This window comes from Cyrtonyx montezumae, unplaced genomic scaffold, assembly GCF_038088225.1.
Source record: "Cyrtonyx montezumae isolate F1298 unplaced genomic scaffold, pur_monq_1.0 scaffold_44, whole genome shotgun sequence".
NCBI lineage: Eukaryota > Metazoa > Chordata > Aves > Galliformes > Odontophoridae > Cyrtonyx > Cyrtonyx montezumae.
The window spans coordinates 93312-158544 of NW_027072050.1; the positions used below are offsets into that span (position 1 = coordinate 93312).

A 65233-nucleotide genomic window follows, 5' to 3' on the forward strand; every position below is an offset into this window, starting at 1 on the left:
CTTCTCCCACCGCTGTGGGACGTGGCGGTTTCTCCCGGACTGCGGCATGGACACGTGGAAAACAAACCCGATGTTCCTCCGTGGTGTGCAACAGAAGTGTTTGTGGTGGGGAGCAGAGGGCTCCGCGCTCCACAGTGCTCCTTTCAGCCGCCAGCAGAGCTCGTGCTCGTAAGGTCAGCGGGTGGAAATCGGCGAGAAGGCCGAGCCCGGAGCGTGGGGAAAGCACAGCGCACAGAGAGCTCAGCCCCAAAGGGGCAGCGTGAGCCCCGCACAGCCCTGCGGGTGCTCAGCTTTGGGCCGCAAGCAAACGTCGGCTCTGGGAGGCAGAGGACAGAGCTGGTGGGGATGAAGGTCGGCGTGGGGGGACGCGCCCCACCAACACTCCTCAAATAGCAGACGGCGTCCGAGCAGCGGTGGGAGGAGACACCTGGTGGGAACGAGCTCTGCCCTTGCAGCCCAACGGCACCGTGGACACTCGGGTCACCCCAATGAGTCCCCACTGCTCAGCTGTAACCCAGCCCGTCTGGCTGTCCCCAGCTTGGGGGGATGGCACCCAGCCCCCCTCCTCCAGGCCGAGTTCCTGTTCTCTGCACCATCTCCCCATCGCTATCTGTGCAGACACCAGCTTTATCTTGATGCCGCTCTCTGCTGGTTTAGTTCAGATATTCTTCTTTGAAAGCCGGAGGGGAGGAGAGGGACGCTGTGTCATGCAGCATCTCTCATCTCTTTCCTGCAGACGAAGACCACGGTTTGCTCAGAGCTGCCCCATAACTGCCCCGCTCTGTCACCCAGACCCTGGGCACAAACCCCAGCCCCCCGCTCACTGCTGCCCACTCCCCATGCAGCCCCCACCCCTGGTTGTGCCCCACAAATCAATCTGTGGGTGAAGCCGTGCAGGGTGGGCCGACGGCCCCCACCGCTGTGCCTCCTCCACCCATCCGTCCCCGCAGGTGTTTTGCTGCTCCAGGAAGGGTGGAGCAGTGCTGCTTTAGAGATGACTTGATTGCTGCTGCGCTGCCCTCCTGCAGCAGGAGGGGTCCTCCCGGTGGAGCATGGCAGCAGAAAGGCAGAAAAGATCCTCTCCAGGCACTGAGCACTGGGACCCACACATCTGCGGTGCCCAGAGGGTCCTCTCGGAGGCAGTTGGGTCCCTGCAGAAAAAAAACCTCTTCACTGAACCTCTGTGGGAAAAACAAGAACATGAAAGAGAAAGTGTCACCGTTGTCTCCTCCTGACCACATTAATGACTTTAAAAAGCAAAGAGGGAAGGGAAAAGAAAAGATCGACCCAACTTGACGTGTGTTTTTTTTCCTTTAGAAGGTTGAATTTTGCCATTGGAAATAAACCATGAAATGGAAAGCAAGCAGTGGTGTGCAGCACCTCTCGTCCCAGAAGTCCTCAGGGTCGGGTTTGGGCCACATCCACACTCTGGTTTTCCTTCCAGGAAGAGTTTCACGCTCACAGAGCTCAGGAGCAGAGGTGGTGCTGCACGAGGGGCACTCGTGGGACTGAAAGCAGCCTGGGAACGGGCACAGGGGGTCTGTAGGAAAATATCATAGTAGGATGGGGACTGCAACATCCCATAGCAGGACGGGACTGTACATCCCATAGCAGGACGGGTCTGTACATCCCATAGCAGGACAGGACTGTACCTCCCATAGCAGGACAGGACTGTACCTCCCATAGCAGGACAGGACTGTACATCCCATAGCAGGATGGGTCTGTACATCCCATAGCAGGACAGGACTGTACCTCCCATAGCAGGACAGGACTGTACCTCCCATAGCAGGACAGGACTGTACATCCCATAGGAGGACGGGTCTGTACCTCCCATAGCAGGACGGGACTGTACATCCCATAGCAGGATGGGTCTGTACATCCCATAGCAGGACGGGTCTGTACATCCCATAGCAGGACGGGACCGTACATCCCATAGCAGGACGGGTCTGTACATCCCATAGCAGGACGGGTCTGTACATCCCATAGCAGGACGGGACCGTACATCCCATAGCAGGACGGGGCGTGATGTCTCCACGGCATGGAGGGGCCGTGAAGCTGCACGCTGCTGACTGCTCCATGCTCACTGCCTGTTGGGTTTTTCCTCTCCTACCAGCTTCAGTTACAAACCCAAACGAGCTCAGCGGACTGCCCTGAGCTCAGCCACTGCTGCCGGGGGGGGGGGGGGGGGGGGGGGGGCTGTGCCAAAGCACCCAAGGGTGGGAAGGAGCAAAAGGCTCTTGAAGCCTGTGAGTTGTGGGCAGGATGTCCCCAGTGCCTGCGGCCCGCTCCTTATCTCTGTGCTGGCAGAGATCTCACCCAGCAGCTGCCCCCTCCCTCCCCCCGTGCCCCCTCCAGCACAGGGCCCTGCAATGGTTTCGGTGGTGTGCATCGTGCAATCTCTGTGCAGCACTTCGCAGAATCACAGAATCAGTACAGAATCCATCACAGAATGGAGGGGACCCCTGGAGCTCCCCCACCCACCTCCTCAGAGCAGTTCCCTATGGCAGCTGCGTGGAGTGCAGCTCCACGACGGAGCCCCGGGGAGCAAGCAGCAGTGCAGCGAAATGGGACAGCCCGGCAGGAGGGGAAAATGAAGGGCTGGGAAGAGCAGCCAGGAAGGAGAGCTTCGAACAGCTCAGGGCTGGGTGGCACTGCAGCTCCCCGTGCGATCAGGAGAGGCACCCAGGGCTGGCAGATCCCAGGTGTGCTGCACGGCGGGTCCGTGCCCTTTGCACCACGATTTGCTGACCCTGCGTGGTGCTGCGCCGCTGCCCCACTGATGGCAGACCCCAACATGTGAGTGGCAGAGATGCAGATAGCCCGGCGGGATGCTGAGCTGCTCTGATTAACGCAATCAGCCCATCGCACACGTTTCCTGGCTGCGGGGTGCAGCTGCTCCAAGCTATAAAAGCACTCCCTGGGCAGCGGGAGGGAGGCTCAGAGCGCCGAGCATCCATCGGGGGGAGGAGATGTGCCGTCCCCATTGCCCGCTGCTGCTGGCCCTGCTGCTGCTATCCCCGTGGGCCGATGGCAGTAAGGCGGGAGCAGCGTGGGGCACTGCGCTGTGCTCCCACGGGCTCACCCCCCCCCCGTGTCTTGCAGGTGCTCTGCGGGGTCAGATCATTGGGGGCCATGAGGCCAAGCCCCACTCCCACCCCTACATGGCATACCTGAAGATCGGGCTGGTCAACTGCGGGGGGTTCCTGGTGGCCCCCGACTGGGTGATGACGGCCGCACACTGCTTGCTGGGGTGAGTACCGAGCACGGGAGCTCCATCCTCCTCTTCCTCCCCATCTCTGGGGTCGTTTGGGAGCAGCTCTCCCCCCTTTCTGCAAAAGGGGTGGGGAGAGGGGTGAGGCCCAACCGGTTCTCCTCTCCCCTGAACGCCGCGGTCAGGAACATCACCGTCGTCCTGGGGGCTCACAACATCTACGAACCAGAGCACAGCCAGCAGTTCCGAGGGGTCCTCAAATACCACCCGCACCCCGCGTACAACCCCGACACCGTGGCCAACGACATCATGCTGCTCAAGGCAAGGCGGCCCCGTGGGGCACAGAGGGACTGGGGGCAGCGGGGCCACACAGAGCGCATCACAGAGCTCCTTCTGCCAACCATCCCCGCTGTGGGGTGGGACGCCCGGGTGGGGCTGGGGTCTCACGCTGCATCTGCAGCGCTGTACGTCCCACCGACCTTCCCCTCTATCCTCCACCCGCTCTGCTCACAGCCCTCCTCTCCCCCAGCTGACGGCGAAGGCCACGCTCAACAAATACGTCCGCACCATCGCGCTGCCCAAAACCAGCAGCGACCTCCCCACGGGCACCTCGTGCACCATAGCGGGGTGGGGCCTGATTGACGACGAGCACAGCACCAGCAAACTCTTCGAGACCCAAGTGTCCATCTACAGCCGCAGGAAATGCATTCTGTTCTACCCACACCTCGACAACGGCATGGTGTGCGCCGGCAGCTTCCACCAGCTGAAGGACTCCAGCCAGGTACGGCTCAAAGGGGACACCCTTAGGGGGCTCCCAGGAGAGGTGGTGGTCCGTGGGACACAGCCACCAGGAGCAGGTCCGGCCCCGGGGAAAAGGATGGAGACAGGGCTGTTCCCGTTGGGAAGAGGAGATCCCGTTGGGTAGAGACAAAACCATTCCCATTGGGAACAGTTGAGGTCGATCCCCCTGAGAAGAGGCAAGGCCGTTCCCACTGGGAAGAGGTGAGGCCGTTTCTGTTGGGAAGAGGCTCCCACCCGTCCCATCTGTCCGCAGGGCGATTCTGGAGGGCCGCTGGTGTGCAATAAGGTGGCACAGGGCGTTGTGTCCTTCGGGTACGACAGCCCGCCTGGTGTCTATGCTCGCATCGCCAACTACCTGCCCTGGATCAAGAAAATCATGAAGAAGTAACGGTGCAGCGTGGCCCCGGAGACCTGCTGGGCTCCTTCCTGCCCCCAGTGATGGCCCCATTTCCCCTCTGTGTCCCTGGGAACCCAAGTGTCCCAACGGATGCCCGGAGGGTCCCCCCCTTTGCCCCAAGGCTCATGGCTGTGCCACTGCCGGCCCAACTCAAGGGGCCATTTCGTGCCATGCTGTCACCCAGCAGAATTCCCCTACGACTCCAGAATGCAGTGGCACCACTGGAGAGCCCGTTTCCCCTGGACACCCCCGCCCTGCTGCACCTGAAACACCCCCAGTAAATTCTGAGCTGCACTCCCAAGCATTTCTGCCTTCTTCTTTCTTATCCCTCGTCCCGGGAAGAAGGGAGGGCTGGGTCAGCTGCGGGCTGAGCTTCTCCTGTCCGTGGTGGGATGGCAATGGCAAAGACATTCAGGTTCTGGAGGGTGTCCACAGAAGGACCCACCTCTTCTCCCAGGTAACAGCGATGGGATGAGGGGCGATGGCTGCGCACTGTTCCAGGGGAGGTGCAGGCTCACGGGCTGCCAGGGAGGTGGGGGGGTCACCGTCCCCAGAGGTGTCTGAGAACTATGGGGATGCGGCACTTGGGGACGTGGTCAGTGGGCACGGGGGGGGGGGGGTGGGCTGGGGACGGTCTGTGGATCTGAGAGGTGTTTTCCACCCTTAAGGACTCTACGATTCTAGCAGTGCGTGGGGAGGGGCTGATGGATGGACTTCTGTGGTCTCGGACATCTTTTCCAAGCTCAGTGATTCTGTGAGCTGGGCACACCCATCCATCACCTCCAGGACACCAGCAGCCCCCGCGCGTCCATCCCTCCGCGGTCCCTGAGTCGCGGACACGGGCTCTGAAAGCGTTGCACCGAAAGGACACAGAGCCGGGGACTGAGGGCAGGAGCGGCCACAGCGCGGAGCAGCGCTCCCTGCGGCGGATGCCAAAGCTGACGCAAGCTCCAGGGGAGAACGTGGGGGTTTGCGGAGGGGAAACCCAGCGGGAAATTTTGAACACGCAGAAACTGTGAACAGTTCGGGGGGACAGGATGCCTGCCCTGCTCTCAGCTCGTCCTCGGCTTCCACTCAGCCTCAGCTGCCGAAGGGAGGAGGATGCCCCTGCCTGGGGGAGATGGTGTCACCACGGCACCGTGGGGAACCCGAGAGGGATCCAAGCTCCGGGCTTCTGCTAACAGCTACTATCAGCCAGTAAATCTGCAAGTAAAAAGGCTGCAACTGCTGCAACTGCTTATCTGTGGGGTATGAAACAAATCTCTGTCGCTTTGTCACGTCAGGGTTTTCCTTGGTGCTCTTTGCACGAGAATGACAGCTTTTCTGTCAAGAAGGGCTCCGGGGGCAGGATGGAAGGCACATTTCCCAGCAGTCAGCATCAGACCCATTTTGTCATCGCCGAAGGAAGGAACTGCCAATTTGGGGCACAACCCCTCCCATGGGGCCAGCGGATGGGCAGTGTCCCAAACCCACGTCCCTCCTCCCCACAGTCAGCCCCGGCTCCGGGCAGCATCCTCCCACGGCATCGCACTGCGGCTGGGGGAGGGGCAGCGAGCCCATGTGTGATGGGGAACAATCACATCTGGGGTCAGGAAGGGTCCTGTTGAGTGGAGTCCAGTAGTGCCAAGCTCAGTGGGGTCGCGCGTGGTAGAGCAGAATGGAGTGGAGTGGAGTCCAGCAGAGCCCGGTAGAGCAGAGCGGGGTCATTCAGCTGGGGGGGTCACCAAGCCCAACCTCCTGACCACGTCAGTGCCAAGCAAAACTCAAAGCGTTTTATTATGGGCATTATCCAAAAGCCTCCGGAGCACCCAACAGCCATGAGGGGCCGGGACCTCGTGCTGCCAGCAGTGGTGTTGCTGAGCAGCTCCTGGCCCTCAGGCGGCCATAACCAACGTGATGCTCTGGGGATGCTCCTGCTCAGCATCTGCCGAGAAGCGGTAGGAGGGTCCTCGTGGCCTTCTTGGAGCTCGTACATCACGTAAAAGAGCGTTTGGTTTTGCAAGGCTCGTGATAACATCAAGAGATGCAAAGGGTTGCAAAAACAACAACACAAGCTGCAGAGGAGGGCAGGGAGGTGGGGTGGGCACCGCTCCCTACAGCCTGCAGCTCGGAGGTGATGGGATAACGCTGCCTTTGGGTCCAGGAGGGCTCCAGGAACCCCAAATCCGCCCCAAATGGAGGTGGGCCATTGCCCAGAGCTGCCTGAATTCCCCTCTCGGATTGCTGAGGTACGCACTTTGCAGTGAGATTAATCAGATGAAGTGCGACCTCTGTGGTTTCCTGGAGTCTCGTCTCGGGGTATAAATCCTTCCTGAGAGCAGGAAGAGACCCCACTCGCAGCCTCACCCCTGGGGCGTCCTCGAGGCCATGCAGCACCCACAGAGGCTCCTGCTTGCTGTCCTGCTGCTGGCGTGGCCTCTGGGCACGGCTGGTGGGTGGAGCGGCTGTGGGGTGGGCTGAGGGCTGGGGGGGGGTCTGTGTTCCACATCCCCATCCCCACGTCCCCATCCACCCCTCCATCCTTACAGGTCACTCCTGGAGCCGGCTGGAGCAAGGGGGCCGGGGGGTGGCTCAATCCAGGCCCTACATGGCCTATCTGCGGGGCAAGGATGGTGGATTCTGTGGGGGCTTCCTGGTGGCCCCCGGGTGGGTGATGACGGCTGCACAGTGCTACAGGTGAGTTCTGGGACACCCAACCCAGGTGATGTCCCCCGGATGGGGGGGGGGGAGGGCTATGCATGGCCAAGCAGGCAGAGAGCGGAGCTGTGGGGTGGCTGTGAGGCCGTGGGGTCTGCGTATGGGGCGGGCTGCAGGAGAAAGTGGCAGAGCCCAAGTGTCCACATGCCGATGGAAAGGGGCTGCCCCAACCCCACAGCGTCCCCCTCTCCCCCAGGGTTGCAGGGGGACCCCATGAGCTCATCTGGAGCTCCAGAGGCAGATAACCCACACCAAGCCCAGCAATCCGCTGTGGGTCAGCTCAGCGTAGGGCTCCACGCTCCCATCAGCTTCCACCAAACCCAATCCGCGTCCCCAGGCCATCCCCGTGCTAATTGCTCAGCTAATGACAGCCTCTGTGCTCACAGCCACAGCCCTCTGACCGTCATCCTCGGAGCCCGAGACATCCAGAGGGAAGAGGAGAGCTGGCAGCAGCTCCAGGTGCAGAAGTACCACTGCCACCCGCAGTACCGGAGGCGCGAGGGGGGGCACGACATCCTCCTGCTGGAGGTACCGTGGGCTGCGGAGGTGGAAGGGGGGAGGACAGCCTCGGCAGCACCGCACCTAAAGGCAAAACACCTCTCTGTGTTTTCTGCCACACAGCTGAAGGGCAACGCCACCACCAACGACCACGTGAGGACCATCTCGTTCCCAAAAATGAGGGTTCAAGGAGGGGCCGTGTGCAGCATCGCCGGGTGGGGGCACGGAGCCCACAGTGCCCCCTTCCACGAGGCCAAAGTCACGGTCAGCAAACAGCGGGACTGCCTCGCCATCTACCCCGGCCTCGCCGACAACGTCATCTGTGCCACCAGCGGCAGCGATGGGGTTCCTGATGAGGTCGGTGCGGTGGGATCCGGGCTGGGACCCGCTGGGGGGGGCGGACCCCAATGTCACAGCCGGGCTGGGTGCGTTCTGTGTCACTGAAGGGTCGGAGCGATGCCCTGAGCTGCAGCGCTGCTCCCAGAGGGGGTTCTGCCCCCACAAAGCTCCGTTCCCCCGACCCGCAGCCATTCCACACTCCCCCCCCCCCCCCTTTTATTTCAGGGCTACACCGGGAGTCCCCTCGTGTGCAACAACAGAGCCTTCGGGATCTACTCGTACCCCTACCGGCAGCGCATCGCCTTCTACACGCACATCACCCCCTACATCCCCTGGATCAACCACGTCATGAGGTCCTGAAGCCGCGCTGAGCGCCCTCACCCCGGGCCCGGAGCTCCGCTGCCCCCCCGGGGAAGTCCTCCTCCTCCCGGCCCCCGGAACCCCCCGCCCTGGGGGGGGGGTCGGTGCAGGGCTCCGTTTGCAGGGTGGGCTGCGCGCCCATAGGAGATGGGCGCAGCTCCGGGGACGCAGCGATAAACCCCATCCCCCCCCCCCCCCCCAACATCCCGGTGTGTGACACCCGGCCGTCTCCGTTCACCGCCCGTCTGTGACATCCATTCCCCCCCTCCGTGACCTCTCTGCCTCGTGTCCCCCCCCCCCCCCCCCTCCCGCTGTTGTAGTAAAGCTCCACGGCACCAATAAACCACGCGCGCTCCCGAGCTCCTTCTCACCGCGCTCCGTCCGCTCTCGGTCGCGGCAGCGGCGCGCGTGGAAAACTGCAAAGCGCTCACGGGGAGGGGACGGGCTCCGGGCTCCGGGCTCCGGGCTCCGGGCTCCGGGCTCCCGCTGGGGATCGGACGGCCCCGGGGGGGTCCGCTGAGCTCTGCGGGAAGAACCGTCGGACCCCGCACCCCTCCCCACCCCCGCGGCGCTGCACCGCGGGATCCCCGCGCGCACAGTGCCCTCTTGGGGCGTTCGCGGCTCTCCCGAATCGCTCCGAGCACCGCGGGGACGGGAACGGGGACCGAAGGAAAACGAGAGCGAGCAGCACGGCTTTTAGGAACAAAATTTATTCCAATTTCAAACAGAGAATTTATTTCAGGAGAAAGATATGAAAATCCATTTCCATCCGCTATTTCCGTAGTAAGGGTTGGTGCCCAGCGGGCAGAGTGGGATCGCTGCGAGGAACAATCGCACTCCCGGACCGGAATGAGACCGCTCGGAGCCCGAACGGGACCCGGCACCGCGCGACGCGGCCCGGGACTCCTCGACCCGCCCCTCCTCCCTCCCCCCACCCCAACACGCACAACACCACATGCATTGCAAAGGACAAAGGTTTAAAAACAGCGGTCGAGAGAGGGTTGGTTTTTTTTTTTTAGTGTTTTTTGTTTTTTCTATTTTTTTCCTATTTTTTTCTTTTTTTTTTTTCTTTTTGTTAAATAGGACAACGTTTAAACCGTCTCAGATCGAGGATCCCATCGCATACACGAGTAGAACCGAATGACTTCCACCACATTGGCACTTTTTTCTTTTTTTAAGAGTCTCTGGCACTGCTGAAGGAGGGGGCGACGGCACAATCCGTGCTGGGGGGGCGGGGGGGGCACAGCGCGACGCGGTGCGCGGCACTGCCGGCGCGGGATCGGCACGATGCGATGCTCCGCACGGCACAGTGCTCAGCTCCGCTGTTTTCATCGGCGCTGCTGTTGTCGGGATATTTTAATTCTTTCTTTTATATATATATATTTATATATATTTATTATTATTATTTTAAACCGATAAAACACAGGAAGGAAAAAAAAAAAAAACCAGCAAACAAACAAAAAAAAAAACCCAACGAAACAAACCCTCCTCGGAGGCACCGCCGGGAGGAGCACGGAGCGCAGAGCCCGGCCCGGGGGGGAGGGGAGGGAGCCGTCACATCCCCCTCCCGGAGCGGCACCTCCAGGAGCACCGGACCCACGCGTGAACCCTCGTGGGAGGAGCACGGAACAAAGCGCTCGGGACGGCCGGGGACGGCCGCACGCTCCTCTTCAGGAGGTGGTCGCTACAGAACGGATCTTTGTGGCGTGAAGACGAAAGATAAAACCCACGAAATAAAAAAATAAGAACAGTAAGCACAATAAGATCAACGCGACGCTGTCTGACACCGGGAGTCCCTCAGCCGACACCGCCGAGCGGAGCCCTGCAGGCAGCCCACCCCTCCGGGTTTAGTGTTGTAGAGCAGAGCCCCCCCCCCCCCCCCGCGTTGTGCAAAACACCGTCTGCAAAAGGAGACAAAAACAAAATGCCCTCAGCCCCCGGGGCCGCACAGCCCTCCTCGGCCCACGCGGAGGGGGTGGACCCGATGCCCTTTGTTGGGGGGGGGGGGGGAGCAGAAGCAGCGATGACAGCTAAGGACGCACAGCCACAGCCGGGCGGACCCCCCCGCTCCCCACTCCCCGCTCTGCTGCTGTGGTTGCCCTCCAAGCTGCCAAGCCCGGTGCCTGGGAAGCACCCCAAGGCGCCCTGCCTCGTGGACTTGGGTTTGGCATCCACCCCTCCTGCCCCACAGCAGCCCACGCTCCGGCCACGACCCCAGAGAGGATCCTCTGAACAGCAACGCACAGCAGCACAGCGCGGGGGGGACGCAGAGAGAAAACCGCTGCTCCCCCAGGAGCCGTCCGCCACCTCCAGCCCCGGTGAGCGCAGCTCCGCTCCTTCCCGGCACGTCCACGCGGCAGGGAGGGCGGTTTGCTACCGCTGCAGCCCACGCCACCACCCGAGGAGAGCAGCTCTGCGTGGGGGGGGGCGGCACGCGTGGAAAAATAACGCCGACGGTTAAAGAACGATCAGAAGAAGATGAGCAGAACGAGGGCACTCAGGCACTTCCCCAGGCTCAGCAGCTCCAGGAGCTCACAGCCATCGCAGCATCCATGGCCTCAACAGCACCGACTCCACACCGCCCATAACTGATGAAGGCAATAATAAAAATAAGAAGTAGAGCACTGAAGGGGTGGAGAAGTGATGACTTTTTTTTTTGGGGGGGGGTATTTTGCCTTTTTTTTTGTTGTTGATTTTGTTGTGTTTTTTTTTTTGCACGGCAGTCGTTCATCACAGTGAACCATGGAGCACGTCCTGGGGAAGGGAAAGGGGGGAGGGGGAGCAAGCAGGAATAACAAATGACAGCAGGGGCACCCCACAGCACAAGGCAAAGGGACCAGTAGCATTCCACACTCCCACAGTCCAGTGACTTCACATCTCGGCTGGAAAGTGACATTTTTTTCTATATATACCACGGGAATGAATACGGGGACCAAAAAATAAAAAATAATAATAATTAAAAAAAAAAACAAAACCAAAAACAAGTGGCAAAGCAACAAAAGAAAGCTCGAGATGAGGCCGCCAGAGCTGCTTGGCACAAATTAAGAGGTGAGCAAGGTGCTGAAGGAATGAGGCATATCCCCATTAACTGTGAAATAAAAGCAATTTGTTAAAAACATGAGATCAGCTACTCTGTGGACAGAGACATGAGACTCCAGGATAACACCGAGCACTTGCCACTCCACAGATCAGACAAATTGGCAATCATTATATCATCAAAAATTAAAACATTGGTTTTCCTGTCATGTTTAAAATTATTTCTTTTTTTTTTTCTTTTTTTTTGTCTTTTTCTCTCACATCGAAGCCTTTCCAGGGGCCCAAGAGCAGAGCGGGTCAAACCAGGTTGTACTCCTTCAGGTTGAGCTGTAGGATGGTGTCCTTGACGGCTGCAAAGACGAAACGGATGTTCTCTGTGTCTGTGGCACATGTGAAGTGGGAATAGATGATTTTATCACTGTCTGGATTCAAATCCACGAACATCTTGAGGATGAACTCGCGGGCTGCCTGCGCGTCCCTCTGCGGCCCTGCAGCAAACACAGAGCACTTAATGGGATTCTGCTCAGCTCTCCTACCAAGAACAAACCGCCATCCCTTCCTGCATCCAAGCTCCAGGAGCTGGGGATTCTCCAGCTCAAAGCAGACCTGATCCAGGGTCGATGGCTGACACGCAGCGATGTGTTATTTCAGACCGAGCTCTGGGGTACAGAACTCCTTATAACCCCATCTGTGCTGCGTTTGCTGGACAATGGACCCCTGGCACACGTACCACCCCTCTGGGGTTGGGCTCTCTCTCTCTGCATAGTTGAGGAATGACCGGGTCCAAGTGGCACTGCAGTTAAGATGGTATTTTACAGACTGTGCAACTAGGAAGATGGTCACGGTGGAAGGAGATAATAAAAAGTAGATGAAATGCTCACCCGTGTCCTAAGCACGCAGGAAAAAACTCCAGAGGGAGCAAACTCCTGTAAGGGATCCCTCCCCAGGGGCAGTCAGCCCTCCAGAGGTGCAGGGGAGGTGGGTTCAGGCCCCACCCCTTCCGGTCACAGGGGTGCATTGCCCTCACTGCGCTCCCACGGTGGACTCAGTGCTCCCTTCAGGTGATCCATCATTGATTCAGGCCACGATTCAGCAGTTCCCATACAATCTCCCTCCTCTGTGTGTAAATCAATCCCACACCCCCGAGGATGCGGTGTACGTTCAGTGCACAAAGATCTTCCACCAACTCCTCAGTCCATCCTCACTGCCCCAAAACTGGAACTCCCGCCTTCGTTTACTTCAGAGCTGAGAGCTCCTTAGGAAAAGTCACCTCCTGTGAGTCACTGTGCTGGTATTGTGCTCTCAGGAGCATCTCTTGGGACGTGCTCTGATGGGCTCCCTCCCACCCGCAGAGCTCCCGCAGCAGCCACAGCCCTGACTCAGATGAAAGGGGAAAGCACGTGGTGCTCTGACACTATTTGTGCTCCAGCTGCTGCACTCTGTGACAAACACTGCTGTTGGACCCACACATTCACAGCAGCGCAGAGCCACTGCTGGTTTCAGCGTGCTCTCTGACAGCAGGGGGCATGAGACTCCCAGAGCAGGAGGACAACGACAGGACAGACTTCACGCGTGGTTAGAAGCAGCAAGCACTCAGTCTGCCAACCTGCACTTCTTCCCTCCATGCATTTTGGAAAGTGCATCACAACAGTCAGCACATGACAGCGTGGAAAGGGGCGTGCTGCCTGACCCCACCGCCACCTCACCGTGCTCAGCCCCGTGCTGACGCGTTACCAGACAACTCTGAATGCACCTAAGTGCAGAGCTGGAAGTGCAGTGCTATTCTAGCTGACGAACCCTTCAGGTGGGATTTCGTCTGTGCCACGCAGGTATTACTTCCACAACCCAGGTGGCACCTCACTGAGAACTGAATGCTACCTGAGCTCATCCAGCGCTGATGTGTGAGCAGCCTGGGTGTCTGAGCAGTCAGGTTCTCAAAACTGAAACTGCCTTAAAATGCCCAGCACTCCCATGCATTGGTAAAACAGATCACGTGCACAAGAACCCAGGTAAGACTGACTTCATGCATTTTAAAGCATTCAATGACTGCGTGGGGAAAATCCTTTCTATCTCATCCTCCAGGAAAGGTTCACTATCTGTTCATTCGGTTAGATTCTCACTAGCCAAGTAAGATCAGGACATTTTCACGACATTTTCTCATTGCAGTAGGGATTCCCTTTGAAATTAAAGAGCTTTCCCCCCCGATCTGTGTCTTCGAGTTTTCTTTAAAACAGAATCCAACCAAACCAAGCCCTCCCCTCCTTCCAAACACTATTCCTCCATCAGAACACTCACCATCGAACTCTGGGAAATAGTCGACAAGATGGGAGTACAGGATCTTGTCTTCCAACAGATCTTTCTTGTTCAGGAAGAGGATGACCGATGAATTTTGGAACCAGGGGTAAGTGATAATGGTTCGGAAGAGAGCTTTACTCTCCTCCATCCGGTTCTGCAATGAGAAAGCAGTTTGTGAAGACAAGGATTAAGGTGCCCCTCGCTGCCTGCACATGTGGTCAGAGCTGCACAGGACACTTCGACCCCAGGTAAGTGCTGCCTCAAGCAGAGCAGGTGAATGGAAAGCAAACGCAAAGTCTGATGAACTCAAGCCTCATTTGATTGGCAGGTCATTAATATCAAAGACTTTTACAACTCATTTCACACTTTGCAGTCATTTGAGAGAACTGACCGCGGTACTGCGTGAGCTACTGCGTGTTTTCATCTACGGGACAAAACAACACCTGCTTTCACCTCAGGGTACTTTTAGCAGGCACAAAAACTGAGCACTGCGTTTTCAGAGTCCAGGCACCGAGAGAACAACAGCCACAGCACAAAGCAATTTGAGGGAGGAAAAGAGGAAAGCAGGAATAGGGAATTTTAAGAGCATCCTTTCAAATCGCACAGTGTCTTCTGAGACACACAGGGCTCAGCAATTTCAGGCTATTTCTGCATTATTTGAGAAGTACAGACAATTTGAACCTACGATGCATTCCCCATTCCCGGGGACACCGTGATCCACTGAGGCTCACGTTCTCTTCACAATAGGAAGAGCTGAAGGCCAGCTATTCTTACTAGCCCAGCTTGGCACCAAGCACTTTGTTAGCAGCCTCCCAGAAGGCAAACAGACATCCTTCCTTCCCCACCACCCCCTGCAGGGCTCCTCCCTTTGGCTTACCTCATTATCAGACTCCACCAGAACTTGGTCATATTCGCTAAGTGCTACTAAAAACATGATAGAAGTCACATTTTCAAAGCAGTGGATCCACTTCCTCCGTTCTGATCTCTGACCTCCAACATCCACCATTCTGAGGAAGAGAAGAACACAAAATAGCTGCAATTCTCCATGTGAACGCAGAGGACCAGCATGCAAAGAGAACAAACGCCACTCCACCATTCAGGATAACCCAGCGTGGGGATGTAACAACCTGGGATTGCTAACAAAGCCATCCAGTTGGCAAAATAGCCCACTTCAGAAACACATCAAGTAGAAAAGATGGCTGTGAGAGTGTATATTACATTCAGAACCCAAATATCCCCACCGCTGTTGTAGCTGTGCTTTACTCGGGTTTGTTACACAGCTGTCCTTCAGAATTCTCCATCCAACGAGACCCCTTCTGTTTCCTGTGGAAGCACCACGTGCCTCTGAATGTCTCACAGAGCATGCTTTGGAAACAAAACCTTCTTAGGATAGGCCCTGTCCTGGCTCCTCAGTTCTGAGTGCCACCGGTGCAGCATGCTGCACTGATCTGGTGAGACCTGAAGTTCAACACAGCAGCACCAACCCCCACAGCTCTGCTAAAAGCCTGCACCCATCTCACAGCTCAGCCGACCAAACAGAGCAATTCTGGTCCACGTGTAACTGAACGGATTCAGAGCTGGGATGCAGGCTTTATTCCTCTGCTGTAATGGCAGCGTTGTGGTGGAGATGGCAAGCAGGAGCAGAGAAGCAGGGAGGAAAATTGCTTTTGCATGTCATTGTGCCCTCATATGCCGTGCTCATTTCCTGGCTTAACCACATATTGCTGCAGCAGAGGCAGCAAGTGCTGAGGGCACAGAAAACCATCTCTGAGGGCATCACCCACAAGAGGCACTCTCTTTTGGAAGGAGAAATAAACAGCCAAAGTTGCTCAAGCAACGCACTCTCCAAGGCAAATCCATTTCAAGCCAAGTGCCACCCACAGCACATCTCCCCCCCAGACTGGTGGGGCTACCAGCAGCTCAGCAGCCCCACGAGCCTCCACTTCAGCAGGTCCTGTTTCCTGATGGTCAGCGCTTCCTCCTGGAGCTTTCCTTTGAGATAAAACATGGCACCATCCCCTGGCAGCAGATCCTTCACAACAGCACAGTGCACACAGCCACTCAAAGCCTCTCCACTCAGCAGCAGGACACTCTGAAGCAATGCAGAACCCATCCTTCCCAAAACTGAATCACCCTCAGTTCAGCTGTAACACGAATACACCCTCAGTACCTGAAGATAATATTCTCTAGGTCAAAGGGGTACTCTATGATACCGGTCGTAGGAACTCGAACCCGTAGCACATCTTGCTGAGTTGGTAGATATCCTGGAGTGGCGATACGATCCACGTCGCTAAGGTAGCTGCGAGGAGCACCGTGGAAACAAAAAACAAAACAAGCACTGCCTTAGGCTGCAGCACAAACATACAGGTTTAAGCACGGCCACGTTCAGTCCTCCCTTCACTAATGAGAAAGTGACCCGAGGGGTTTGAAACGTGACGTGAAGAACATCAAAACGTATCTCTGGGAAACGCGAAGTGAGGAGCCATCCCCTTCGGAGGACAAACGGATGCATTAAGGACGACTCTGTCAGCGCTGTAGCTGCATGGAAAGCAGCTTCACTACAGAGACTGCTCAATACAGCAGACGCTTCTGTTTCAGAATCAGGTTTCACTTGAGGTTTTCTACTACGGAGGAATCCGTGTTAGTAGGCAGAGGTGGAACAGCCCCTGTTTGTCTGCACTCGGATTTTGTTGATCCATAAGTTGAATATTCACATGCAACTATAAGGCCAGAAGGCAAATGTGGAGGGAAAGCAAGCAATACTTCACTGCCCACGAGCCAGGGCCACATAGATGGCACCAAGCAGAGATTCTAGCCTCACCTGTACCTGAAAGCAGATCTATGAGCACCTTCATCGCCCACCAGAACACCTCAATCCCACACGAGAAGCAGCAAATGTAAGAAATCTCCAGATCTGAACCTGTCCCCAATCAAACAGAGCTTCCCCCTTCTCCTGAAAAGCCCCAGGCCTTCCTGCAGCCAGATTAAAAACACAGCTACTAACAGCTAGCAGTATCGAGCTGATAGAGGCAAACTGCTGGCTCGTGGGTTTTACCCCAGCACACATAGCCAGGTAGCTTGTCTAAAGCACTAACAATGAAAATAACAATACATAAAGGAATCCACTGCAGCATTCGTGTACTCTAACTCAAAAAATAAGAGTTCTCATCTGATGCAGCATCACCACCACGTACAGTGAGTACAACTTACTATTTAGCTGAATCAGACAGTTGATATTCTCTTCTTCTGTCATAACACTCCTGTATTCCAGGGTCATTCCACAAGGTTTTAATTGCACTTACGTAGGGCTGCTCAAACGTCATGACCTTTTCTACATCCACTTCCCGGATCAGGACTGCGTTGGCCTGAAGATGGAAAAGCAAAATAACTCTCAGGTGAACCGAGCCCCCTCCTTATGATTTATAGGAACAGAGGCACTGCTGTGGTGTCCTTCAGACACAACCCCTTCCAAGAGAGGAACTGAAAACCCCCATTTACAGTCTGTAAGCACAGGAAGACCCAGAATCTGAGAGCACCACAGCAAAGTGCCCACGAGGATGCTGCCTACACCACGCTGCTGTCTGAAGTCCTGGTTCACTTGTCACAGAGAGGGTTTGGTGGGTTGTTGGGGTTTTTTTTGCCTACGTCAAGAAAAATAAAAAGCAAAGCCAAGCTCTGCACAAATGGTTATAGGTAGAAGTCAGCTGCAGCTATCCCAACAGCCCTGCCACAGCCCAAGGTGGGCTCCCTTCTCTGAAGGCACAAAGGACACCCAGCCCTGCTAACAGGTGGCCAACACCAGCTCTGCGTTGCTGCGAGACAGAACAGCTAAAGCACGACTACTCTGACACCATGCATTACAAGCATTGAGGAAGCAAAACGCTGGGAAACCTGATTTCATGGTGCACCCAGAACAGGACCCCCCTTCCCCAAATAACTGCAACGTTAGATCAGAGTTAACTGAAAAAGATTATCCCTGGAGCCAAGACAGGTGAAGGCAAACAGCAGAACTGTGATTCAAGCAGAGGCTGAGACCAAAACCCTTCAAGGAAGGCAGCACCTTTGGTCAACACTTATCAGAAAGATTGATAGCTGGCAGGAGTAGCAATAAAAGTGTTCAGGTGTGACCACTCAGAGGAAATAAAGCACAACCGACGACAGTGAACCTGTGAAATCTGCACACAGAGCCCCTGTCCTGGATCGAGCTCCAATTCCTCGCTCCCCCATTCACCAGAGTGTGCAAACCACCCCGAGCACAACTTCATGCAGACAGAGCACCATGAGGACTCCTTCCTCCAGGTGGAAAGCTGCTTCAGCCCTCAACCAAAGGCAGCAGATGGAGTCAGAGATCACAGAATGGCATAAAGGGCCGTCCTTAAGCACATTAAAGAACGAAATAATGCAGGGAAGAGTTCAGGGAGGTTGAGACTGCAATGTAGAAGGGCTCAAGCAAACAGGAGCCTGGAAGCCAAACACCACTATTCCCATTACCTTAAAATGAGCAGAAATTCTGAGAAACTTACCTTGTTCTGTTCGTATTTGTACAGAATCTTCAGGGTTTCCATGGCCCTGATCATGGACTGCATGGCAGTGAAGATGTTTTGATATACCAGCTTGGTAAAACCTTTTTTGTCCTCTTCAGAGTAGCCTGAGCCATGAATGATACGCATTTGCTTAATGAACGTGCTTTTTCCACTCTCCCCAGTGCCTACAGAACGCAAGAGAGAGCGTTAGTGCCCACTGCAAGAAGGGCTTGGCACAGAGATCAGCACCCCCAAATCCTGCCGTGCTCGCTGCCTGTCCAGCCGCTTCCCCAGTGCTGCCCCACGGCTCGGGACCACGGCCCGGACGCTCCTGCTCAGCCCTGGGTGGACATCTTGTCCTGTGCTCGCTCCAAATCTCACGTTACAGCCACTCCCCCCCGTCCTGCGTCAAAGGGCCCCGCGCCGTCACACCTGAGCTGCTCCCAGGTCCTCCAGGAGATGCTCGGCAGCCGCACACGGCCCCGCAGGGACGGCAGAGGCAGCGAGGAGCAGCGCTCCCACCGAGAGCTCCTTCCCCTACAGACTCAGCATCGCTTGTGGAGAAGAGCAGCACGCAGCAGAAGAGCCAGCCCTAAGGGGGAGCAGAGCCCGAGGAACCGCTCATCCGTCTGCCACCAGCGACGCAGTCTCTGCCTGGTAACGAGCTACCACGAAACGGTGTCTGCTGCTCAGGACTGACACAGAAATCCTCTCGGCTCAGCTGCAGCGTTGTGTGCTGCGGGGCTGCACCCTGCACCCCAGGTTTGCATTCTGGGGCTGCACCCTGCACCCCAGGTTTGCACTCTGGGGCTGCACCCTGCACCCCAGGTTTGCACTCTGGGGCTGCACCCTGCACCCCTTCCCACCTCGAAACCTCCAGCACCACTCGCAGCCTTTGGATGCAACGGAGTTAAAAACAGCAGCTGACAGGCAGAGCAAAGTCGGATGTCGCTCGCAGCTGCCCGCTCCCAGCAGGCTGCTGGTTCCTTATTGCACGTGTTTAGTGCCCTGGAGGAGCTGGGTCCCAAGAGCAGATGGGAGGGCAGGACAGTGCTTCCTGCAGTCAGCTGGGCAGCTCCAAGCACTCCTACGTTTATGGCCCCAGAAAAGTGATGGTGAAGTCAGGAAAGCCAACAGCTTACATAAGAAGCCAGTAGGAAGTTGAAAGGAACAAATGTCAGCAGGTAAAAGGCTCGAGCCTCAACGCGGGCTTGTTGTATTCCAGATCTATGGGTCTGATGGGAAGAGCCCAGCAAGTCCCATTCCACACAGACACAGTACGTTCAGAGGAAGGGACACACAGGTAACACCTCACTCGTGCTGAGTGTACCACCACACTGCACCCCACAGCCAACAGCCCGAGCACAAAGCACCGAGCAGCAGCATCCAGCCCCCCAGCCAGCCAGCCCCCCAGCCAGCCAGCCCCCCAGCCAGCCAGCCCCCCAGCCAGCCAGCCCCCCAGCCAGCCAGCCCCCCAGCCAGCCATCGAGATGCAGGCCACACAACCCAAAGAGGTGGCTCTTTCTAAACGAGCTGGTCCCTCAATTAACACCCATCTCGTTAACTGACTGACCCTTTGGATCTCCGGTTACAAGTGCACTGCCAGCAGAGCCCATGCCTTCCCCCCAGCTCCACCCATCCAGCAGAGCTGGGCACACCGAGGCAGCATCTCAAGATCTCACTCATCGCAGCGCTCACCAGCAGATTCCCAATTACTCACGCTCCCAGCGCCGGGATAAAAAGGCAAACAAATAAATAAGCCCAAATAAAAGCAGCAAGCATATAAATAGAAGCAGCGTGTTTAAAATAAACAGGCAAACTCTCCCCCATCTCCACCAACAGACAGAGGTGGTTTTTTTTTTTGCCGGCGCAGTTAAAGAAATTAACATCACAAACACCATCACCACCGGCGAGCCGACTCCATCTCAAACAGAAAGCCGCTGCAAGCAGGGGGGGAAAACTGGAAACCGAAATATTCTGTGGTTAGGTGCACTGCGGTGAGAAAGACTTCCTCGCCTCTTACCACAGCGACCAGAAGGGAGGAGAGAAGAAAGCATTCTGATAGTGAAAACACGAGGCAAACCTCAGCAGTGTTCACCTGCTCCCGAGCTGGGCTGCTCCATCATCATCCGTGTTAATATCATTACGGGGGGGGTTGGTTGGTTTTGTTTTTTTAAAGCTGCCTCCTGTTTTCGTGTGGGCCATGGACAACACAGAGCACCAGCACAGCGTCAGCAGCTCCGCCGAGCACCGAAACCCTTCTTGCATGGCAGCAGAGCTCGCCGTGCCTCCCTCAGCACGTGGAAGCTGCACTGCCCCCCACCCATCACCGGTGCCCCCCACGTATCTGTACACCCAACCAACGCTGCCCCGATGCTCAATGAGCAGCGATCCCATGGGAACTTGTGGACGGAGTATTCTCCCCCCTGTTGCCACCCCAGTGAAAAAAAAAAGGCCAACGATGACCTTATACCAAAGGGCAACGTCCAATATCTTGAAATAAAAACCTCTCATTGCCGGGTTAACCACTGAACAGCAGCGTTACTCTTCACTGCCAGTCCCTGGGATAGAAGAAAAACCATCACTGCTTCTCAACATGGAAACTCCCTCCTCACACAAGATGCGGGGTGCTGGGAAAAGCCCTCCTGCCAATATCTGTGCATGGAAGACCTCCACCTCACACCAAGACAAAGAAATCCACGCCAGCAGTGATTGCATGAAGGAGACGGAACGCCCATGGCGTGCAGCAGCCTAAGGTGGGTGATGTGCAGGGCTGCACCCACTGAAAGCAAACACCACCAAGGGCTTCACCTCCCTAACTATGCTCTAAAACCGGTTGCTACCGGGTAAGCAATGCTCCCGTGTCATTTTGGGGACATTTTGGTTGGTTGGTTTGTTTGCAAACCTGATGCTGAAAAAATATATATTAAAAAAAAAAGGTTTCTTGAGCATCTTCCCTTTCTTCTCTGAAGTGCAATCTTTAGATCCAGTGGGATCCTCTTAACCCAGATCTAGCCTATAGCTCCAACCTATTTTGAAACAACTGCCTCTTTGGGACCGCTTTAAGGAAGCATGACAGCACCGGGCCGTCCCCCACTGCCAGAAACTGAGCCAGCACCCAAAGCAGCGCCCACCCTACAATGACCGCTGCCACCCTGAGGACGGGGCAGCCCCGGCCTCCTTTGGGTTCACGTCACCACCAGGATGCTCCTCATCCTTCACCTGTGCCTCGCAGCAGACCCCGAGCGAACAGCTCCAACCATCACATTCACTTTCCTGTTTCCCGCTGACAGCCAGGCAGCCCTCCAGCAGCAGGCAGGACGCAGACACACTGCCCACGGACTGCGACCACCCGCGCTTCCTTCGGGGCTCCCGGGATGTGAGCACTGCTCCGCGCACCGGAGGAGCGCACACGTGGCCGAGAGCCCAACGGATGCTCCACAGCCCTCTACCTACGAACCTCACCCACCCCGGCGCAGTCAGACGGACACACCGCCCCATCCTCAGCTCACGGCCATTTCCTCGCACACCGCTCCGTGCCCCCGTGGCTTTGCTGCAGGGCACCTCCCCCAGGGCAGCCCCCACCGCCTCACATTTCCCCACAGCCCATTTTTCACGTGCACGCAGAAGGAGCTCTATCCCCTCACTCCCATTCTCCATCTCCTATTGCCATTCCTTCTTCCTGTCCCCCAAATCCCCTCTCCTCCATTCCTATTCTCCAACCTCTATTCCCATTCCTTCTCCCTATCCCCCCATCCCCAATCCCCATCCCCTCTCCACCATTCTCCACTCCTTCTGTCTCCTCATTCCCCATCCCTTCTCTCCACTGCCTATCCCCATTCCCTCTCCACATTCCCTATCTCCATTCCCCATCCCCTCTCCCCAATTCCTTCTCCCTATACCCCATTCCCATTCCTCATCCTTCTTCCCATCCCCCTCTCCCCATTCCTTCTCCCTATACCCCATCCCCCCTCCCCACCTCCTCTCCCCCACTCCCATCCCCTCTCCACCGTTCCTTCCCTCTATCCCCCATCCCCCCTCTCCCATTCCCCATCCCTTCTCCCCATCCCTATCCCCATACCCCATACCCCATCCCCTCTCCCCCATTCCTCCTCCCCATCCCCTCCCCCCTCCTCCCGCTGTCAACATCGATTTTCTATTTTTTTTCCCCCACAGAACCGCATCCATCGCTCGGAACAAAGGGCGGCCCCGCCGTGCCCGCCCCGCCCGCCGCCCCTCACCCAGCAGCAGCAGCTTCAGCTCGCGCCGCGCGTCGCGCTTGTCCCTCCGCAGCTGCTTCTCGATCTCCGCGTTGATGCGTTTCGACTCCTTCACCTCGTCGCTCAGGCAACAAGCCATCATGGACTCCAGAGTCATGGTCCCGCCGCCGCCGGGACGCACCCGTCCGCCCGGCGCCGATCACCGTTCTCCGCGCGGCCGGGACCCCCCGGCCCGGCCCGGCCCGGCCCTTCCCCACCCTCCCTCCCCGGCGTCCGCCCGGCCCGGCCCAGCCCGGCCTCGACCCGACCCCAGCGGCCGGGCCTAGCAGCGCCGCCGCCGGCACCTCAGCGCGCTGCCCCCGCCCGCCGCTCCCTCCTCGCACGGCCCCGCCGAGCCAGCGAGCAGCCGGCGCAACCCAACCCACTGCCGCCGAAAACAAGCGCTGACCGACGGCCCCCGCGGCCAATGGGACGGCGCGTAGGGCGGAGGGGCGGGGTTTTCCCCCGCGGCTGGGCGGGGCTCCGCGCCGACCGGAGAGCAGGTTTGGTTGGCCGCGCAGTGGGCGGGGCTTGCGACGCGCGTTCCCAGGGCGGGGCGGCGCCGCGGGGCATTGTGGGACGGCGGAGGACCGGCGGCCATGGTGCGGCCCTGCGGCAGCGCCCACCCCCCCTCCCCCCCCCCCGGGCCCTTCCGGTCCGGTACCGCCGTAGGCCGCGGTCCTCCGGGCGTTGTTCTGCGCTGCAGCCGTTACTCGCCCGCCTCCCGGGCGCTGCCCGAGGCCGGGACGCGGCTCACGGCGCCGTCGGGATCGTTCATCCCGACCCCCTGAGCCCCTGCACGGCGCTCACACAGCAGCTGCTGTTCGTCACCTGAACCCCACCCGCTCCCGGTCCTACACGACGGAAGGATCTGACTCCACATGCGTCCGTTTCCCGCAGTGGTCTCACCGGTGCTCGCCCTTTCACCTCTGGGCCTCCCTCTGACCGATGCCCGACGGAGGAACGTGTCCCCTCTGTAACCGCTCCGTGGTGGAGGAGGTGGCAGCTGAGAGTTCTCCTATAGAGACACCAGAACCGAAGTCACAGTGTGCTGTGCAGGTCCTGTAACTTCAGATAGAGGACTGAGGTTCCTACATCGCTCCCAGCGCTCAGGGTGAGGCACTGAGCTGCTCCTCGTGTCCTCAGGCTGTGAGCGAGAGATGGATGCGGTGCGCTGGGAGGGGCTGCAGTTACCTGGGGCTGCTTTGAGCGCGGGGAGCTGCGGTCCTGCTTAGCTCCCCTTGAGCACAATCACAGCGTAAGAGGTGCTGTAGAAGTTCCCTCCATTTGTCAAAAAGAGAGAAAGAAGAGTAACATAATTGACACCCATCCTCTGGACCCGTTGCGTGGTTGTTACACCTGCTCTGGTGGATCCTGCTCAAACCATCAGCTGAAAACTCAGGGAAGTGCTGCTCCTGGGGAATGGCAGCCTGCTTGCTCCCACCCTTTCGGTTTCAATACTGAGAATCTCACCTAGAAAGCACGAGAACCAGGATCTCCCTCAGCCTGGTCGCTGGTGTGCTGTACACATCCCTAACCCCAGCCTTCATGTCGCTGCCCCACGTGCATTGCTGTGCCTGCACACTTCAGGTTCCTTGCCTTTCTCTCCCTGCCAGCCCACCACAACCACTGCTGTCAGCATGTCACCTCCTTCCAGGCCGTTCCTGCTGCACTCCATGCTTTGCTGCTGGCTTCTGACCAGAGCTGCTTGCCTGAGCAGGGACATTCCTGCCCATCTGCTCGGTCCTGCCTCTGTTTTCCAGCAGACTGGCGAGGGCGTGGGATCCTTGTGGTTTTCTGTGGCTTCTTGAGTTCTGCACAAAGAATTTAATGAGCAGGATTTCCCAGCAGATTGATCCTGAGCAGCTAGCAGAGGTGATCAGAGCAATTATCTTCATGGCCCCTATCTGCAGCATTTACAGAGGAAGGTCCTGACCCTCGTAAAGGAAATTCTGTCACGGGGGCCATCAGGATGCATGCACCCCCAAGTCCCATTCCCTTTTTCTTTCCTGGCCCCATTTCTTAGGTGCTTTTTAGTTCTGCATGAAAGGAATGGAGCAGGGACATCCCAGCTGCACTTTGCTGCAGCTGCTCATAACGGAGGGAAGGTTGCATGGCTTAAGAAAGCAGCTGGCAAGCAAAACAGGAGGATGCTCCCTCTGTAAAAGGGGAATGAGCACCAGTCCCGGCTCAGTCAGGCACACAGAAGTACAGAATCACAGAATAATTAAGGTTGGAAAAGACCTCTATGATCACCAAATCCCACCCCAGCCCACCGCGCCCACTGACCACATCCTTCAGTGCCACAGTTCTTGGACACCTCTGGTGCTGGTGCCTGCATCGCCGCCCTGGGCAGTAATTTATATTCTTTCTGTGGATTAATTGCTCCTGATGCCCAGCCTGTACCGCCCCGGCACAACTTAGGGCCCCCACCTCTCAACCCTGCTACCCCACCTCCCAGCACTCAAGGCAGACCCTTGGGTGCACGTTTCCCTGGCATGCATTGTGACGTGCTGGGACCACGAAGCACCAATGTCTGAGCATTCAGCCCTCACATCTCCTCCCACTATCAGTATTTTATTATTTATTATCATTTATCCATTTAAAGCTTCGGATCGAGGTGCTACAGTTCACCTCTCAGCCGAGCTGTCAGCAGCGGAGCTGCAGAGATGGTGCAGGGCTACAGATCCCCCGGGGCGACATTTTCTGTCGGGGTAGCGGAAGGTTTCTCCCTCCCGGAGGGTCGGGAAATGCAGCCCGGGGTTTGGCTGCCATCTCATTTCTCAAAGCAGGATCCAGCGCGAGCGGAGGAGCAACGCCGGATCCCAACAGAGCCCGACCCGACCCGTGCGACGGATGGGCACGGGAACCGCCGCCGGTCGGGGCGGGTCCGAGACCGAAACCGAGACCGAAACCGAGACCGGGCGGAGCGGGGCGGCGGAGCCGGCAGAGGGCAGCAGTGCTGCGCCCGCGGTCCGACCCTGAGCTGTGTACGAACAGCCGGGATGGACGGCAGCCGGGGCTGGGGAGCGGCATCGCGATATAGGGATGCGTAGGGACAGCATTCCCTTCACAGTGCTGGGACGGATGGCGTCCAGAGCCCTGGGGGGCAGAATCCCATTTAGAATGCAGCGAAGGGATGACACCCCCATCACAAAGCTGGGATGGATAGCATCCAGGGCCTGGGGAGCAGAATTCCCATTGTGGTGTTGGGATCAATGGCATCCAGGGCCTGGGGAGCAGAATTCCCATTGTGGTGTTGGGATCAATGGCATCCAGGGCCTGGGGAGCAGAATTCCCATTGTGGTGTTGGGATCAATGGCATCCAGGGCCTGGGGAACAGCATCCCTATAACATCATCCCTATAGAGTGCTGCAAAGGGACAGCATCTCCATCACAGCGCTGGGATGGATGGCATCCGGGGAGTAGCAACCTGATGTGGGCAGCATCCCTACGCAGTCCTGCAGAAGGACAGCATCCAGGGCCCAAGGGAGCAGCAGCAGCTTGCACCACCCTGGAATAGGTCACGGCCCTTCCTCCAGCAGGCTGAGCAGCACGCCGTGCCAGCTGCCATGCCAGCCCCCTGCCCATCACGCTGCATTAGCCAAGACCCCCTCCATCAGCTCTGCCATCCCCTTCCTTGCACTGCATCACTCAAAGCACTGCCCTGGAGGCCATGAGCCGGGCTTATGGACATGCAGGGTCTCTTCCTGCAGCCTGAGCACTGCAAGCAGGACTGCCACACAGGCGCCAGATGTTTCAGCATCTCCCCCTCCCCAAATTATTTTTGCAAGCTGTTCAGTCGCCTGTCACAGGGAGATGTCACTAGGAGGTTTGAGTTCTCAGGGAAGAGGGGGAAAAGAGCCCAGATCAAACACGCAGCTGGTGACAGCCAGTGCTGGATTTGGTTTTAAAACCGTATGTTTTGCATCTGGCTTGCCGTGTCTTTTGTAGGTGGGCTCAGTGCACGGTAAATCAGGATAACAAACCTACGTTTACCATGATCCTTTCATCTCCTAGGATCCCAAAGCACACCATTTAATTGCACTCAACCTGCACACAGATTTCATAAATAAAGGAATGATGAATTAGCACAGCTGCTGCAGCGTTCACACGAGTTCCTAAGACACAATCTCCTCGTGCAATCAATCCAGCCCCATGCTTCAGTGTTTTGTCATAAATTGAGGTCAGGAAGAAATGTTCTCCCTACCTGGAATGCAGTGCTGCTGAACAAGCTGAGTGTAGGAAGACACTCGAGGATGTGGTAATCCGTCTCCCGCGTGTGCGACGCTGCTGCAAATACTCATTTGTTGTCTCTCCCGTGCACTCAGTGAGCACTGATCCTGCACGAGGGCAGCAGGGAAGAGATGTGGGGTCTGCGCGGAGGTTATCTGCCTTTGCTGGAGCTCAGTGCTGTTGCAGTGCTTGCTTGGGAGCAGTGATTCCAGGCCACGTGCTTCCTCCTCACACCTCAGCTGCAAAACCCCTTTTCCTGCGAGGGAGCGTGAAGCAGTTCCTTGCACCTCAGCTGCTAAAAAGGATGCTAATTATCCCTAATCATTCTGCAGCAAAAACAAAGGGCACAGCAGCCACCTGGAGGCACACAGCCTGGTTGTTCCTGATCAGGAGAGATCAAAGAGGGCAGAAATATTTGATGGGACCTTCCTTGGCGCATCACCGTGGCTCTGAAATGGGGGAGTGGGGTTTGGGGAGCGTGCTGGGGGATGCAGTGCTGGGGGATGCAGTGCTGGGGGATGTGTTCAGCTCGAGGCCTCGGGGCTCAGGAGTGGAAAAATGCAAGAAGCATTCCTTGTCTCAGGGCCTGAACTGCTGCTGGGCCTTCCTCTTTAATTCCAACTGAAAGAGACTTTCATTCCTCCCAGGATAAAAGTAGGGTGGTAGAGCCTGCGTTCCCATTGCAACAGCAGCGTGATCCTCACCTTGTGTCCAGAGAAGAAAGCGCCTCTGCAGCCTCTCTCCGTGCGCCGGAGTGGGACATAACATCAGAATAATTTTCAAAGGCTCTTCATTGAACGGGTTTCTTTTTGGCAGCTTTGTTAGATTGCTTCACTTGGGATCCTCAGAGCCCCTTCCCTGCCCCATGGAGCCCCCTTTGCCAGCAGGACCCCCCCTGCATGCCATGTTCCTCCAGTGCTGCTCCACTGCCGTGCCCAGGCCGTCCCCATCCCTGCTCACACACAGCCCCACGGCTTGGGCAAGGTTATAATCCTCTCTTTTCAGAGGCAGACGTGTGGGCCAGCTGGAGACAGCCCATTAAAGTGCCATTTACTGGGCACAAGCGAATTTGTGTTCCCCAGGACTGGGATTTGCCAAGATTATACCATAAATTAGAGCGTTTCCTGGAAGAAAGTAAGGAGAGAAGAAGGAGAAGAAAAAAAAAGATAAAATGGAACATTTTGTAGCCAACATAAAAGTCAATAAAGGAACGTTTCATTTTCCACTTGGAAGGGAGCAGCAGCATGCTGTTACGGGCTGAAGGAGGGCCGAGATGCTCCTTCCCTTCACCTGAGTGTGGGGTCAGCACCCCCTGCACAGGGCAACACTCCATCCCGTGGGAGAGAAAACAGGGGCACGCAGCAGGAACACGGTCTGCTCGTCCCAACTAACAGCAGCGTGAGCCTCCAAGAGCCCCCCATGCACTCCGAGGGGTCTGCAACCAACAGGAGTGCACTAAAAATGGGGAGTGGGGCACCCCACTGTGCAGCCCCCATCCTGCAGGGACACAAAGCCTGCCTGCACCGTTAATCATCCTCGGCAGGAAGCTGTCACAGTTTGCACTAATATGGAGATGTCGGAGGGAAAAAGCTCCTGCACAGTATGCAGGAGCTGTCACAATAACTCAGCTGCTATATTGTTCTCTTTAAAAATAAATAGCACAACAGCCCAGCCTTCATTGCTGGAGTCATGACGTGCGAGGTTTTATTTTTAATCAGAAAATGCACTGACTTCAAGATAGGCAGAGAGCAGCAGCTGAAAGTGATGAAGGCTCCCTGTGCACACACACACCTGCTCCTGGCTCCTTGTTTTCACCGTGCAGGGACCCAGCAGCATTGCTCCGTTCACCAGCACCCGAGCACCGCTGCCTCTGCCCATGGTGCTCCGCCATGGTGCTGCTCTGAGCACGGATTCTTCCAGCAAAGGAAAGCAGAGAAGAGGCACTGCTTTGTCCTGGGGATCCCTGGGGCATGGCAGCTCAAAATTTGGGCCTCACACTGTGATGATGAGCCCTGCACTATGATGGTGCATTGGGATGGTGAGCCCCACATTGCCAAGGGGCTCAGACCCTGCAGCATCACACCAAGAGCCGTAAGGAGAAGGGGAGGGGGCTTTGCTGACAGCCAAGTTGGCCCAGAGCAGATGGGACTGACCCACCTGGCGGCCTCCAGGGATGGTATTGGTGGACAGAGGAAGGGCAGCTTACGTTGTCAGCCTGGAGTTGTGCAAGGCCTTTGCACGGCCCCACACCACACCCTTGTCTCTAAATGGGAGAAATATGGGGTTTGAAGGGTGGGCCAAGCGAGGTGGATAAGGAATTGGTTGGGAGGTCACAGCTGGAGCACTGCAGTCCATGGCAGTCCAGCAGTCCCCACTTGGGATGCACTTATGGGGCGGGAGGGGAACCGTCCCATGTGCTCTGCCCTCGTGAGGTCCCAGCTGCAGTGCCGTGCCCAGGCCTGGACCCACAGCGCAGGAAAGATGTGGGGCTGTGGGAGTGGGACCGGAAAATGCTCTGAGCACTGGAGCACCTCTGCTATGGAGACAGCTGATGGAGCTGGGGGTGTTTGGCTCTGGGGAGTCCTCACTGTGGCCTTATAGTGCAGTACAGGCAGCAGGAGGAGATTTTTTACATGGTCTGATAGTGACAGAACGAGGGGGAATGGCTTTAAACTAAAAGAGAGGAGATTTAGGTTCGATGTGAGGAAGAAATCCTTCACCCAGAGGCAGTGAGGCCCCAGCACTGCTGCCCGGAGCTGTGGGTGCCCCATTCCTGGAGGTGCCCCACGCGTGGATGGGCTCTGGGCATCCCGAGCTCGTGTGTGTGTGTGGGGAGGGGGGGTATGGGGGCATCCAGCCAGCGGCAAGAGTGGCAGAGCTGGATGATCTTTAAGGTCCCCCCCCAACCCAAATCCTTCCCTGATCCCATGACGCCCCGCCGGACCCAGCAGGTGCGGGGCTCTCCGTCCCAGGGCAGACCCCAAAAGGATCCCACGGAGCGGGGTCTGACCGAGAACCGGGGTTGGGGGGGGCAGAGCATCATGGCTGGCGAAGGACGGGGAGGGGGTGGGAGGAGGGACGGGGGGGGGAGCGGGGGGTGGGAAGAGCAGCTCCGCGCCCCGCACCGCCCCGCACCGCCCGGATCGCGGCGGGGGCGGGGACGGCCGTGGGCCCGCCCGGCCCGGGGAGGCGGCGGCGGGGCGGCAGGTGGTGCCGAGCAGCCGCAGGACGGAGCGGATCGCAGCCGCCATTAGACAATAGGCGGCGGCTCGGGGCAGAGCGGCGCGGGGCGGCCGCGGGGCCGGGCCCGGCGCGGACAAAGGCGGAGGGGGAGGAACGGAACGGAGCGGTGCGGTGCGCGGGGACCGCTGCGTGCGGTGGGCCGGGCTGCAGCCTGACATGATGTTTCCACAAAGCCGACACTCGGTACGGCGGCACCGGGAGAAGGAAGGAAGGACGGAAGCGGGGAGGGAGGGAAGGGAGGGGAGCACCGAGAGCCGCCCCCTCCCCGCCCGCAGCCACCGGGAACGGGGGGAGCGGGTGACCTTGGGCGGTGGCGGTCCCGGTGGCAGCAGGCTGCGGTGGGGGGGTGGGCAGCGCTGTGGGCCCCCCATTGGGTGTGCAGCGCTGTGTGTGTTGTTCAAGGGCTCCTCTCACCTGCCGCAGCAGCTCAAGTTCACCACCTCCGACTCGTGCGACCGCATCAAGGACGAGTTCCAGCTCCTGCAGGCCCAGTACCACAGGTACGTGCCGGGTACCGCCTCCAGGCACCACCCTGAGCATCCCGGGGGGGGGCCGGTGTGCACCCATTGCTGCGTTCCTTCTGTTTGGCGGAGCAGCAGGGGGGGACCTGGCCGCACGCTTTGGCCAAAAGCTGTGATCCAAGCAGAGCACTCTGCCCACCGGCGGCCAAAGGATGGGATTCTGGATTTAAAATGCTCTGCCCCCCCCTCCCCCCCAGCCAGGTCTTCCCCCCGGTGCACAGCTCAGCCGTCGCAGCGCGCACTTTGCCAGCCCTCCCGTGCGCAGCTCCTCCAGCCCTCCCTCCTCTCGCTGGGAGTTTTCCTCCCCTCTCCCCGCTGGCTGCCATTCTTGGATCGCGAATGCTGCAGGGAGCACTTAAAGCCAAATGCTTCCGCTTTTCCGCCTGCGGAATGGCTTCTGCTGACCCAAAAGCTGGCTGCCGATGGGCTCTGGCTGTTTGCGTCGTAGCTGCACGCATGCACCAAACCATTGCTCAGCGCGTTGCCCTATCCCCGCTGCTCCCACCTCCCCGGCTCAGCATCGTGCAGCTGCCCCCCCCCCCCCCAGTGCTGCAGGACTCGATCTGCTCGCGGAGCAGCAGGTTTGGTGGAGGTGAAGCTGTTTCTTGTTTGAAACATAAAACCACGGCACATGCTGGTTGCAGCTGCCGGGCTGGGGAGCTGAGTAAAGCACAGAGAGCAGCGTGTTTGCTCTTAAGGGTGCAACGAACCCGGTGGAAAGGGGAAAAACAATGACTCTGGAGGCTTGAGCTGCACCTGGGCTACTCCAGAGCAGGGCCTGGCCGCTTGCTGAGCCGCAGCGGGGCGTGCAGCGGGATGGGACGGACCCCGCAGGATGCGACCCCCTGCTCGTGGTCCTCTCACCGCTTTCTGCCTTTGCAGCTTGAAGTTGGAATGCGACAAGCTCGCCAGCGAGAAATCGGAGATGCAGCGTCACTACGTCATGGTGAGGAGCGGCGGGGCAGCGTGTGGGTGGCACGGGTGGGGAGCAGGTGTCCGTGCTGCTGGGATCCTGCACGCAGAGCTCCTCGCTCGGGGCTGCGTGTGTGGGGTTGCAGGGATGCAGGAGGGGGGGTGAAGAATGGGGGTGCGGTGCAGGATGGGGATGCAGGATAGGGATGAAGAATGGGGGTGCTGTACAGGACAGAGGTGAAGAATGGGGGTACAGTGCAGGATGGGGATGCTGTACAGGACAGGGATGAAGAATGGGGGTGCTGTAAGGGATGCAGAGCAGGATGGGGATGCAGGATGGGGTGGAGGGGTTCTGGAGCTGGTGCCGTGCAGGTTCGGTTGGGATCCTGAGGAGGAGTCTTCCAGGAAAGAGCTGTGTTTTTATGGGATGCTGTACTGGTTGTAAAGAGGGGCTGGTGCCTGCTTGCACTGCCAGGGAGGAGGCAAGGAGATGTGGAAGTCAATGGAAAAACTGAAACCCAGGCGTGATGGAGCCTTCCTGTCCTCCTGTGCTGTGTGTGGGTCTGATCCCCACACCTGGACAGAGCTGCTCAGCACTGTCTGTGTGCGTGGTGAAGCCCACTGCTTAGTTCTGCCCGTTTCTCACTGATAAATGCATGTTCCACGTAGTGTCACATGTTCCACGTAGTGTCACACAGCCACACCTGGAGGCCAGGGGATCCTTTTTAACCATTCATGACACCAGAATTGCTATTTTGGTACTTAAGGGTCCTGCCCAGTGCGTGGGGAGCAAGGAGAGGGCTCCTGTCTGTGTGCAGAGCTGCTCTGCTTCTTGGACGAGCCGCAGTGAGCAGCGTGGGGCTCCTGCTTCGTGCTGCAGGATGCAGAGGAGCAGCAGTGTGGGAGCAGAGCGGTGCATGTCAAAGCAGCAGTGATGTGCTCCTCTCAGAACAAAGCGAGCGCAGATGTGGATCTTCTTTCCCCTTTGGAAGAACGGAGGGGAGGAAAGATGAAGGAGGAGTCCCCAAATCGGCCTTACAAACAGCTCTTGGAGGGCTCAGGAATCAGCTTCTCCTGCCAATAGCTTGCACTGGAGCTGCCTGTTGCTGGTGTGTGGGGGGGGGTTGGTTTTTTGTGTGCGTGTTTCCCGCAGCTCCTTCCCAAACAGCTGGAGCTGTGTGCAGCTGGAGCCCAGCAGTGAGTCCTTCCATTTGCTGCCAGAGCAGCCACGTGGGTGTTAGGAGATGGGCCAGGCACAGCTCCCAGGGCCGGGCAGTGATGTGCAGAGCACGATGGCAGGGGTCTGTGACGCTGTTGAGTGGGCTCTGGGTTATTCCCAGGTGCCACCCGGGCTGGAGCAGGCAGGGGATGGTAGGAAGGCACGGATGTGTGGAGCTTCTTTGCCTGCTGAAGTCCTGACTCTGTTTGTTTGTTCTCTTCTTCCCCGCTCTGCAGTATTACGAGATGTCCTATGGGCTGAATATTGAAATGCACAAACAGGTATGGGGAGGGGGAGGGTGGGCTGCGTGCTGTGCCCTCTGTCCCTTCGGTGGTATTTCAGGATGTCAAACGTCAGCGCTGCGTTTGGGATCGCCAGCTCTGGCGTGGGGGAGGACTTTGCATTTTTTCCACCCCTTGACCTTATAAAAACGTCTTTTCTTGCTGGGAGGGAAAAGAGAAAGAATCAGTCGTCCTGGCAAAAAGCTGCCTTTGCAAACCCCTCCGGAAGGAGGGGACCCACCTGGGGGTGCTCTGGCTCTGGGTGCACACCTGCCTGTGCTGGGTGGCAGGGGGTGACCATGTCCCCCGCCCCACAGATGAGGTCAGACAGTGCTGAGCTCCTGCTGGTGGAGGCTCTGCTGCAGCCTGGCTGGGTTTGTTGCTTCCCCTCGCTGGTGGTTCAGCTGTTAAGTATCTCCAGTGGCTAATTACCTGTGCTGTTAACAACGTGAGCTCCTTTAGCTCCTGGTCACGGTCGTCTGTATGTGTCCCAGCTCAGCTCAAAGCCTCTTAGCACTGTTCTGCTCCCTGCAAACGCACTCGGAGCCTCCGATCCCATCGCCTTGGGAGGGAAATCTTTCGGCCAAGCTGCAGGATTTGAGCCACAGCTCCCCACTGCCATCTCCCAGCCCGTGTCAGTGCTTGCCTAATCCCTCCGGGTCCCTCTTCCCCCATTCCTTTGGACTGTTTGAGCTCTTCCCCAGCCGAAAAGCTTTAATGCAGCCCTGATTTGCTGCCCCCGGCCCTGTGCTCCATGTCAGCCCTTGGGGGTATGAGGGAGGGGGGGCTGAAGATGCCCAGCAAAGGGAAGGTCATGGCAGCAGCTCACTGCATTGGCACAGTGGGTGTAATTCAGCACATGCCCACCTCGGTCTAAAATAAATTTTCTCTCTGGTTGCTCCTGACTTCATTAAATGAACACTAGAGACCCTGAGAGGGAAGAGAATATTGAGAACTCGCTCTTTGCCATTGGCAGCACTGATCTATTTAAGCATTTGGGGGGCGAGCTGTCCCTTACACCGGGCTCCCTCCAGCACGTGTGTTTCCATTGCAGGGGATGGGGTGGGCACAGGGGGTCCCCTCGTGCCATTCCTCTCTGTTTGTTTTGCTTTTTTTTCCCCCACTCTTCAGGCTGAAATCGTCAAGAGGCTCAATGGGATCTGTGCGCAGGTTCTGCCCTACCTTTCACAGGAGGTAACTGTCCAACTGCCCAGCTCGGGGGCTGTGGCACTGTGAAGCCCTGGGGTGCTCCTTTCCCAGTTCCTCCACCCGTGCCTGCTCTGTGCAGGATGAGCCCTTCAGGAGAGGTTTGAGCCCACGTCTGAGCCCCCAGGCTGTGCTGGGACTGGTGTGTGTGTGTCTGTCCCCTTTGTGGGGCAGCTGCAGACAAACTGGGCTCTGTTCTCACCCCACTCCCGTGACTCCCAGTGCTCCTGGCTGGGTGCGGGCAAGGGTTGGGTGGCTGAACATTAAAAAATACCTCCATATGGCTCCTAGAGACCAGGTTCCTCTGCCTCATTAATTAATGTGGCTGATGGGCTCCTCACACTGCCCTGAGAAATTAATTGGGAGGGCTCAGGGGAAGGGGGAGCTGCTGAAACACCCTCATTGCGGTGTCAGTCCGTCCATCCTTATGCTGTCCCTTATGACCCCATTCAGGGGCCGTGGGGTGGGGGCTGCATTTTGGGGCCAGGATGAGCTGTGGGGTGGGGTGGGTGGGGCGGGCCATGCTGCTGCTGCTCCCCACCTGCTCTGGGGGAAGGCAGAGTGGCTTGCTGAGCAGATCAGAGGTGGCTGATAACTAAGCCCCAGCTAAACCCTTTGCTTCTTAATGCGACACGTTCCCCCTCCCCAGCCCTGTCCTTCTGCCAGGACAGAAAGAATACACCGCTGGCAGCAGCGGGATGGTCAGACCTGGTGCTGGGAGACCTCGTGCTCTCACGGGAGCAAACACAGCCCTCCTTTATTTTGTTTAAGTACACAATGCAGCTCTTTTCCCTGTCTGTCTGGAGCTGTGCAGGGCTCACCCCCAGCAGCACCTTCCAGGTTGGAGCCTGGGGGGTGTGTCAGGGCTGGGGAGCTGCCTGAGAGCTTCTGACAGTTGGGGCTTGATTTGTTTTTGCTCCTGGGGGGTTCTGCTGGCGTGTCAGGGCTGGGGAGGGTGGGAGGTGCTGCCCACTTTGGGGTGGATGCAGGGATGGGGCAGGAGGGAGGATGCACGTGTGCTGTGTCCCTGTCCTCCTTCCTTCCTAAGCCTGAGATGACCCAAATTCTTCTCTTCCCCACCCCAGCACCAGCAGCAAGTCCTGGGAGCCATTGAACGAGCCAAGCAGGTGACGGCGCCGGAGCTGAACTCCATCATCCGTGTACGTGGTGCATGTTTAAGTTTGGCTGTGGGGGGATGGGAACGGTGCCTGTGCTGGCAGAGCTGAGGGTGGGCTGGGGTGGGCTGGGGTGGCCTTGCTGGTTCGTCCAGGCTCGCTGGGATGTTGCTTGGCTTTGCAAGGGAACGCGGGCTCTGCTCCATCCCACACAGCGTAAGGAGAGAGGCTTTGGTTTGGGGCAGGAGCTGCAGCAGCTCTTTGCTGGGAAAACACCATGTGTTCCTGGTCAAGGCTGTGAGGGGTTTAACCGCATCCTCGGAGCACGGCAGCGGCCGAGGCCAGGCACCCCGCGGCAGCGGGACCGCGTTCCGCCGGGGACGCGCTGTTGAGTGCTGGGGTGCCCCCTGTGGGGGCAGCCGGGCCTTCGGGGCTGGGGGAGGGGGCTCGGGTGCCCTTGAAATGACAGCTGCCCCCTCCCACCCCCCCGCCCGCCCCTCGTTCCCTACAGCAGCAGCTCCAAGCGCACCAGCTCTCGCAGCTCCAAGCCCTGGCGCTGCCTCTGACCCCGCTGCCCGTGGGGCTGCAGCCCCCGTCCCTCCCTGCCGTCAGCGCCGGCTCCGGCCTCCTCTCGCTCTCGGCCTTGGGCTCCCAGGCGCACTTGGCCAAGGAAGACAAGAACGGCCACGACGGGGACGCCCACCAAGACGACGACGGGGAGAAGTCAGATTAGAGTGAAGGGGTCGGGGCTGCTGGGCGGGGGGAGGGGGGGTCCGTGCCTGATGCAGCGCCCGCAGGCAGCAGCACCCGAGGGCAGCACCGTGGCAGCCGCTGTGTGCCCCCCGCACCCGGCCCAGCTTCGTCCCGCACCCGCTCTGGCCGTTCTGGGGGCACCGCACCCACTGCTCCCCCTCGGTATTTAACGACGACCCTCAATCCTACCGGTTTCTGCACACCCCCCACCCCCCCACCCCCACCTCTCCGGCTCCTCGCTGTTCTGCATGTCTCTGTTTTTAACCAGTCCCGCAGCAACCGCCGCAGTTCCACGTGTCCAGCCGGGTTTTCTCGGGCTGGGGGGGACCCCGCTGCCCGCTCCCCTCAGCACAACACCCGCTGCCGTGGGGGGCTGGGAGCCTGGGGGTGGCTGAGGGGCATTCGGGTGCCTGGGAGACCCCCGGCCCCCTCCCCGTGCCCCCCCCGTAGAGGATACAGCAGCTTTCTCTGTTCTTATCTCCGTGCGCTAGCGTGTCTTCTAAAAAACAAAAAAATAATACAAAAATGGAACAACGACAACTAAAAGGAATAAAATTAAATAATAATCTGGTGTTTGTATATAGTCCTTTAGACAGATCTTGTTTTGCTTTTTGTGTTTAATCACTTGACCTATAATAAGAGGAACTGAAAATGCTGTATCAAGGACGTACAAGCTGTGCCTTTCAAATAAAGAAATAAGAAGGTTGGTTAAGATGGTGACGTGCTGCCTGTTTTCTTGCTTAGAAATGCTTTCCTGGGGGGGGGGGGGTGTGTGCGGGGGCCCCTGGGGAGGGCATGGCCCCCATCACCCCAGGGCTGAGATCGCTGTAATAGAATTGGCTCTTAATAATTAGAGCCGTCCCCTGGTTAGCGAGCCTGCTCTGCCCTGATAACATCTTCCTCTGGTATCTCCCAGGCCAGCTGGAGTGGGAGAATTTCCTCCCCCGGGGAAGGAGGCTCAGAGATTGGGCTCAGCACCAAAAGAGGGGGGGGGAAGGGGGGTTGGTTTGTGGGGTCTGCATGGGAACCTGGGCCTTGGTGGGGTTATGGGGTGCTGGGGGGGTTACAGGACCTTGAGGTGGGTTATAGGTTTGTATATAGGTTATAGTGCAGTCTATGATGCACTACGGGGCCCTGGGCCTTGAGGGGGGGGGGGTTACAGGGCTTTGGGGGGTTATGGGGCCTTGGTGGTATTACAGTGCCTTGGGCCTCAAGTGGGTTATGAGGTCTTGGAGGGGTTATGAGGCCTCAGGTGGGTTACAGGGCCTTGGGTGGGTTACAGGGCCTGCAGCCTCCAGTATGCTATGATGGGGTTCCTGGGCCTTGGTGGAGGGAAGGGAGGAGGTTACAGGGCCCTGGGCGATGCTGGATTATAGGGATTTGGGCTTCAGTGGGGTTATGGGGCCCTGGGCCTTGGTAGGTTCTGCAACCTCTGATGGGTTATGGGGCTGCAGGTGGCTTACAGGGTATCGGGTGGTTATGGGGCCATGGGTCTCAGGGAGGGGGAGTTACAGCTCCTGGGCATCAGCTGGGGTCACAGAGCCCTGGGTGGGTTGCAGGGCCCTGGGCCTCGGTAGACAACTGGTCCTGCAACCTCTGATGGGTTATGGGGCTGCGGGCGGGTTACATGGCATCAGCAGGGGCAGTGACCTCACATGGGTCACAGGGCCCGGAGTACCACGAGCCCACGACAGCACTCCCTCCATCCAAGGAGGGATCCCAAATCCCAGCCCTCCCCAGCAGTGCAGGCTGAGCGGAGCAGCAGCTCCCAGGCAGGAGCACCGGGAGCTGCGGGGTGACCCCAGGTGTCACAGGGCATCACCGCGGCCGGGTGAGCGGGATCCCCGTGTGAAAGGGCAGCACGGCTCCGAGCTCCGGGTACGGCAGCTGCTAAAAGTCCTCTCTGCTCCGTCAGTGCTGCTGAGAATCCCGCTGGGAGCATGCTGGCTGCGGGACGGCTAAAGCTTTTCAAGCGCTTTCACCTCGAGGTCAGCGGTTCAGCCTCAGCCTGGGGGCAGGGAGCACGGGTAAGTGGATGTTATTCCTGATGGATGTGCAAGGGGAGGAGGATTTAGGAGGAATTGGTCTGGGGCGTTTTCAGGCTGGCGACTTCAGAGGAACAGACGTCCCTGTTGTTAGAGCTAATTAGCAGCTTCGGTTCGGTGGGCAAAGGGTCGAACAAACCACGAGGCTGCTGGCTGAGCATCCCCACTGCCGGCGGGCTGCTCCTGGCCTGGCTGCTGGCACTTCCTTGCTCCCCATGGGAGGCTGACCTGCTCCAGAGCGCAAAGACAGAGCTTTCAGGCCCTCCAAATCCCTCGTGCCTCCCAGCAGATGCTGGGTCTTGTGCTGTGCTCCCGGAGCACGCTGGCTTTGCACTCGAGGCATTTCTCCTGGGGCCCCCTCAGACCAGCAGTGCTGCGTTCCCTGCACACTTGCTGGGTTTGCTTCTGGATCTCCCCATTCCTTAGGGCACCTTCTTGAGTTGGGCTCCAATCTAACAACAAAGGGGTTTAAAAAGGGTTAGAAATCCCCTCGTGAGTCCCCTCGTAGCTGCAGAGTGGAGGAAGCAGCATCGCCGTGTCCAGACAGGCTGCTCTGCCTCATCACCCCCCCCCCCCCCGCAGCACTGCCAGCCCATCCTGCCCTGCCAGGAGAGGTTGGGGCCACGTGAGCGGCGAGCGACGCGGGGTCCCCAAAGCGCTGCTGATTGGGGATGATTGAAGACCTTCTCCTGGCAGAGAAACCGCTTCTGAGGATGTGGTGTGAGAGTGGGAGAGCGATGCGGGCAGCGAGGCTGCGAGCCAGCCCTGCTGGCACAGGGCTCCTTGGAAAAGCTCCACAAAGCTGCGGCTTGTCTTGGGGGGGGGGAAGGGGAGCCCGTGCCCTGTCCTCGGAGCCTCCAGCCCTGACCTGACATCGATTCCTGCCTGCAGCACTTGGCGGGACCCCGCTGTCTCGTGTCACTTCCCCTGCCACCTGCCTGTCGCTGGAGAGGTGACAAAATGGCATCTTTCCTCCTCGGCGAGGTGAGTCGCTGCCAGTTCCTCGCTGGGTCAAGCAGGTTTCCTCACTTGATTTTTTGCCATCCCCTGCGGCTTCCTCCTCCCCTGCATCGCTGCGGGAACAGCGGGGATCGCCTCCATCACTTCCCCCCTCCTGGCTCCCAACCTCTTCATTTTTCAGCACAGCTTTGCTTGAAACAATGGCACAAGCCTGCAAGCCAGGAATGCTTTGCAGCGCGGTGGAGCAGGGCCTCCTTCCCAATTCATCACTAATGCAGGAACGCCAAGCCCTTCCTGGCTGCAGCAAGCACGAGATAAAAGCTAAAAGAGGCATCAATAATTAAAAACCACTCAGAGCCGGTAAGTGCAAACAGGAGCCAACATACGGATCGAAGGCAGTGCCAGCAACGGGGGCCTGTCAGCTGCTGGGCTGCTTGCAGGGCTCCCACACCCCTCAGCATCCCCCCCCCAGCCCACAGCCACGTGGTGACAAGGTGTCCCTGCTTCCATGGGTCAGGCAAACAAAGCAGGTGTGAGCCCACGCAGGGAAAACCCACATCTTTGCTTGGGTGACCCCAATTCTGTTCCTCCACGGCGTGGCCAAAAATCCCTGCAAAGCCCCCCAGGGCTGGGCTGTCCCCGCTCTCACTGTGGGGGGAACTCACTGCCTTCATCCTCTGCAGCTCCCCCAGCCCTGCCTCGTTACCTTCCCCATACCCCTTCCCTGTGTCTCCTGCCCTATGTCTCACATCCCCTACAGTGCCCTCTTCCCCTTGTTCCCTTCTTCATGTCTGCTGCCCCGTGTCCCACATCCCCTTCCCCGTGTCCCCTGTTCACTGTCTGCTTCCCCACATCCTCCTCACTGAGTCTTCTACCCCACATACCCTTCCCTGTGTCTTCTGCTCTTTATCTCCAGCCCCCTGCCCCATGTCCCCCTTCCCTATGTCTCCAGCCACACGTTCCCTGCCCCATATTCCCTTCTCTATGGCTACTGTCCTCGTCTCCAGCCCCCTGCCCCACTTCTCCTGACCCATACCCCCGTCCCTCAGTCTACATCCCTCTGCCCCATGTCCCCTTACATACGTCCCCAGCCCCTATTCCCTACCCCATATTCTCTTCCCTATCGCTGCTGCCCTCCGTCCCCAGCGCCACCCCCCACCCCCCCCGTGCCACGCATTTTAACCCCCCCGTCGGATTTACATGCCGATACCCATTCGCATCGCCCCCCCTCCCCCACCCCACCCCCTCCCGCGGCTCTCGGGGCTCTGCGGGCAGCGCGGGGGGGGGGCGGGGGAAGGGCGGAAGGTGGGGGGGGAGCACTCCTCCACCGCCCCACGTTACTTTGAGTGGCAGCCGGCGGCCGCCGCAAGGCGTGGTGGGCCGATGGTCCGCCCGCCCGCTCCCCCCGCGGTGACGTCTCCCGGTGCGGCCGTTGCGGAGCCGCAGTGCCCTCGGGCGGAACGCGACCGCGGCCCCGCGCGCACTGCGGACAGAGGGGGACACGCGTGGGCCGGGCGGGGTCGGCGGACGGCGCGCGGCGGACGGGCGGACTACAGCTCCCAGCGGCCCCCGCGGCGCTCCGCCCGCCGCGTGATTGGTCGAAGCGTCACGAACCCATGTGGGAGCGGAGCGCGGCGATTGGCCGGCCCCTTCAGCGGCGGCAGCCAATGGCGGGCGCGGCCCCCGCCGCGGCGGGCTGTGAGGCTGCTTAAGGTGGAGCGGCGCTGGGGGGGACTCCCGCGGCCTCCGGTACCGGCGCGCTGCGGCTTCGGCGGGGTTGCGCCACCTTAAATCGTTCCCCGCCGCTGCCAGCCCGTGGCGCGCCCCCTCCGGGCTCTCCCCGTGGGGACCCCGCGGGCGCCCCCGGCCCTGAGCCGCGAGCCCGGTGTCCGCCCCACCGGAGCGGAGCGGAGCGGAGCGGAGGAGCCGTGGGGATGTTCCCGCAGGGGCGGCACCCGGTGAGTACCGGGGGTCACCGGGGCCGTCCCGGGAGCTCCGTGCGGGGCGGGGCGGCTCACGGCGCGGTGCTCTCTCCCCGCAGCCCGGGCAGCCCTTCAAGTTCTCGGTTTTGGAGATCTGCGAACGGATCAAGGAGGAGTTCCAGTTCCTGCAGGCGCAGTACCACAGGTGGGGGGCGACAGGTGATGGGGGCGGGGGGGTCCGCAGCGTGGGTCTGCGAATCGGGGTGCCCAGGGCTCCCCCTCCCAGGGCTGAGCCGAGCGCGGGGCGTTGGGGACAGCGGTGTCGCTGCTGCGGGGGTCGGATCCTCCCCCCTTCTCCCCCCCCCCCGGGGGTGGCCGTGTCCCCTCCCGTGGGGCTGCGCTGAAGACCACCGCTCCGCTCCGCAGCCTGAAGCTGGAGTGCGAGAAGCTGCTGAGCGAGAAGACCGAGATGCAGCGGCACTATGTCATGGTGAGCCCTCCCCGCAGCGTCCCCACGGTGCCACCCCCTCCTCCACGGCCCCGATTCCGCCCCCTCCCCGCCACGGGACCCTGCGCTGAGGGCTGGGAGCGAAGCAGGAGTTAACGGCCCTTCCCAGCGACAGCGCTGCTCTGGAGCTGTGCCATCAGTTTGTCTCTTATTTTTATTTATTCCCCTTTATTTGGCCCTTTTGGGAGCTCCTCCCCCCCCCCCTCCCACCTCCTGCCTCCTGGGTGGGTGCTGGGAGCTCTCCAGGACCCCCCTGGGTCGAGGAGGGAGAAGGAAGGAACAGGGATGGGAGCAGCGTTCCCTCTCCTGCTGCTGCTCACCGTGTCCCGTCCAGAAAGCATCCAGACCCGGACAGCCCCCTCCCCTGGGTGACACCGCCCGCCCGGGTGGGAGCTGTCCCGCACTGAGCTGCTCCACAGCAGTGGGCAATGAATGGGGCGGCAGCTCCCGACGCAGCCCTGCCCTCATTTCTTTCCAGTACTACGAGATGTCCTACGGGCTGAACATCGAGATGCACAAGCAGGTGAGCGGGGTGGGACATCACCTCCCTCACCCCCACAAATCCAAGGGCTCCTGCAGAAGGGTCTGGGAGCTGTGGGGCTGAGCTCTGCAGGTGCCCCACTGCCCCAGAGTCCTCCCAGTAGCCCCAGGAAGCAGTGAGAGCTGGAGCCTGCAGGCGGACGGGTTGTCTTCCTTTTATATTTCTTTTCTTTCTAGTTTTCTTTTTTTCCCTCTCCTCTTTATTCCCTTTTCCCGAAGCCAGAGGAGTGTTTTCACCCTTCCCTGCTTCCCCTTTTGTTCCAGCGTTAATTTGCTTTCCCTCTTCAGATTTATCAATCCAGTCATCGCGGGCTCTGTGCCAGGGAAATTAGTTTGGACCTATGCCTGACAAAGTGGCAAGTCAACTGCCATCCTCCTCCAGCTGGCTCAGCCCCTCTGCCTTTGCTCCTTTTGTTACTGGGGGGAACCTGGCGGAGCCCTCTGGCGCAGCCCCATGTGCTCCCTTAACCCCAGTGGGGCTGGGGGCCGTCCCTGTGGGGTGACCGAGGGATGGGTGCCGTGGGTCAGCCCCAGCTCTGAGTGATGATGGGGTATCTGGAGCCGAGGGGGGGGGTTGGGGTGGAGGTGGGAGGTGTGGGTTTCTGCCTTTCCGTGGGGAGGGAGCACCAGGTGCTGCACATCCATCGCTGCTGGGACGGAGCGGTGGAGCCACGGGGCTGAGTTCCACCTCCTCTTCCAGGCAGAGATTGTCAAGAGGCTGAGTGCCATCTGCGCCCAGATTGTGCCTTTCCTGACGCAGGAGGTGAGCGGGGGATGCGCGTGGGAAAGGGTAAAGTGGGGCCATCCCGAGCAGGGAGGGGGGAGAAGTGGGGCTGGAGGGGTGGGAGAGGCTCGGAGCGCTGCTGACCGCCCCGCTCTCAGCACCAGCAGCAGGTCCTGCAGGCGGTGGAGCGGGCCAAGCAGGTCACCATGGGAGAGCTCAACAGCATCGTCGGGGTGAGTCGCACCGTGTGGCGGTTGGGGGGGGGTCTTCTTTGCTTATCGAGCACAGTGCTGGGCTCCAGCGGGGCAGGGGGAGAGGGCAGAGAGCCCCCTTGGCCAACTGCTCTTTCCCCCTTGCTTTCCATCCCGTTGCACCCTGCATCGCTGCCTCCTCCCCATGTTGAGGACCGTTTGCTTTCTCTCTTCCAGCAGCAGCAGCTGCAGCACCTCTCCCACCACCCCCCCCAGCTGCCGCTCACCCCCCATCCCTCTGGCACGCACAGCCTGCCCGGGGGGGCCGTGGGGCTGCTGGCTCTCTCGGGGGCACTGATGGCACAGTCACAGCTGGCGGCCAAGGAGGAGAAAGCAGCGCAAGAGAGCAGAGGTGAGGGATAGAGAACAGCTGCATTAACCCTTCCGAGGCCGACCCGTGTCCTGGGCACACTGGGGGTGGCCCTGCTCTCTGCTCATTGCGAGGCCGGCTCCGATTTTGGCTCTCTTGCAGCTCCCAAGAGCATGAGCTGTGTGCACACCTGGGTCCTCTGTGCCCCCCTGTGCCCCCCTAACCAAGGGCAGACCTGAGACCCCCCCCCCATCCCCCTCACTTCCCCCTGCTTAGTGTGAGGGTTTGCCCCTGGTGAGGACCTGGTGCCCAAAGCTGAGACTTGAAGGGAAAACCTTGATGGCCACGAGGCTGCGGTGGGAAACGTGGGAGGCATAGGTGTGCGGGAGGGAACGTGGGGCAGAGCAAGGTGGGCAGAGTGGGAAATGGGCTCAGCCTCCCTTCCGTCCTCCTGTGCCCCCCCGTCCCGTCACGGGCACCCCACTGACAGCCCCTTTTCTCTGCCCTGCCCTGCTGCCCTGCCTGCCGGTGCTGCCCACGCCCCAGAGCGCAGCCCCAGCCGGGTAAGTCGTGCTGGTGCCAGCAGCCCTGGGGACATCGGGGGGGCATGGGGGGGGCTGATTTTTGGAGGGCAGCTGCCCTCAGGGATGGAGGGAGCAGAGTGGATGGGTTCGGGCTGGAAAGGTGGGAGTGTGGAAGCGTTGCTCGGAGGGGATGTATGGGGGGGGCACAGGACTGGCTGCCCCCACCCCTCACACCTCCTGTCACCTGCTCAGAGCGTGTCAGTGTCTCCTCCAGAGAGCCCCCCTGATGAGGAGCTGGGGCTGAAGCAGAGCCAGGAGGAGAAGGAGCTGCCTGGGCACTATGTGAGTGCAGGGGGCAGGAATCCTGCGGGGAGATGTGCTAAAAATCCCATCTCCGTGGGGGAGGAGGGGGGGGGGAACTGCCCATGGGGTGTAACATAAAGGATGCGCAGGGGAGACAGCCTCTTCCAGCCCTCACCAAAGCCCTCTGGGTTTCCCCCTCTGTGCAGGACAGCGATGGGGACAAGAGTGACTACAACCTGGTGGTGGACGAGGTGAGCCCTGGCTGCGTGCAGGGCACCCCAAGCTCTGTGCTCAGCGGCTGTAGGGCTCTGGCTCCTGACTTTGGGATTTGTTAGGTCGCTGTGCTGGGGCAGCCGGCCAGGACGTGCGGTGGGATGCGCTCGTGCCAGCCAGGCCTGGTTCTGAGCTCAGGACTGAAGGCTGTGCCAGCCAGGACTCAGCTCTGCCAGCTCTTGGCTCTGCCCTCCAGCCCCACGTCAGCACCTCTCCCGCAGCATCCCATGTGGGGAGGGGGGCACAGCCCACCCCCTCGCCTTCCCCAGCGCTCAGCAGATGCCTCAATGCTTTGGCACAGCCCAGAGAGAGTACTTTCTGGGGACATCCCCTTTCCTCCCGTGGAAGACTCTGGGGATGGACAGCAGGCGTTTTGTTCTTCACCCCCCCACCCACCTTCCACCACTTCCCAGGAAAATACAGCCCCAGGAAGGAACAGCAGCCGGGATTTCTGCAGAGTGGCACATTAAAAACTGCTCAGTGGTGTAATTGCGGTGATAAAAATCACAGCCCTAATTGAATGGTTACAGGAGAGCGAGAGCTGACGGGCGGCCTTCCCCCTGCAGCCGCTCCCTCCAGCACGGAGGGGCTGCGGTTCCTGCCCCACAGAGACCCCTTTTCTCCTTAGGACCCCCCCTCGGAGCCCGGCAGCCCCGGCAGCCGTCCCCCCCCAGCCCGGGATGTGCCTGAGAGCCCGACCTGCAGCCGCAGCGCGACGCCGTGCCGTCGGAAGGAGCCGGGGCTGGTAAGGGCTGTGGGGCAGGAGATGGGGCAGCACTGGGGTCCTCCATCAGCACTGGGACCAGAGGTCGGTGCTGGGTGGGGGGGAGCGATGCCATGCGGGGGGGGGGCTGGCTCTGCAGGTGTTTTCCATCCGGCAGCCTGCAGGACTCCCCAGAGCTGCTCCGAGCCATCGATTTTTCTTTTTCCTTTTTTCCCTTCCTCCTCAGCGAGCATCAGCCCCGTTCTCAGATTGAAACATCAGCGTGGAGGAGGGGGGAGGGCTGCCTCTACCCCCCCCCCCCCCCACACACACAGCCCCCCCCAGGGACCCGCAGCCATTCGTCCTCGCTGGCCCCGGGGTCAGGAGGCGGCTGTGGGTGCGGGAGCAGCGAGCAGCTTCTCCCCGGGACAATCGGATTAGAGCAGACAAAGCGCCCGGAGCAATCTGCCAGCGCAGCACGCAGCTTTGCTCTCTTATTAATTTTTTTTTTTCCTATTCTCCCCCCCCCCCCCCCCCCCTTCACCTTTTTGCTGGTGTCAACAAAATCCCCGGGCAGAAAACAGAGGAAGAGAATGAGGAGAGGTCGGGAGGAAAATAAAAAGAGGACTGAAGGAGATGTGGGGTGGAGGGGAGCGCTGGGCTGGGACCCCCTGTACAATGGGGAGGGGGGGGGGCACACGAGGAGCAGCAGAGCTGTGCCCAGCAGACCCCCGCTGCCCCGTGGCTTCCTCAGGGCTGTTTTTCTGAGGCCACTCCTCCTCTGCCTTGCAGCCGGACCCCCCCGTGGCTGTGTCCTCCGCGTCCCCCCCACCCCGTGATGCCCTCACGCCCGGTGTGGGGCCCAGCTCGGCCGCCCTTCCCCGGCAGCCTGCAGCCAAGGACCCCCCCGGTGAGTGCCTGGGGACGGTGTGGTCCAACGTGGGCACCTCTGAAATCATTGTGCTGGGGAATGGTGGAGCGCTCAGCGTGGGCTCAGAGCCGCGGGAGGGTTTGTGCCAATGTGGGCATGGGCAGCAGGGTGAGCAGAGGCCGTGGTGTGGGTGGTGGTCCTCCAGAAGGGCTGAGGGTGTAATTAAGGGAAATTAAGGGAAGATGTGGGCTGAGGGCTTGGGAAGAGCTTGGCTGTGACCCAGCGAAAGGAATCAGAAGCGATGGGAGAAGGAAGAGAGAGAGCACCGGGGTGAAATAAGAGCCAGAATGGAGATATGAAACCTTTGTCTGGGCCGGAAAATAACAGAGGTTTAACAGAGATCGATGTCAGTAACATCCCACAGCCCCAGCAGAGCCACAGGGCACTGCGGGGTGGGGGCACAGGGCTGCGTGGGGGCCGGGGGCTGCCGCGCTCCTCCAGCCCTCCCTCTCCCCCCTTCCCTCAGCTCTTCGCAGCCCCTCCATCAGCGTCTCCAGCCCCTTCACATCCCTGGGCCTGCTGCCCCACGCTGCCCTCAATGGCGAGCTGCCGGCCCCCGGGGGGGTGTACGTGGGGCTCCCACTCCCAGCGCAGGTCAGCAGCGCCGTGTACGGGCGCTCCCCCATGGTAAGTCACCCACGGCGGGGGAGGGGTGGGCTCCGTGCTGAAGATGGGGAGGGGCGTGGGCAGGAGGCCGTGTTTGCAGCACTGCTTTGGGGGCTCACCGTGTTCGTGGCTCTGTGCAGGTGCCTTTCGAGTCCCACCCGCACCTGAGGGCCTCCACGCTGCCACCGTCCGTCCCCACGGGGAAACCGTAAGTGGAGATGGAGGGACAGAGGGGACGAGGCGCGGGGACGCGGCTCTGCGGGGCGGCGGTGGCCGTCCCCTCCCTGCCCCGAGGTCCCCACCGCCGCCGCTCCCCCTCCGAAGGGCGCTCGGTGGGACCGCTGTGGCACCGCGCGGCTCCGTCAGCGCTCCGTCCCCTTTCCCAGCGCCTACTCCTTCCACGTCAGCGCCGACGGGCAGATGCAGCCGGTGCCGTTCCCCCCCGACGCCCTCCTGGGCTCCGGCATCCCCCGGCACGCGCGGCAGCTGCACAGCCTGGCCCACGGCGAGGTGGTCTGCGCCGTCACCATCAGCAACTCCACGCGCCACGTCTACACCGGGGGCAAAGGCTGCGTGAAGGTGTGGGACGTGGGGCAGCCGGGCACCAAGACGGCCGTGGCCCAGCTGGACTGCTTGGTACGTGGGGCGGGGGAAGGGGGGCACGGGGTGCTGGGGACGGGTGGGGTAACATCTGGGGGGTGTGAGGGGGATGGGTTTGGGGTGTCCCCGCTGCACCACTCCACGTGGTCCAAACGTGGGGCCCTGTGCTCAAGGAATGGGGGCTGTGTGCCCCCCCCATCCCGCTGGAGGGGCTGACGGGGTCCTCCCTGCACCCCCAGAACCGCGACAACTACATCCGCTCCTGCAAGCTGCTCCCCGACGGCCGCAGCCTGATCGTGGGGGGGGAGGCCAGCACCCTGTCCATCTGGGACCTGGCGGCCCCCACGCCCCGCATCAAGGCCGAGCTCACCTCCTCTGCCCCCGCCTGCTACGCCCTGGCCATCAGCCCCGACGCCAAAGTCTGCTTCTCCTGCTGCAGCGACGGCAACATCGTGGTGTGGGACCTGCAGAACCAGACCATGGTGAGGTGAGCGGGGGGGAAGGGGGAGATGGGGAGGGGGAGATGCTGGAGGTGCTCCCTGGGAGCAGGCAGCCCTGACGGCTGCACACTCGGCCTGTGTTTTTCCCCCCCCCCATCCCCTCTCCCCCAGGCAGTTCCAAGGCCACACAGACGGTGCCAGCTGCATCGACATCTCTAACTATGGCACCAAGCTGTGGACGGGGGGCCTGGACAACACAGTGCGCTGCTGGGACCTGCGGGAGGGGCGGCAGCTGCAGCAGCACGATTTCAGCTCCCAGGTACGGACCGGGTCCCCCCTCCTTTGTGTCCCGACCCCCTCCGGTATCCCGGTGCTGCTCTGTTGCTGCCCACCCCCTCTGCCCCCAGATCTTCTCCCTGGGGCACTGCCCGACAGGGGAGTGGTTGGCGGTGGGCATGGAGAGCAGCAACGTGGAGATCCTGCACGTCACCAAGCCCGACAAGTACCAGCTGCACCTCCACGAGAGCTGCGTCCTCTCCCTCAAGTTCGCTGCCTGCGGTAGGGGCACTGCCCGCTGCCTTTGGGCTGCACCCGTTTTTGGGGGGTGGGGTGTGGTGCCCGAGGGGTCCCACACCTCTGCTTTGCCTCCTGCCCCAGGGAAGTGGTTTGTGAGCACGGGGAAGGACAACCTGCTCAACGCCTGGCGCACGCCCTACGGAGCCAGCATCTTCCAGGTGAGGCGTGGGGGGGGGGGGGGGGGGGCTCAGAGCGGGGGCTGCTCCGCCCACACCACCCTCACCCCCCATCCTTTCTCCTCTCAGTCCAAAGAATCCTCTTCGGTGCTGAGCTGTGACATCTCCATCAATGACAAATACATTGTGACGGGCTCTGGTGATAAGAAGGCCACAGTGTACGAGGTGGTGTACTGAGGCCCACACTGTGAGTGCCGCTCGGATATGGGGGGCTGAGCCCCCACCCCCCCCACCCTGGGGCTGAGCCCCCAAACCCTGAGCTCTGCAGCAGCCAGCCCGGCCCCACTGCACCTTGAGCTGCTCCCTCCTGGTTCTTTTCTTGCAAGCTGGGGAGCGGGAGCTGACCCTTTGTAGCCCCCCAGCTCCCTTCCTGATGCTTGGCAGAGGGGGCAGGGGGCTGCATGGGGGGAGGGATGCAGGGCAGGGGGTGTCTGTCTGTAGTGGGGAAAGGGGGCACAGCCACACATGGCAGAGAAGGTCAGAGCCCAGTGTTGCTTTCCCCCCCCCCCCCCCCTCGTTTCCTGCTACTGATTTAATGGCACCAATTTTCTGCTGCAGCCCCAGCTGTGAATTATCAGTAAAGAGATGTATTTAATGGCGTTTTCAAATCCTTACTAATAAAATAATGAAAAAAAAGAGGAAAAAAAAGTGGTTGGTGTGGGGGGGGGGGCGGGCTGAGCTCCTCTGGAGCACCATGGGGTGAGTGGGAGGACACGCAATGATGTGCATGGGGGGCTCTGCCCTAAGGGCTGCAGTGCTGGGTCCTCCAAAATGCCACGGGGGGGGGGGGGGGGCTGGAAATGCCCTCTCTCCCCCATGGCTGTGTGCAGAGCTGTGTCTCCCACCCCCCACCCTGCGATACACCGTACTGCTCTTTTGTTTTTTATTATTAAATACGCCCTGGGAGGCACAGGGTGGGAGAGATGAGAGCCCTCACCCTGCCCAGCCCAGCGCTTCAACAACAACAACAAAAATAAAACAACCCCCCCCAAAAAATTACATTAAAAAAGAAAGAGCCCTTCGGTCCCCCAACCCCCATTGAAAACCAAAGCAACCGGTAATGAACCGAACGAGGAGGACCTCCCTGGGAAGGGCCCTGCGAGCAGCAGCTGCCTCCCAGCACTGCGGGGTCCCCATCGCCGACTGCTCCGGCCCCACGGGGCCGCCCCTCTGCCGTGGAGTCCGTCCGTGGCCGTGTGTCCGTCTGCCCTCGGGAACGGAGCCCGGCGGTGGCTGTCAGCTCGGTGACTCTCAGTAAATGACCTCGTACACCGTCGCCTTCTTGTCCCCGGAGCCGGTGACGATGAACTGGTCGTCGGTGGAGACGTCGCAGCTGAGGACGGAGGAGGTCTCCTTGGACTGCAGAGGGGGGGGGCAGGGGGTGGGTGATGGCAGCCGGAGCGTGGGAGCTATGGGGACGGGGCTGAGCAGCGCTGGGGCAGCTCGGCTCACCTGGAAGATGCTGGCTCCGTAGGGCGTGCGCCAGGCGTTGAGCAGGTTGTCCTTCCCCGTGCTCACAAACCACTTCCCTGGGGCAGGAGGCAAAGCAGAGGTGTGGGACCCCTCGGGCACCACACCCCACCCCCCAAAAACGGGTGCAGCCCAAAGGCAGCGGGCAGTGCCCCTACCGCAGGCAGCGAACTTGAGGGAGAGGACGCAGCTCTCGTGGAGGTGCAGCTGGTACTTGTCGGGCTTGGTGACGTGCAGGATCTCCACGTTGCTGCTCTCCATGCCCACCGCCAACCACTCCCCTGTCGGGCAGTGCCCCAGGGAGAAGATCTGGGGGCAGAGGGGGTGGGCAGCAACAGAGCAGCACCGGGATACCGGAGGGGGTCTGGACACAAAGGAGGGGGGACCCGGTCCGTACCTGGGAGCTGAAGTCGTGCTGCTGCAGCTGCCGCCCCTCCCGCAGGTCCCAGCAGCGCACTGTGTTGTCCAGGCCCCCCGTCCACAGCTTGGTGCCATCGTTGGAGATGTCGATGCAGCTGGCACCGTCTGTGTGGCCTTGGAACTGCCTGGGGGAGAGGAGAGGGACGGAGATGGGAAGCGCACGGCTGTCAGAGCTGTGTTATGTGGGAGGGGATATGGGGTTCCCCATCCGGAGCGGTGCCACGCAGCACCCACCGGACCAGGCTCTGGTTCTGCAGGTCCCACACCACGATGTTGCCGTCGCTGCAGCAGGAGAAGCAGACTTTGGCGTCGGGGCTGATGGCCAGGGCGTAGCAGGCGGGGGCAGAGGAGGTGAGCTCGGCCTTGATGCGGGGCGTGGGGGCCGCCAGGTCCCAGATGGACAGGGTGCTGGCCTCCCCCCCCACGATCAGGCTGCGGCCGTCGGGGAGCAGCTTGCAGGAGCGGATGTAGTTGTCGCGGTTCTGGGGGTGCAGGGAGGATCCCGTCAGCCCCTCCAGGACAGCAAAGCGGGATGGGGGGGGGGGGGGGCACACAGCCCCCAATCCTCGAGCACAGGGCCCCACGTTTGGACCACGTGGAGCGGGGCAGCAGGGACACCCCAAACCCATGCCCCCCCCAGGCTCCCTACATGTTACCCCCCCGTCCCCAGCACCCCGTGCCCCCCTTCCCCCGCCCCACGTACCAAGCAGTCCAGCTGGGCCACGGCCGTCTTGGTGCCCGGCTGCCCCACGTCCCACACCTTCACGCAGCCTTTGCCCCCGGTGTAGACGTGGCGCGTGGAGTTGCTGATGGTGACGGCGCAGACCACCTCGCCGTGGGCCAGGCTGTGCAGCTGCCGCGCGTGCCGGGGGATGCCGGAGCCCAGGAGGGCGTCGGGGGGGAACGGCACCGGCTGCATCTGCCCGTCGGCGCTGACGTGGAAGGAGTAGGCGCTGGGAAAGGGGACGGAGCGCTGACGGAGCCGCGCGGTGCCACAGCGGTCCCACCGAGCGCCCTTCGGAGGGGGAGCGGCGGCGGTGGGGACCTCGGGGCAGGGAGGGGACGGCCACCGCCGCCCCGCAGAGCCGCGTCCCCGCGCCTCGTCCCCTCTGTCCCTCCATCTCCACTTACGGTTTCCCCGACGTCCCCACTTGCATGCCGGCCGCCAGCCCCGCCACGCGCATGTGTGGGTGCGGGTCATACCCAACCTGGAGGGCACGTGGCGTGAGCACAGTTCCCAAATCCCCGCAGCCCCACGGGGAGGGGGACACGCACCAGCGGGGACCGCCCGTAGCTGCCGGCAGCCGCGGTCCCATTGAGCTGTGGGGTCACGAGGTGCAGGCTGGCGTAGGCGCCCGCCCCGGCCATGTCCCCGTTGACAGTGGGGTGAGCCATGCTGAAGGAGTAGGGGCTCTGCACGCCCAGAGGGGTCCTCAGGCCCAGGGCTGTGGGGAGAGGTGGTGTTAAGGGATGGGGTTGTGGGTTTGGGGCTGTGCTCGGTGACTGGTGATGCTCACCCAGGGAGTCCATGGGGGCTTTGGTGGCAGTGGGGCGGAACTGTGGGGCACTGCTGGATCCCGGTGCTGCGGCATCGCCCTGAGATGTGGGGGTGCTGGACTTGAGGTTGGGTGTCCCGGCCTTCTCCACCTATTGGGGCAGAACAGCGTCACGTTCCCATCCTCCTCCCACCCCATTGGGCACTCCCACTGTCCCCAGTGATTCTCCCATCCCTAAACCAGCAACGCTACAGGGCGAGCCCTCCTGAACTCCCAGCATCACATCCCCACCTACAAGCGTGGGGCAGCAGGACTGACACCCACTGGGACTCCCACTGGTACACCTAGTGGGACCAGTGCCCAATGGGACCGAGACCCAGCGGGATGCTCCATGGGATGCCCAACGGGACGCCCAGCAGGACCAGTGCCTAAAGGGATGCCCGTGATATACCCAGTGGGACCGATGTGCAGTGGGACCGCCGTGGTGCTCGTACCGTGGGTGCATCCTTGCTGCGCGATGGGGACGCGCTGCTGGAGGAGGCCATGGACGTGGGGCTGAGCGGCGCGGGCTCCTTCCGCCCCAGTGGGAGCTTCTCCATCCCGTTCTCACGGGATGAGTAGGAATGGACACTGTGCGGGGAGGAGGGGTCCTGTGGGGGAGGATGGTGGGGGTGTGTGACACCCTCAGCAAGGAGCGGGGCGGGCAGCAAACCCTGCCCCCATCCCTGCAGCCCCTGCACCGACCTCATCCACCACCAGGTTGTCTTCGCTTTTGTCCGCATCGCTGCCCTACAACGTGGCAATGGATGGTTGTGGATGCCTGGTGGGATGGGACGGGGACGTGCCAGCCCCCCCAGCCCCTTCCCTGCACTCACATAGTCAGTCACAAAGTCTTTCTCCTCCACTTTCCTCTTCTTGCTGCTGCTCAGGTACTCAGAGATGGCTCGTGCCCGGTCCCCGTTGGGCAGCACCAGAGAGCTCTGGGGCAATGGGGCAGTGTCAGGGGCAGAGGGGTCCCACAGCAGCCCCCGCCCCATACTGCGGGCTGCTGAAGGAGTGGGGATGCTGCTGGGGGGGTCTACTAACACAACACTGGGGAAGGGGATGGAAACGGGACGGAAAAGGGATGGAAAAGGGATGGAAAAGGGACTTACAGGACCCGGGTCTCGCTCTGTCTCCATGGTGACACGGATGCGCAGCAGGACCGGGATGAAGCAGGGACACGGCTGTGCTCCTCCCGTGGGTACCAGGACCCCCAGCTCAGCCTTGGGGATGTCCCTGACCCCCCCCGGGCTGAGTCCTCCCCACCACCTCCAGGAGGTGCCATGTGGAAGGGGGACACCTCCCACTGCCCGCTCCCAGCCTGATGGGGAGCATCCTCCCTACGTCCCCCTCTGGGTCCCCCCTCGGATCCCCCAAGCTCACCCCTGTGCTCGGCGTCGTGGACCCCGCGGTCATCCTTGGCGAGGAGCTGGGCCCCCCCCAGCGCCCCCGAGAGCGCCAGCAGCCCCGAGGCACTGCCCAGCCCGGCCAGAGTGGGGGGCTGCATCCCAGAGGGGTGGGGGGTCAGCGGGATGGGGGGCGCGTGGTGTGAGAGGTGCTGCGTTTGGAGCTGGTGCTGGAGGGAGGAAGGCGAGGGGAGAAAGCAGAGAAAGGGGCAGGGTCAGGGCGGGGACGATGGGAGGGGGCTGGAAAAGGGTCGGGCTCCCAGGGCACCCCCAGCACAGTTCAGAGGGCACCACATCCCACCCACTGCCACCTCCGGGGACTGGTGGGTTGCTGCCCCAGGCCCCTCCTGCATCCACAGTGCTGCAGTCTCAGGGGGATGGTGGGGACATGAGGACAGTGGTGACCCCCCCTACGACTCCCAGGGCACAGCACCATACCCCCTCCACGCCCCACTGTCACTACACTCCCAGCCCCATTACTGCTCTCTGCTCCCCACTGCAGCCTGGCTGTGCTCCCCCATGGCTCTGGGGGGGCTGTGGGTGCCCCTAAAGTGGGGGTCCGCAGCCCTGGGACGGTGTCACCATCACCTGCAGGAGCCCAGCAGGGAGGGGGGGGGCAGAGGGTCAACGTACCCCGATGGCCGCGTTCAGGTCGCTCATAGTCACCTGCTTGGCACGCTCCACTGCCTGGACCACCTGCTGCTGGTGCTGGGGGGAGAGGGGCACGTGGGCAGGGGGGGACGGGGAGGGGCACCCCCAGGCCCCGTACACAGGGTCTGGGTGTCTGCAGGGAGAAGATGGGACCTTGTCCCCCCCCCCCCCGGCGTGGGGACACCCACCTCCTGCGATAGGAACGGGATGAGCTGCGCGCAGATCACATTCAGCCGCTTGGCGATCTCTGTCTGCAAGGACAGGAGGAGGGGGACCCGTCGGGGTGACGGACCCCCCCCAACATCCCTCACCCCATCGTCCCTATGGGCGACCACTCCCACTGAGGGGCACTGAGCCCCCTCCCCAGCGCCCAGCCTGGATGCTCAGCCCCCTGAAGCTGACACCACCCAGGGAGCTCTGGCACCATCAGTCAAACCCCATATCTCCCCAACAGGGACACGAGCTCTTCTCCCCCCACACCCTAACGGCACTGACACCACAGTGGCAGCACGGCCCAGCTCATGTGGGGACACCAGGATGGGGACACTGGGATGGGGGACACTGGGATAATGAGAATGCCAGGATGATGGGGACACTGGGGTAGGGGTACTGAGATGGGGGACATTGAGAAGGGGGGGGACAACAGGATGATGGGGACACTGAGACAGGGGATGCTAAGATGATGGGGACACTGGGATGGGGGATCCCAGGATGATGGGGATATTGAGATGGGGGGGGGACACTGGGATGATGGGGACACCAAGATGGGGGACATCGATATGGGGCGGACACCAAGATGGGGGATGCGTTGAGCTGGGTGACACCAGGATGACAGGGACATTGAGATGGGGGACGCTGAGATGAGGGGGACACTGGCGTGGGAGATACTGGGATAATGGGGACACTGAGATGGGGGTACCAGGGTATAGGGTAGGGATAACAAAACGGGGGACACGGAGATGATGGAGACACTCGGATGATGGGGATACCAAGCTGGGGACCCTGGGATGGGGAATATTGAGATGGGGGGACACCACGTCGATGGGGGACACTGGGATGACAAGGGACACCTTTCTGCCATCTCCACCACCCCCAGCAACAGCGCAGCGCTGCCCTCGCTTCTGAGGGAGGAAGAAAAGAGAAAAGGAAAGCAGAAGAGGAGGAAAACAAGCACGGCGGCGGTGGCAGGCGGCGGTTCTGGGAAGGATTTAGCTGTCTCCCGGGGCCGCCAGTGATGGATTCTCTCCCCTAATGCACTGATGGGCAGCAGCTCCTCGGGGAGAGCTGCCTCCAATTCACTCGCGCTCGTTAATGTGCAATTTAGTGGCACTTTAACGCTCTCAGCATGAAAAATGATCGCGCTGCTCACAGCCCCCCCCTGCCCCCCCATCCCAGCCCACCTCCAACCCCCCCCCCCCGGCCACCAGCACCGCCATCGCCCCTCGGGCTGCTCCACACAGGGAGGTGGGTTTAGTGCTGCTTCCATGTCGTCCCCCCCCCTGCAAAAAAAGGGAATATCTCCCACCTGGCCCCATGGTCCTCCTCCCAACACCGGCACAATGCTGGGAATGGAGCGATGGGGCAGAGCCCCCCACCCCCCAGACGTGTGGTGCAGAACTCCACGTGGGTTTTTGGCCGGGGGGGGTGGAAGGAGGAAGGCCAGGTGACCCCCCCCTTGGGTGGGCTCACCTGTTTGTGCATCTCAATGTTCAGCCCATAGGACATCTCATAGTACTGCGGGAGAGAGCACAGCGTCAGTGGGACTGTGGGGGGTCCTACAGCCGGGGTGGGGGGCACAACCCACAGCCCCAGTTTTGCTGCTGCTGTGCCCATGAGCTGCAGCACTCGGATGTAGCTCATTTTGAGATGAAATACACCCCTGGGAGGGGGGGGAGGGGTCAGAGGGGGCAACCCCATAACCCAGCTATGGGGTGGGGCGGGGAGTTCTCACTGACCATCACATAGTGCCGCTGGATTTCGGTTTTTTCCGTCGCCAGCTTTTCACATTCTAACTTCAGGCTACAAGAAAAAAACCCCCACAAAACACATAAAAGATCAGAGAGACCCCCGGACACCCCCAACCCCCATCTCCCTCCCCCCATCTGCTCCCACGCCCCAAGCCCAGCACTGAACAAACCAGCAGCACTGGGACAGCATCCATGTCCCCAGTGGGGCTGTGAGTATGGCACAGCATCACCGCCCCACAGATCCACCTATGGATGGGATGGTGTTCCCACCCCCCGACCCCCCCGGGGCTCTCACCTGTGATATTGGTTCTGCAGGAACTGGAACTCCTCCTTGATGCGGTCCAAGGTCTCGGGGTACGTCAGCTTGAGGGACTGCGGGGTGCTGGGGCCTGAGGGGGCCGAGGGCGCCGGGAGGTGGCCCTGGGGATGGGAGGGGACAGTTGGGGGGCACCACCACCGCCCCCAGTCCCCAAAGCCCAGGGATGAGGCTGCGGGGACATTAGGGACGGTGGCACGTGCAGGAGGAGGTGGTCACTGCAGTCCCTGTGCCACCAGCGGCCCTATACCACTGCTGCCCCTGTTTCTTCATGGTCCCTGTGCCACTGCCATCCCCAACTCACCATGGTCTCTGTGCCACTGCCGTCCCTGTGCCACTGTGGTCCTTGTGCCATTGCTGCCCCCATGTCACCATGGACCCTGTGCCATCACCGTTCCCATGCCGTTGTGGTCCCCTCACCATCACTGTCCCCGTGCCACCGCCGTGTGCCCGCTCCACACCTCCACCCCACACTCACTGACCCCATTCCACCCGCAGGGTCGGGGATCCCGTCCCCTCGGTTCCGGCGTGCCCCCACGCAGCCCCCCATCCCCGGCTCCACGCCTTGTCCCCCCCACCCCCGGGTTCCGTTCCCATCGCTTTGGGGACACCGCGGCCATCCCACGGCCACGTGCACAGCAAAGGGACGGTGCTCACCGGCGGCCGATTTTGGGGGAACATCGCCGGCACCGGGTGGACCCGGGCCCCCCCCCGGCTCCTCTCCGCACCGCGGACCGGCGCTCCAGCTCCGGCTCAGCCCCTGTACAGCGGATTGGGGGGGAACACCGCGATGTGACCGTTCCGGGAGGGGCACGCACGACCACCCCCCCCAACCCACCCCACCGCGCCGCGCAGACAATGGCCCCTCCGACACCGCAGGTACCGCCGTGGGGGGTGGGAAGGGGGGAGCGGGGCCACCGCCCATCCCCGAGCGAGGGGGGATGGGGTGGGCGATGGGGAGTGGGGGTGGGCACGGAGCGGAATGGGATAAATAGGATTGGGATGGGACGGGGATGGACTCACCGCGCTGCTGGGCCCGGTCCTTGGGAGGGATGATGGGGGGGGGGGGGTTGTGGGGGCAGGAGGGTCCCGAGCCGAGCTGGGCCGAACGGAGCCGTGCGGGGCTGAGCAGAGCCGAGCTGGGCCGAAGAGAGCCGAACCAGGCTGGGCTGAGCCGAGCCCCGAGCCGAGCAGAGCCGAGCAGCGCCGAACAGAGCCGAAGCCCCCCGCCGGGCACCGCCGCCCCCCCCCTCCCCCCCCCCCGCGGCCGCCGCTTTGCGGAGAGCGATCAATGAAGGAGCGCGGCTCCACGTGGGGCCTGGCCCGTGCGGGCGCTCTCGGCGGCGGTTGGCCAATGGGAGAGCGCGCCGGCGGCCCGCCCCCACGTGGGGAGCGAGGGGTTGGCTTCCTATTGGCGAACGGGGCCGGGCCGCCAGGAGGATGTGTCAATCTGCGGAGACGGCGCTGGAAATGGAGGGGGGGGGGGGGGGAAGGGGGAAATCGGCGTTAACCCCTGCGGTGCCGGAGGGCAGCGAGCCCGGGATGGGAGGGGGCTCAGTGCCGGGGGAGGGGACTGGGATTTAGGCAGCGACCGCCGCTAGCGCCCCCCTCCCCTCCCCAATCTTCCCCCCATTTTAAGGCAAAAAAGTAATGAAAAATTCACGCTCTCATCCTCACCCGCTTCGTGGGGGGGTGGGGGGATGTCCCGCGTCACGCAGGGGTGCAGCGCTGCGAGAGCCCCCGTCCCGGGCCCCCCAAACCCATGGTCCCATCCTCCCTCCTCCTGACCTTCAGCCCCACCCCCCAGCCCCTTTCTCGGGGTCCCCCCCCCCAGGCCTTGGCCGAGGTCACGTTAGGGCAGCAGCGGTGTAAAAGGGAAATATGGATCTCTATGTATTCAAAGACCCCCCCCCCCAAAAAAAAAAAAGAGACAGCAGCTCAGAGCTCAGAGCTTGGCCTCGTTTGTCCCCAGTCCCCCCACCCTCCCCCCCACCTTGGGGGAACCCCAACCCCTCCACTTCCCAATTCACCCACGGGTGCAGACTGGGACAGGGGGGGAGGTACACTGAGGGCCCCAGGCTTTGCAGTGGGGTTTCCATCTTGGGGGGGGGGGGCTTTTATTGGGGGCCCGTAGCAACGGGAGGAGGTTAAGTGGGTTTATTGAGGGGCGATGTGGGCAGAAATTCTGTGCTGTAAAGGCCGGGGGGGGGGAATCAGGGCAGGTTGCTCAGGGAGGCTGAGGATGTGGGTGCCCCCACCCGGAGGAGGTCAGGGCTCCGGATGGGGCTGTGAGCAGCCTGTTCAGGGGGGGGTCCTTCTTATGAGGGGGTGGGGTTGGAAAGAGACGGTCTTTGACCCCGGGGCTGCAGAGAGGGGGAGTGGGGGGGCACGGAGAGGGGATGGGGCATCCTCCAGCAGCCGTCCTACGGGAGGGCTTTTCCTTTTTTCCCTTTCTCCTTTTGCTCTTCTGCTTTTTTCTGCCTTCCCCCCCCCCCCCCCCCCCACTCCCTTGCTTTTTTTCCAGCGTGATCAAAGCACTCTTTGTGGCACCGGGAACGTTTCAGCGTTTCCAGGGCACAACTGGGGGGGCGCGGGGGGGGTGCACAGTCTGAGACCGTGTTCCCTGGGACACCCGGAGCCCTGTACCCCCTCTGGGTGGGGACACGGGGCGGGTGGGGGTCGGGGCTCCTGGCGGGGGGCAGCGGCTGCAATGCGGTTCCGCCGGACCCCTACTGCCCTCTGCCGCCCGCAGCCGCTCCGGGGATGCTCCTCCGGGCAAAAGCTCCGAGTGAAGCATTTCCCCCCCCCCCCTAAATCTGACCTAACTCTCCCCCTTTTTCAGCTAAGCCCCATTCCTCCTTGTCCCGGCATCCTCAAACCGTGTCAAAAGTCGCTCTTCGACTTTTTGTTGTTGTTTCTTTATAGGCTCTCTTTAAATACTGTCAGGCTGCAACGCCCAGGAGCCGTGCTGCCCTTCAGCGCCGGGCACAGCAACAGCGAACCTGAGTCTTTCCAAACCTCCTCCTCCTCCTCCTCCTGCAGCACGGGGTAGAAATAACACCAGTGCTCCCACCGAGCTCCCAGCAGAACACAAGGGCTGGTACCAGTGCTGCGGGCTGCCCGGGGGACCCTGGCAAGCACAGCCAGCTCCAGGGCTCGGGCTCAGCTTCCCCAATTCCGTGCTGTACTTGGGACAGGGAGCTGCAAGCATCCCCCCACCAAAAGGTGCAGACCCCCACCCGCGGGCATCGGTCCCCTCTCTGAGCGGGGACCACCTCGTGCTCCCGCTGCTCATCTGCTGGCAGTCTCCTCCTGGTGGCTGCCGGCCAGGGAAAAGGATGTTTAGAGGATGAGTAACATCCTTCCTGGCAAGGCCTCTGCCCACTCCTGGAAGCATGCTGGGGGCACTGGGAAGATCAGCCCCGTGCCCCAGGAGCCTGGGAAGGATGCCAAGAGCGGGAGGCAACCTGGGGCTGGGGCCAGGGCAAATGGACCCAGATGGACCCACTGGCACCGGTACCGGGGGTGGAGGAGCCGCAGGTGCCAGGGGGAGGGGAGGGAGGATGCAGCGTGGCAGCGGGAGGCACAGGTTGGGGGAGGCAGCCCAGGGCTGGGAGCCAAAGCCTGGCTCAGCGCTGCCAGAAACGGCTGCTTTTGGAATGGAGATGTCTTGGCTGAGCGCATGGAGCTGCCGCTGGGAACAGGATGGCTCTCAGAGCAGGTCCCTGGCACTGCTCACAGACCAACGATGCTCGGCTTCAGCCTGGGGCACAGTCTGCCCCAGCACCGCATCCCTAACGCCTGAGTCACCGCTGCAGAGGGCTTTGGATGCCCTGGCTGTGAGGCAGCACGATGCCCAGGGCTACGGCTCGCCCTTCCCCAAGCCTGAATGCCAAGCATGGCACCCAGAGCTCCTGCCAGCCATCGAGCTTGGTGCAACAGCAAACCTGGAGCAGGGAAACTGAGGCTTGGAAACTGCTTGAGGCACTTACTCCGTCCCCTGCTCCATCTTCCCCAGCACCTGGCTCGTGTCTCTGCTTCCGAGGACCGGTGCATGGACAGCGTCCCATCGGCATCCCCACTCCTTCCTGAGACTGTGGGGAGGATACCTGCAGCCGCAGCCCCGCACCGCTCGCAGATGTGTGGCTGCAGAGCTCCCTCCCACGGCAGGGTAGCGGGGGCTTCGGCTGTGTGCTGAGCCAGAGCCGCAGGCAGGGACACAGCGAGCTCCCAGAGCTCCGGCCCAGCCCTGCCCTCCACGCTGAGCAGCACACTGCTGCATTGTGGCCCAGCTGGTTTTTCCAGAGATGCATCCAAGGGGCGAAATCAGATCTCAGGGGAAAGGAGCAGGCACGTTCCTGGCTGTGCAGAGCTGTCGAGGCAATGCCAGGAGCTGGAGCTGAACCACGGCCCCCGGCTGCTGCCACCCTCCAAGCTCCTGTGCTAAGGCTGATCCCAGAACCAGAGCCAAGTGCCCACCCTGGGCTGTGCTGCATTTCCCTGACTCCTTTGCTTGCAAACTGCAGCCAAGATGCCCTGCCGTCCACCCCTCGCAGCTCCACTGCATTGTTTTGTACCGTTGGATATAGAAGGAGCAGCACAGAGGGCAGGGACAGGAGAAGGGATGTGGCTGAGGGACCAGGGAGGAAAGTTCTCTGAGCAAAATAAGAGCAGCAAGCAGAGAGGGAGTTCCCTCCATGCAGGAGGCAGTTTTGGTCAGGGCTTGTCTAGACTGGAGCAACCCACACTGTAAGAGCACCAACAGCGAGCCTGGGGCACACACAGTGTCTGCTGTGCCCAGGCAGGAGGATTCCAGCCGTGAAAAGGGGGAACCCCGCTGCTCCTGGGCCCCATCTGCCAGCCCTGGGTACAGATCCCACACAGAGCCCAGTGCCCAGGCACAGAGTCTGCCCGGCTGTCCCTACGCCACAAGAGCTCTGCAGGACACAGCTAGACAGCCAGGGAGGTGGGACACAGCTCCCCCTGCCCCACATCAGACAGCTGTGAGCCCCATCTCCGCCTGGCTCCAAGCAGAAGAGCCCCATACTGGAGGTGGGGGCCGTTGCCCACCCCCACCGCTCCCCTTTTTCAGAGGGAGGGCTGCGGGCAGCTCCGCGCCTCCCCCAGCTCTGGCACCCGGAGAAGCAGAGGGAGCTGCAGGCGCACAACGTCACTTTTTCCACACGATTCCAGCCACCTTCCCTTCCCCCTCACGGAGACACTGGGAAGCGCAGAGGCTCCCCTCTGCTCAAGGCAGCGCTGGGTTGGGAGCTACCAGGCCACAGGTCCCTGAGCCAGAAGGGGCCCTGGAACCCCCCCTTGGAGCAAAGGAGCCCGGGGCTCCCTCCAGCCCCACTGCTCCTTGCTCAAAGCCCCACGGCTCAGCCCTGTGCTCCCCCAGAACTGTGGGCTCCTGCTTTAGTGCCTCATCCCGTCCAAAGCTGCAGCCCTGAGTTCTTCAACCCCAAGGTCAGGAGCATCCAGGGAACAAGAGAGCAGGCCCGAGACAGACATTCTTTCTCAATGATCTAATTCAAAAAACACATTTTTACAAAAACACATCATCATGCAAACGCATGTCGCTTCTGTCCAGGTCCACAGCTCACCCATGCCAGAGGCAGCTGCAGCTTAGAGCTGGGACGGATGCAGCCCACTTCCCACCTTCCCCCAGTGATAAGAGCCCCATGTGCAGCTCCACGTCCCTTTGCCCCCCCCCCCCTTTACCACAGAAGATTTCTCCCTTCCCCCTGCCCTGACCACCCCATAGAGGACCCACCGAAGCAGCTCCCAAAGGGTTGGAGCAGCCCCGTGCTCCACCGAATGGCTGTTAAGTTCATCAGGGAACAGAGCCGAGCTCTGGGCTGCTCCAATCCTTTCCAAAATAAGTAGCGCTCACCCGGCAGGCCGTCCTCCTCCCGTTGTGCTGTGAGGGTTTGTGCTCCTAAGGCGGTAGTGTTTGATAGGGATAAGGTGTGCAGCACTGGAATAGGCCTTGAGATAGGCCTCAAGGTGCCAGGATAGGCCTCGGGGTGCAGGGAAAGGCCCCAAGGTGCCAGATTAGGCCTTAGGGTGCAGGGAAAGGCCTTGGAATAGACCTCAAGGTGCCAGGATAGGCCTCGGGGTGCATAGGGATGCAGTGCCCCACGGCCTTCGCATTGGCCTCAGGGTGCAGGGATAGGCCTCAGGATAGGCCCTGGAGCACTGGGATAGGCCCCACAGACCCCAGCCCCAACCCAAGGCCTCCCCCAGCCCGGCAGATCCCAAAGCCGCAGTGCTGCCAGGACTGGGGAAGGGCAGAGCTGTGGTGCAGTGCAATGGAGCCGCAGGTGGGCACCAGGCTCCGTGTTTCCTCCCACCCCCCTCCACCCCCCCCCCCCCCCCCCCCACAGTCCGGGCCCCATGTGCGGCTCATGGGGTGCCCCGGTAGCTGTAGTGATTGCGGTCAGTGTCGCTCAGGGTGAGCGGCAGGCTGGGTTTGCGCTCCGGGTCCTTCTCATTGCACTGCTGGGGTGGACGGTGCTTGAAGAAGTCAGAGACGTAGCGGACCTGAGGGCACAAACAGGAGGTGGGGATCAGGCCTGGTCCCACAGCTCCCCCGTTCTCACCGGAGCCGTCCATGAGGGCACACTCACGATGAGGACAGCGATGAGCGCGCCCTGGAGCAGCCCAACCAGCACATCACTCCAGTGGTGCTTGTAGTCAGAGACCCGCGTGTAGCCCACGTAGATGGCGAAAGCGAGGAGGAAGAACTGGATGGTGGGACGCAGCAGCCGGGCCCACTTCCCCACCAGCCGGGCTTGCATGTACAGCTATGGAGAGGAAGAGGTGTCACCGAGCACAGGGACAGCAGTCCCATGGTGAGGACAGCACCCCGGGGCTTCGCACAGTGCAGCACTCACCGCCAGGAACATCATGCAGTACATCCCAAAGGAGGAGTGCCCAGAGTAGAAGGACAGCCTGCAGGGAAAGGGATGGGTCAGGACATGGTTGCCAACCCCTCGCTGCCCCTCTGGGGCCGCCCCCAAGGCTCACCTGGACTCGGTGACATTCCTGCTCTCGCCTTGGCAGACATTCTCCAGCTGCACGTAGATGGAGCAGTTCACCTTGGACCAGTCAGGGTTGCAGACCGCCAAGAAGTTGGGCCGCAGGCGGCCGATCATGTACTTGGCCAGGTCGGTGAGGGACTGGCTGATGGCCCCCCCGAAGAGAAAGGTCCCCACCACCTTGTAGAGGGCAGCCAGGTAGTTGTTGTACTCCGACTTGGAGTAGAGGCGCTCTGTGTAGACCAGGTATGCCTCCCCCAAAGAGATCTAAAGGGAGCAAAGGTTGAGGGGTGAGGGCCCCAGCTCCAACGCCGGGGGATGTTCCAGTCCCCAGCATCCTCCCTGGGACCTTCCCCCAGCCCTGCAGGGCCCCTGCCCCATGGGCTGTGGGTCTCAGCCCCAGACACGTGCTCTGGGGGGTGCCCAGAGCGCTTCCTTACAATGAGAACGGTGCAGGTGATGGTGACCCCAGCCATGAGGCCATGGGTGATGGTGTCTGCCTTGTAGGGGTAGCGGATGGAGTCATCATTGCAGTAGAAGCCTCGCTTGTATGGGGAGTTCACCAGCGTCAGGATGACAAAGGGCAGAGATGCTGCAAAGAAGAGAGAGGGAGAAGACTTGGGCACACTCTCAAGGACTCCACGCTGGAACCAAACACACACGGTCCCCCGGTTCCCGCACCCAGGGCAGCGTGTTGGCCCTGCTGCTGACAGGGCATTATCAGGGCTCACAGCCACCTGTGGAGTGAGATACCCCCGGAGCACGCACTCCTCCCCAGCTGCTGCCCGGTGCCAGGACCCACTCCCCACTGCCTGGAGGAGAGCAGAGCTTGGCAGAGCAGCTCAGGCATCTCCCCAGCCTGTTTTACACCAGAAGGGCCTTCAGGTCTCACTCAAACATAGCCCATGACCCAGCCTGGCCACCCCCCTCACCCCGCTCTGCAGTAGCAGCGATGCTGGGACCGGTTGAATCAGCCCAGCCCAGCCCAGGAGGCTTTTCCACCCCTCGTGCACCAGCCCTGACCACGAGCATCTTCCAGCTCCTCCCTGGATGGCATCATCCCACACAAAACATCAGAAGGAGCTCCGGTGGGGGTCTGACATAGGGTCGTGCAGCCCCTCCAGCCCCTGGGGGGCCCTTGCCTGGGTGGCCACGGGCATCTTCAAGCGTCTCCTTGCACGGGGAGGCTGAGCAAGGGATGCTCTCCCCGGAGGGACCGGGCTGCAGAATCCCTCGGCCCTACGGTCCACCTTAAGCCCGGGCTCCTTTCCCCGTTCCGCCTTCAGGAAGGCGATTTCCGCCTCCCCATTGTTCCACCGTCTCCAGGGAAAAAACAAAACACACCTTTGTCCCCGGCATCCAACCCTCCTCCCGGAGCCCCTTCCCCAGGGGGGGTCCGGCGCAGCGCTCTCAGCCGAGCAAAAAAGGGCCAAGAAAATAAAAAAGAAAAGAAAGAAATCACAGCAAAGCACCACCCCGCAGCCTCCGGGCCTCCAAAGGCGGCTCTCCCGAACAGACGCGAAAGCAGCCAAAAAGAAAAAAAAGAGCTGCGAGAAGGCCAGGAACACGGCAGGAACACGGCAGGAACAAGCCGTGACGGCTCCCAGGCTGCGGGAGGAGCCCCGCACGCACGGACGCCTCCGTGCAGACTTCAAACCCTCCGTTTGCAGCTCAAATTAGACGCCCTTTTTCTTTTTCTCCCCCCCCTCCCGCCTCGCTTTTCCCTGGGTAATTCCATCTTCCGAAAAAGCTCCCCCTAAAAATAAAAGGGCAGAAATGGAAAAGGGCACCGAACAAAAACAGGAACCTGCCTCTCTCCACCGGCGCTCGGAGCCCAAGAAAGCTCAGGAGGTTGAGGCTGAAATTACGACCCGGGCCTTTATTTTTAGGCCATCCGTCTTAATTAGGTGCTTGCGAGCGGCACTTTTAGAAACGAGCGTCTGGGCGGAGGCTGCCCCGGGGGGGAGGCACAGCACCGGATGGGGGGGGACAGTGCTCGGGGCCCCGACGGCCGCCACGGGCTGCCCGTGCCCGTCCCCGTGCCGTCCCCGTGCCCTCGGTCGGAGCGGTCCCGTCGGGCGCTGCTCGGGGTGTCCCCGTCGGGGCGCTCCGCACGGACCGAGCGGCC

The 65233-nt window shown here is 60.8% G+C and overlaps 7 protein-coding genes across 12 annotated transcripts in view; 4 read left to right on the forward strand and 3 right to left on the reverse strand.

Moving 5' to 3' along the window:
* The first annotated feature begins 2956 nt into the window (after positions 1–2956).
* Positions 2957–4681, forward strand: LOC136055510 (mast cell protease 1A-like). The gene is made up of 5 exons (XM_065747299.1): positions 2957–3033; positions 3103–3250; positions 3397–3532; positions 3741–3992; positions 4266–4681. Exons 1-5 carry the CDS (start codon positions 2970–2972, stop codon positions 4398–4400), a joined length of 735 nt encoding a protein of 244 aa, XP_065603371.1. The 5' UTR covers positions 2957–2969; the 3' UTR covers positions 4401–4681.
* A 2079-nt stretch (positions 4682–6760) lies between these two features.
* Positions 6761–8464, forward strand: LOC136055552 (granzyme G-like). Its single transcript, XM_065747351.1, has 5 exons — positions 6761–6840; positions 6938–7085; positions 7493–7634; positions 7728–7961; positions 8169–8464. Exons 1-5 carry the CDS (start codon positions 6777–6779, stop codon positions 8301–8303), a joined length of 723 nt encoding a protein of 240 aa, XP_065603423.1. The 5' UTR covers positions 6761–6776; the 3' UTR covers positions 8304–8464.
* A 3093-nt stretch (positions 8465–11557) lies between these two features.
* On the reverse strand, positions 11558–22634 carry GNA11 (G protein subunit alpha 11). The gene is made up of 7 exons (XM_065747410.1): positions 22399–22634; positions 18158–18342; positions 16845–16999; positions 15805–15933; positions 14512–14641; positions 13635–13788; positions 11558–11827 (listed from the first exon to the last, which is right to left on the reverse strand). Exons 1-7 carry the CDS (start codon positions 22532–22534, stop codon positions 11637–11639), a joined length of 1080 nt encoding a protein of 359 aa, XP_065603482.1. The 5' UTR covers positions 22535–22634; the 3' UTR covers positions 11558–11636.
* Positions 22635–29833: 7199 nt separating this feature from the next.
* TLE5 (TLE family member 5, transcriptional modulator) lies at positions 29834–36614 on the forward strand. Of its 4 annotated transcripts, none has more exons than XM_065747344.1 (7): positions 29834–30078; positions 30298–30395; positions 31299–31362; positions 32784–32828; positions 33960–34022; positions 35120–35194; positions 35661–36614. In XM_065747344.1, exons 1-7 carry the CDS (start codon positions 30052–30054, stop codon positions 35880–35882), a joined length of 594 nt encoding a protein of 197 aa, XP_065603416.1. In that variant the 5' UTR covers positions 29834–30051; the 3' UTR covers positions 35883–36614. The 4 variants fall into 4 exon arrangements, with proteins under 4 accessions (XP_065603416.1, XP_065603417.1, XP_065603418.1 ...); XM_065747345.1 differs by having other exon boundaries at positions 35664–36614; XM_065747346.1 differs by having other exon boundaries at positions 30319–30395.
* A 4149-nt stretch (positions 36615–40763) lies between these two features.
* Positions 40764–48929, forward strand: TLE2 (TLE family member 2, transcriptional corepressor). Of its 2 annotated transcripts, none has more exons than XM_065747334.1 (20): positions 40764–40865; positions 40949–41034; positions 41256–41319; positions 41816–41860; positions 42578–42640; positions 42760–42834; positions 43030–43204; positions 43709–43725; positions 43939–44028; positions 44196–44240; positions 44891–45007; positions 45758–45875; positions 46363–46523; positions 46643–46710; positions 46889–47138; positions 47342–47589; positions 47714–47861; positions 47950–48100; positions 48200–48276; positions 48364–48929. In XM_065747334.1, exons 1-20 carry the CDS (start codon positions 40842–40844, stop codon positions 48469–48471), a joined length of 2130 nt encoding a protein of 709 aa, XP_065603406.1. In that variant the 5' UTR covers positions 40764–40841; the 3' UTR covers positions 48472–48929. The 2 variants fall into 2 exon arrangements, with proteins under 2 accessions (XP_065603406.1, XP_065603407.1); XM_065747335.1 differs by having other exon boundaries at positions 43033–43204.
* Positions 48930–49486: 557 nt separating this feature from the next.
* On the reverse strand, positions 49487–56758 carry LOC136055500 (transducin-like enhancer protein 1). Of its 2 annotated transcripts, XM_065747287.1 has the most exons (20): positions 56720–56758; positions 56042–56166; positions 55735–55798; positions 55469–55513; positions 53968–54030; positions 53762–53836; positions 53106–53298; positions 52835–52851; positions 52556–52660; positions 52425–52469; positions 52175–52330; positions 51702–51831; positions 51460–51629; positions 51316–51392; positions 50888–51137; positions 50419–50666; positions 50162–50309; positions 49923–50073; positions 49747–49823; positions 49487–49653 (listed from the first exon to the last, which is right to left on the reverse strand). In XM_065747287.1, the coding sequence occupies exons 1-20, from the start codon at positions 56741–56743 to the stop codon at positions 49546–49548; spliced, it is 2271 nt and encodes a 756-aa protein (XP_065603359.1). In that variant the 5' UTR covers positions 56744–56758; the 3' UTR covers positions 49487–49545. The 2 variants fall into 2 exon arrangements, with proteins under 2 accessions (XP_065603359.1, XP_065603358.1); XM_065747286.1 differs by having other exon boundaries at positions 51460–51831.
* A 5518-nt stretch (positions 56759–62276) lies between these two features.
* PLPP2 (phospholipid phosphatase 2) overlaps positions 62277–65233 on the reverse strand; it is a 3345-nt gene continuing 388 nt past the window's right edge. Inside the window, exons 2-6 of the mRNA XM_065747350.1 lie at positions 63546–63697; positions 63095–63372; positions 62962–63019; positions 62695–62871; positions 62277–62608 (exon numbers count right to left, since the gene is read on the reverse strand). Of these exons, the coding sequence (XP_065603422.1) occupies positions 62471–62608; positions 62695–62871; positions 62962–63019; positions 63095–63372; positions 63546–63697 (803 nt within the window). The 3' untranslated portion in view covers positions 62277–62470. The remainder of the gene's footprint in view (positions 62609–62694; positions 62872–62961; positions 63020–63094; positions 63373–63545; positions 63698–65233) is intronic.

Coding starts and splice junctions, on each gene's coding strand:
- LOC136055510 (XM_065747299.1), top strand. CDS start 2,970: ATGTGCCGTCCCCATTGCCCGCTGCTGCTGGCCCTGCTGCTGCTATCC. Junction 3,034..3,102: donor ATCCCCGTGGGCCGATGGCA/GTAAGGCGGGAG, acceptor CGTGTCTTGCAG/GTGCTCTGCGGGGTCAGATC. Junction 3,251..3,396: donor GCCGCACACTGCTTGCTGGG/GTGAGTACCGAG, acceptor CGCCGCGGTCAG/GAACATCACCGTCGTCCTGG.
- LOC136055552 (XM_065747351.1), top strand. CDS start 6,777: ATGCAGCACCCACAGAGGCTCCTGCTTGCTGTCCTGCTGCTGGCGTGG. Junction 7,635..7,727: donor ACGACATCCTCCTGCTGGAG/GTACCGTGGGCT, acceptor TCTGCCACACAG/CTGAAGGGCAACGCCACCAC. Junction 7,962..8,168: donor GCGATGGGGTTCCTGATGAG/GTCGGTGCGGTG, acceptor CTTTTATTTCAG/GGCTACACCGGGAGTCCCCT.
- GNA11 (XM_065747410.1), bottom strand. CDS start 22,534: ATGACTCTGGAGTCCATGATGGCTTGTTGCCTGAGCGACGAGGTGAAG. Junction 15,934..16,844: donor CTGTCTGATTCAGCTAAATA/GTAAGTTGTACT, acceptor TGCTCCTCGCAG/CTACCTTAGCGACGTGGATC. Junction 11,828..13,634: donor CTATTTCCCAGAGTTCGATG/GTGAGTGTTCTG, acceptor TGTTTGCTGCAG/GGCCGCAGAGGGACGCGCAG.
- TLE5 (XM_065747344.1), top strand. CDS start 30,052: ATGATGTTTCCACAAAGCCGACACTCG. Junction 31,363..32,783: donor TGCAGCGTCACTACGTCATG/GTGAGGAGCGGC, acceptor CCCGCTCTGCAG/TATTACGAGATGTCCTATGG. Junction 35,195..35,660: donor AGCTGAACTCCATCATCCGT/GTACGTGGTGCA, acceptor CGTTCCCTACAG/CAGCAGCTCCAAGCGCACCA.
- TLE2 (XM_065747334.1), top strand. CDS start 40,842: ATGTTCCCGCAGGGGCGGCACCCG. Junction 47,862..47,949: donor AGCACGATTTCAGCTCCCAG/GTACGGACCGGG, acceptor CTCTGCCCCCAG/ATCTTCTCCCTGGGGCACTG. Junction 48,277..48,363: donor ACGGAGCCAGCATCTTCCAG/GTGAGGCGTGGG, acceptor TTCTCCTCTCAG/TCCAAAGAATCCTCTTCGGT.
- LOC136055500 (XM_065747286.1), bottom strand. CDS start 56,743: ATGTTCCCCCAAAATCGGCCGCCG. Junction 55,514..55,734: donor TCCAGCGGCACTATGTGATG/GTCAGTGAGAAC, acceptor TCTCTCCCGCAG/TACTATGAGATGTCCTATGG. Junction 53,837..53,967: donor TCCCGTTCCTATCGCAGGAG/GTGGGTGTCCCC, acceptor CTCTCCCCCCAG/CACCAGCAGCAGGTGGTCCA.